Raw genomic sequence first — 72089 nt, 5'->3', positions numbered from 1 at the left:
TACATTAGCCAAAGAGGGACATACCTGTAAATTCAAGCTTCGCCTTTCGCGTTTTAACACTCGATGGCACCGTGTCGAATGTGGACGAGGTCGAACTGGATGCCATATTAATCTTGGACTAAATCGGCCACTGTAGGAGTTAAAACGAAATCGGAATTGAGAGGAAGAGAAACTAATATTCACTGGATGGTCATATACCTTTTAACCGCTAAATGGGGGAAAATATCACACAGTGTAGCTTTAAGGGAAGAAAATATATCAAATAGATAGATCTTATTCACAGAAGACCTGCCATCTTTGATTTTTAACGGGAATGAAAGCGAGGTTGTGGGGGATAGACATACATCTCTTTGGTGGGTTTTACTGTTTTTTAATGTGTTTTTTAATGCACATTACTGTATATCAACTCTTTGCTCTTCTTCTTTTTGTTTTGTATGGATAGAAACAGTGGCGTACCATGGGGTTTCAGTCAGGGCCTTCACTAACGATCAACACATCCCACCCTGCCGCGCGCCGCCATAACAACACCACACACACCGATGCATACAAAGTACAATCATGCACTGTATGCACTACTGTTACGAACTCCGCTTTCAAAGTGCTCGTTGGGAAGGTCGCAAGCAACATAAAAGGACACACGAGACAAAAAGGCAATTTAACTATTTATTGATACCACTGCACTCACGTGTCACCGTTTAGGCAACTGGTGAAATGAATCAAAATCAACTCACTGGCACAAATACTCTTAAACAAACAAACAAAAACACAAACCACCAAGAACATCAAAAGAAACAGATAAACACAGCTTGTCAGCTAATGTTACAGGCTTGACATTAGGACATTAGACACGTTCAGAAACACATTAATTTAATTATGAAAAAATATATATTTTTGATTTTGACAGGGCCAGCAGAGAAGGCCCTGATGGCCCTGACAGCCCACCACTGGATAGAAATTTGGTCAGTTTACTCTATTCAGCTGTTTTCTGGCTGCTGCATCATAATTTGAATTTCCACACCAGTCTGTTATTGTGGCATTTCATATAAACACAACCTTCGACAGCACTTTAAAACAGAACAGTGGCTTGTCGCTGTACAAGCAAAATTGCAATGTGGACCAAATGTCACAAATGTAGCCAAATGTCGGCTGTAAGAATATATCATCAGGCCTTGTTTCTGGATTATAAACACATAAACGGTGATGATGCTCATAAGTGAGTCTCAAATGTTTTTTCAACTTTACCATGTAATCTGATTATTTGGTTCTATTGTGCTCTTGACCAGGGCGATTAAATCACAAAATGTATCTTTTTTTAGGGGGTAGGGGGCTTCTGCTAATTAACAGCTAAAAAGTAAGCTCAGGCCTCCAAAAATCAGTTTTGGATTTCAACTATGATGAATGGGCCAGAAAAAAAAGGTTCTGGAATAACAAAAATGTGAGAGGCTAATAATTCAATAAAACACACTACATTGAGAGGAAGAGAACAGAGCCAAGAAACTCTCCAGAAACTCAGAACCAACAAGAGAGGCCTGCTCCAACTAGATTTGCATTTCCCGAAGGAAATAAAAGTGCTTGCGAAGCATTAAAAGGATAGTGTTAAAGTTTTATACAAGTTCAAGTTTTAGTATTTGGTTCTGTGTAAATGAGCTGCTTTAGTTGTACTAAACAACTGCAACATACAGTATGTAGGCTTGGTTTCACAGACAGTGCTTAGATTAAGCCAGGATTAAGGCCCGTTCACACCAAGGACGATAACTGTAACAATAACAATAACGATAAAGATATAGTTCTAAAAATAATTTTCATTATTAAAGAATAGCAGGGTTCACACCACAGAGATAACAATATAGAGCAACAATATTGTTGGGATCACTTTCAGAACTATTTTTTTTTCAGTTGTTGAACGATAAAACACTGTCAGCCAATCAGAATCCATTCTAATTTAAGGGCTCGCACATTTAAAATGACAGACAATATTGTGGAGAAGTTAATCGCAGAGGTCCAGAAAAATCCACCACTGTTTGACAAGTTAAACCCCCTTTTCAAGAAAATAGATATATAGAAACCGTCTCGGTTACTAACGTAACCTCGGTTCCCTGCGTAAGTTTAGCTTACTCTATGGGAAATTCCTTATTTGTCGAAAATATGAAGCAAAAATGATCCTTATTTTTTTTTTATAATATAAAACGCAGTGCAGCGGCACAGCGGACCCAGGTGGAGCGTATTCGCGTGCTGATTGGCTGTTCTGCGGCTACTGCACGAAACCTATGGAGAGTACTTTCGTATTGCGTAAGTTTAGAATATAGAATATTCCTGTGTGATAATCAAATAACTAGACCAGACAAAGTCGGGCCTTATTGAATGTGTATACATAGTATATATTGATGAACGTGCTTGTGTTACACATAGCTTATTAGGGGTTGGAATAAAGCCCCAGACCAGAACAAATTCGGGTCATTATGTTTGTAAATGAAAACATTTGTTATATGGGTATAGACAAAAACTAGACCAGACAGAGTCGGGCCCAAGTTAATGTAACCGTGTTACATTACACTTGTTCATATGGAAAAAACCCTAGCTTGCAAAGCAAGTCTCTAAGTTATAGAATCTGTTAAATGTGGACAGAGAGGCTCAGCCTGCCGCTTCACAGATAAGTGGTATTCCACTGGCCCAGGCACATGAAGAGGCCATGCCTTTAGTGGAATGAGCTCTGATGCCTATTGGGCAGCAGAGACCTTTTGAATCATAAGCCAGCGAGATAGCGTCCACTATCCATCGCAACAATCTCTGCTTTGTGACAGCGCATCCTCTGGTGCGGCCACCGAAGCAAACGAAGAGCTGGTCCGACTGTCTTGAGGCTGCGGAACGCTCCAAATAGAGCCATAGGGCCCTAACTGAGACGAGGGAAGAGCTTATAGTGAAATAACCTGTGCTCTGAACGGAGTGGAGAGCACTTTAGGAATGTAACCATGTCTAGGTTTGAGGACGACTCTGGAGTTGTTAGGCCCTTTAGGTGACCCTTTATGTATGGGAGGAAAGCTTTTAGCGATAGATCGACTGCTTTCATCTCTAGACAGTTTATGTGCAGTCGTTTTTCTGAGTCTGACCAGAGACCGAAGATGGGTCTGCCATTGTGGAGGGCACCCCAACCTAGGTTGGACGTGTCTGTCGAGATCACTTTCCATTTCGAGACCATACCCATACTCACACCCAACTAGTACCAGTCGGTCGCCTTCCAAGCAGCCAGGGCTTTGATACAGCTGTGGTTCACTTTGATGCGTAACTGGCCTGTTTGCCACGCACAGGCTGGAGTGCGCGGTTTTAGCCAGCATTGGAGGGGGCACATGTGTTATAGACCCAGTTTGAGTGCAGCAGATGCTGAGGCCATCAGACCTAACATCCTCTGAAAGCGTTTGAGAGGAATGTAAGTGCCAGCTTTGAATGACACCGTTAGGTGTTGGATGGAGAGCACGCGCTGTGATGTAAGCCGCGCTCTCATCTGTATTGAGTCTATAACTGTTCCCAGAAAGACGATGCGTTGTGTGGGGACAGTGCACTCTTGTGTTGATCCTGAGACCCAGACATTCTAGATGACTGAGGAGCCAGGACCTGTGATCAACTGTTTCTCTGATTGGGCCAGAACGAGTCAATCGTTGAGGTAGTTGAGCACTCACACTCCCCGTAGTCTCAGGGGGCGAGGGCTGCGTCCATGCACTTTGTAAATGTGCGGGGCGCCAGAGAGCCTGTACTGATAAGCCTGCCCCTCGTAGGCGAATCTCAAGAATGGCCTGTGATGGGGTGCTATCTGAATGTGAAAGTATGCATCTTTCAGATCTCCTGGGCGAATTTGCGCGAGGATATGTTTCTCAGTAATCATTCTGAACAAGCGTCTCATAAGCGCTTTGTTCAGATGTCTGAGGTCTAAGATCGCCATCCTTTTTCGGTATGAGGAAGTAGCGGCTGTAAAAGCCTGACTCGCTTATCGCAGGGGCAACAGTTTCCACCACTCCCTTTTCTAACAGTTTTAATACCACCGATTCATTCGGAGCGACTCACGGCGCTTCTCACTAATGTCTCGACCACGGCATGAAAGCGCAGAGATCTGTGAGCAAACTGTAGCGAATAACCTCGTTTTATAATGTTCAACACCCATTCTGATATGCCGGGGATGGCCTGTAAGGCAAGGGGTTGAATTAGATTTGGGGACGGTTCGATGTGTATTAGGGACCCGGTTGCCCAGCTGATCTGTGTCTGTGACGCTGAGGAAACAGTGCTCATGTGCAGCGGCGCGCGCTTTATATTTAGATATGGGGACGGGCCGCTGTGTAATAGGGGCCCGGTTGATTTGTGTTTGTGACACCGAGGGAACAGAGCTTATATGCAGCGTCGCACACGGTGTAGTGGGCGAGCGCTTTACATTTAGAGTGCTTGCAGCGCGCGCCGGCGAGTGAGTCAACAGGACCTGTGAGACTTTGTGGTTGCTGTGGGGACAGTGCTTGGGTGCAGGGGTGCATACTGTGAAGTGGGCACACTGCCTACAGACAAAAAGCTATTTTTGTGATTTATTGAGGTCGCTGTAAAAACTGCGTTTGTGTACAGGTGCTCATGTTTTGTAACAGGCTCATTGACTGCAAAAAAAACATCTCCAGTCGCCTGAGTGCAGGGAATTGGAAGATGTGATGTGAGTGAGTGTGGTGATGGTCCAGCTGCGGTGGGACTCAGGCACTGTCTCTTTCTTCCTGTGGTTAAGAAGGCTTCGGAGGTCCCCGTCGCTCAGGCTGTCTGCTGCGGCTTGCAGAGCGTGAACGGTGACGCGCTTTCGACACAGAGCAAGGCTGGAAAGTCGAGGCAGAGCTGGCACGTTTAGGGAGAAAATGGCGCATGGCCTGCGATGCTTTCTGTGCCTCAGTGAAGCGTTTGGCGAAACCTTTGACCACTGGGCCAAACAGGCCGGTGGCGGAGACAGGATAATCCAGGAAGGGGACTTTATTCACTTCTTTCATGTCCGTGAGGTTTAACCAGAGGTGGCGCTCGAGCACAGTCAGGTTTGCCATGCACCTACCGATTGCCTGAGCTGTGGATTTGGTCGCGCGCAGGGCCGCTTCAGGATCAGGAGCAGACTCGTCCAGAGAGTGGAGAAGTTTGGCCTGAAAAACCTGAAGGACGGCCATCGAATGAAGTGTTGAGGCAGCCTGACCGGCAGAGGCGTAAGCTCGATCCGCAAGGGCTGACGTAGTGCGGCAGGGCTTCGAAGGGTGCACCGCTTTGACCTGCCATCCTCTGGCGGAGGGCGGGCATAAATGAGCGGCGACAGCTTCTTCGAGAGGAGGAAGACTCTCGTATCCTTTTTCCTTCGCGCCGTCGACAGTCGAGAGTGCTGAAGAAAAGGAGGACATAGCGCAAGCTCAAAATGCCGCCTTCCATGATTTAGCCAGCTCATTGTGTACCTCAGGGAAGAAGGGGATGGGCCTTTGCAGAAGGGACTAGCTTCGGCCTTACAGAAACCACTCGTCCAGCCTGCTGCGTGCAGGCTCCTGGGGCTGAGACCACTCAAGTCTGAGGTCCCCCACAGCGTTGATGCTGGCTCTGACGCTGGTGGTGGCCTGGGAAGACGGCGGGGGATCAGAAACAATGTCCGACCACTCACTCCCCAATGCAGCAAGAGAAAGGCTGTCATCCCTCTTCCTCCTTCGCTTCTGGTCCACCAAAGGAAACGGACACGGCCACTAACTTAGAGGGGCGCTGGTCCTCCTGAACGAACAGGACAGGTGGGGGCGAAGCATGCAGGGAATTTTCCAGCGTGGTATTGCACGGTTGCTCCGACATCCTCTGGTCGCGGCGTTTCTTTTTGCGTGGGCGGGTTCCACGTCAAAGCTGGCGAGCCGAGCCCGCAGAGTGCAACCTCGCCGTGGTCTCATCCGAGACACGCGACGCAGATAATATGGCGATCCCAGCTGAGAAGAGGGGCTCTACACGAGGCGCAGGAATGAGCAGGCATTTGAAACAACGCCTGGCTGCTCTTTTCGTGAGAGAAGTGTATTGCAGCGGCAAACACATGACACAGAAAATACAGTAGTAATAAGGAAAGGATATACACTCCGGATGCTGCAGCTGGAACAGCGAGGTCTGAAGGCGGAGTCCAGAGAAGGAAACCGGCGTCCTCAGGGCTGCAGAGCAGAGCTGGTTCTGCTGGAGGCTTGTCGACGGCGGTGCTCAACAGTTCCGGAAGTCAACGAAGGCTGAGTTCACTGAAGAAGATTAAATCAGAATCCTATGGCTTTACATGGGCTTTTATAGCCTAAATATGCAAATTTAGGCGGCGTCTGATGTGCTTTTGGGCACAAAGCGACCCCATTGGTGCACTGCTCAGCTGCCTCTCCATAGGTTTGTGCAGTTGCCGCAGCACAGCCAATCAGCGCGCTAGTACGCTCCGCCTGGGTCCGCTGTGCAGCTGCACTGCGTTTTACATTATTAAAAATTATAAGGATAATTTTTGCTTCATGTTGTCGAGAAATAAGGAACTTATTTCATATTAATTCTAAGGAATTTTAAGGAATAAGGACATTTTTATTACGTAAGCTAAACTTACGCAATACAAGAGTACTCTCGAAAGGGAACAATCGTTCATACCGTCTGAATAAAAATGGTGATAAGTATTAACAGAAAAGAGATCATTATGCCAGGCTAGCAAACAGTGTAAAATAAAATTACCTCAGGTATCCAGTGCTCGTTTCGACAACATTGTTTTGAAGTTACAGAGAAAAAGTCTATGGGCCTTATTTTAACAATCTAAGTTGGTTATTTTTGTCGGTCAATGGCGCAGTCGTATTAAGTTGCCTTAAAAAAGCAACACGCCAACTATATGCGCCTGAACACACCTCGTTTTCAGACCAGCACACCCATGGGCGAAACAGATGGGCGCAAATGCATTTGCTATTTAAACAACATGCCGGACGTGAAAATGATATCTGCGTCGGGCTGAAACTGTAAAGATCCAATCTCTAGGATGCTGTTCCACTCCTAGCCTGCAGGGGGCGCCCTCCTTAAGCGTCCATGTCATGCTCCCTCCAGGTCTCCAGATGGCACTTTAACCCCATCCTCAGTGCTCTCCACTCCTGCAGATGGTGCCAGTGTGTTTAATGGTTACTCAGAACTCTCCTCATTAGCCCTGATTCCCTTCACCTGTGTCTTGCCCTTTATAAGTGTGCTTGTTCCTTGCCATTATGTTCAGTCTTGAACCTATGTTCTCCTGTCTCCAGATCTCAAGATAAGTTTTGTGCCTTTATTGTACATTTTTTGACCCTTGTGTCTATTTTTGTTTCTCTGTTTTATGGAAGCTCTGCTCTCCTAGTTTATTTGTACTTTGTGCTTTGGTTTCTCAAGTAAAGACTATTTTTATTTTTTGGAAGACTCAAGTCTCTTGACTCTTTACTCTTCTGCTCTTGGGTTCCATTGTCTGGGAGTTAGCTCAATGGAGAACACACCACACTTAGAGCACCAGAGACCCGGGTTCAAGTCCACCCAAGGGCGACATCCTTACAGAAACTAGCAAAACTAGCCTGGAGCCGCATTGCGCCGGGTGTATGATTGGGCCCTAGGTGTTGTTTTTACTTCACTATATTTACTACAACAGCTAAATTCCCTGTTAGTAGATCGATTACACTAGCTATATTTGCTCGCTGTTGATCTCTGCGCAGGGTGCAGGAAGTTGAATCAAGCATCACTGGTAGAAATGGGAGTAGAAGACTCAGGTGGTAAATAACGCAGCATCCGTTTTTTCTGTCATCTTTTGCTAGTGTTACATATTATACGATCACGCTCTCATTCATGCAAATGCTTTTAAACCATTCAAAAGCGACAAGGCAAAGAGAATGCGCAGTCTGTGAAACCCACAAGATGCACAGAAAGACCCGCGACAGTATCGTGCACACAGGCAACGCAGCCAGAATCAATTTATCTTTCATGCTTTAAGTTAACTAACAATAACACACACAATTATGTCAAACAAGTTTTGTTGAGTATCCTCATAAGAGCAGTCTTAAATTAATTAAATAACGTCTTAAATGAATGTAAAGAGTTGTGAGGAAATGAGACGCACGTGAGATCCGCCTCATGTGTGACAGCGGAAAATCTTAAAGTGACAGTGACCTGATGAAAATGTAACGGACAAAAGTAATTACTCACTGCTCTTTAATACGGATTAATCTATAATTTATAATTTGTGCAGTGCAAACTGTTTGATAACTCTTCAATTTCTGTATATTTCCTATTTGTTATAGAGGTAGGAAGGGCACAGGTAACTATATGACTTATTATGGGTTTACATGTTTTAATTCACTTAAAAAGTTAATGATTCATCATCAAAATCATGATTAATCACAGAAAAATGTCATTAATCTAGTTAATTATGTATTAACAAAATACCCCACCCCCACCCCCCTCATAAATCTCCCGGATTTTGATACTCAAATGTTGACAGGTATGATTGCCACTATTGGTTAAATGAGTAGCCAATTTCATTCGTCATTACTGCAAATAGGTAATTCTGATTCATGCAATGACTATCCATTATGACATGTAGGCATTTTTATCTTTCTGTACACAATAATAATCTTTTAAATTGTAATCCTTTTACTTTTAATATTTGGCTTTTACTTGTATTTTTTATGTATTCCCTGTGTGTGTAACAAGCAAAGTGTATGCGCGTTTTGTACCCACCTATAGGTGCATATAACTAATGCGCCCTTTAAATAACACCAAAAATACTGACTTTAGACCAGGTTTTTGTTGATCAATGGCGCAGTCGTTTTCAGTTGCCTTAAAACTACACTGTGTGATATTTTCCCCCATCTAGCGGTGAAAAGGTATATGACCATCCAGTGAATTTTAGTTTCTGTTCCTCTCAATTCCGATTTCGTTTTAACTCCTACGGTGGCCGATTTAGTCCAAGATTAACATGGCTTCCAGTTCGACCTCGTCCACATTCGACACGGTGCCTGTGGGATATTCTGTGCGCAGTGGGATGGTTGGAACTCAACTGGCCTAATTATTCGGCTAGAAGGAACTGCAGCTAATCCAGAGTGAACTTTGATGATAGTAATGTTTATTCAGTCATCCAATTGCAAGGCATAAACAGGTTTGCGTGGATATGTACATAAATGTGGTTTCTGTGAGAGAACAAATAAGGATGGTAAATATACATGATAATGACATGACAGAAGATACACAGTTAAGAACTGTATAACTATACTTATAAGTTACATTTGTATAATGTAACCGTAAACCAGAGCTTATTGTACCATATATACACGCTAAATGCAGCTGCATTAAAAGGAGTTGAGCTGCTGCTGCTAACAAACGGTGTCGGATTACAAAAGTGTGTGAGCAGCTTTAGCACTGCAGTGCGCTCTGTATAACAATTGTTAATATGCCGATCAGACCTGATACATATTTCCATCAACATACATTACAAGCAAATAATTTCTATAAACGAATAAACATTGTTGATAACAAAATAACTGAATGATTATTCAAATAGGTGAGCATTACGCTATTGTATGTTGACACAAAAATACTTCTGAGGTGACATCAACTGAATTACCGATGACACACTCTGAAACACATCTACAATGACAATAACTATTATTACTTACGGAGTTATTAACGCACAGAAATACCACACAAGGAAAAACAGACTTTTGAGGAATAAATAAGCCAGGAAAACTCTGTATAGCTCTGTTACTGGACGCTGCTGAGATGAAAACTCTCTGCGCATGCACCAGACAAGTCTGAACAAAAGTCTGAACAAGTTGACGCGCACATGCGCGAGGCAGGGAATTTTGTACAGTGCCATCGAGTGTTAAAACGCGAAAGGCGAAGCTTGAATTTACGGGTATGTCCCTCTTTGGCTAAAATCTACTTTCAAGATGGAGGGGCAACATGGCGACCCGCATTCAAACCCCTACCCGTATCTATTTTAAATGGCATATTATAAACGTACGAGAATACTTTATTACTTGAAAGAAGTAAATATACATTAATGAGCACATATATTTTTGAAAGAACTAAGTGTTTTTAGCTAAGAATAAACTAAAAAAGTTACAAAGTGTAGCTTTAAAAAAAGTAACACGCCAACAACCTCGTTTTCAGACCAGCACGCCAATGGGCGAACAGATGGGCGCAAATGCATTTGCTATTTAAACAACGTGGCGCTGGAAGTGAAAATGATAACTGCGTTGGGCTAAAACTAGCAAAACTAGCCTGGTGCCGCATTGCGCCGGGTGTATGATAGGGCCCTAGGTGTTGTTTTTACTTCCCTATATTGACTATGTCAGCTAAATTCCCTGTTAGTAGATCGATTACACTGACTAGATTTTCTCAAAACATAGCATGCTGAGGACACCTGCTGGTTAAACCAATGTAAATGCAACAAGAACAGTGAAAACCTGTTGAATGATATTGTACACACGTTGAAACCACAGCGCACGAGCTTGGAATAAACAGACCATTATCGTTCTTGGTGTTAACAGGCCTTTAGGCCTTAGTTCAATTAGAAAATTTAAGTAGCTTTTTTTAAACGTGACTTATAAAAAAAAACATTATTTGTGTGCATCTTGAGACAAAACAATGGCACTGTTATATTTTAAGATTTGTCAGTGCAAGTTGCTTTCAGTTAAGACAACTCAAACATGCATTTTAGCCAGGGACCAGGCTTAAACCAGGGGTATTGCTTTTGTCAGCTGCACTAAAGAATCAAGATACTTTTCTCTTGAAAATAAATTCAGATACATGATGAATACATTATTACACACCTTTTCCTTTTAAGTTTAACATTATGAAAACTTTCTTCCATTGGTTTGTCTGTGTAAACTGGAAGAGAGATCAGTGCCAGAAGGGACGCAATGCTGGAGGAAAATGTCAGAGCGGATCTTTAAAAACATAAAAACCAATGGCATCCCTGAAGGTCAAACAGAGCAAGTCAGCACACAGGAACCAGACACATCTGAGGATACTGGAATGGGAATTTTAAGAAAGGAGATTTTGTCCCCCGATGTTCTTAGAGACTCTTGATTGGATGAATGAATTGAATTTGAGCTGTTGATGTAGAAGAGCAGCAGAATACAATCTCACAGCCTGGACAGGAACCTAAGGCCCAAATGCCCATCTCAGACCTGTATGCACATGAACAGAGGCTGAGAGAACAAAAAAAAAAAACTGACCAAAACTGAGAGCAAAATTCTCAGACTGAAATCACCAATCATATTTTTGTAATTTTCATATCACAGTGAAACAGTGACGTGTGTAATCTGTTGAGAGTTTCAGCCGGGCAGATGTCGATGATTTGGCAAGTAGATTCTGAGCAGACAGTTAACAATGTTCCCTCTATCCGACTCGGCAGGGTCATCTAATCCCGAACATGCGATACAGGCTACAAACACAATCACACGCTGCTGTACACACAGAGTTTAAGGTATTAGAGATTCCTGACTTCACCAGGATCGTTTCAGGAAAGGACCAAATTTGAAGCATTGGACTATATCCATATGTCCCTTCTGGCACTGATGTGGTTTACTGATCTCTCTTCCAGTTTACACAGACAAACCAATGGAAGAAAGTTTTCATAATGTTAAACTTAAAAGGAAAAGTTATGTAATAATGTACTCATCGTGTATCTGAATTTATTTTCCAGACAAAAGTATCGTGATTCTTTAGTGCAGCTGACAAAAGCAATACCCAAGTTACCATGAAACGGCATTTGCAACCCATTTTACTACCATATGTATTTCTGTGAAACAGCTTATGCATTTTATATAGCTTAAGTTATGACTGATGTTTGAAAATTTAGGCACAAGTGACAAAGCTATAATATGTATTTCTGCAATGATGGATCCAGCCTTTCAAATGTTTTCAGGCGATGCAGACAATTGCAAAGGTTTCAGATTCGACTTTAGATCGACATGTAAAACTTTCAAATATTATCCTCATATTGTAATATTATCCTTATATTGTAATCATTGCGAGCACAAGTAGTAATTGCTGCCTATGACATTCATTGTGTTTACATAACTGAATACATTAACTAACCACATAATATCCCTTATGAAAGAGAAGTAAACTTCAAGTTAATTTTTATTAAGTATACTTAAGTAATGTTCAAGTATATTTTAAATATACTTTATGTTGTAAGTATACTAATAATAATATACTAGTAGTATACTTGTAAGTGTACTAATTCAAAACTGCTTGCGACTAAATTGGCCCACTTTTAGTAAATTAAAGTATATGTTTAAGTGTACTATAAGTGTAGCAGTAGTAAACTTTAAGTGCACAACTAGTTCACAACTACGTTTCTCATTTGTACTGCATCTGTACTACAAGTTAACTTATAAGTATACAAGTAGTTTACTATTTTAATACTTTTAGCACGTTTTTTAGTTTATGACAATACACTTTGAAGTTCAGTAAACTACTAGTTTAGTAGTTTTACACTGCAAGTATACGTTTAGTTTTCTTTAAGTTAACAAAACATCATACTTACAGTTTACTATTTATATATTATTTTTACACTTTATGTATAGTACTATGTTTATTACTATACTATTTACTAGACTATACTATTACTATTTAGGTATTCATTTTATTTGAAATATACCGTTAACTACTTTACCTCTTTCTTTAACATTGAAAAAAACATTCTCTGTCTTTTCTTGTGGATTCAGGTTGTGTTTTATCTCCTAAGTTCGGGAAGGCAGTCGCATGAACCTGCTGACTTTAAGATCATATCAGCACTCAACTTAATGTTCTCTGATATAAAAAACTGGAATCCCAGATCACATCCATCCATCCGTCACTCCAGAGATAAATTTTGCTCACTATTGCTTCTGTCCACAGCCTTGTCCAGCATGAACAGGTCGATTAAAGCATCAAGTACACATGTTTTCTGCATCTATAATTGTTTGCATAAAGAAAGGCAAAAAATAATCATGAATCATCAGCTTGCACACATTTACCCACTTTTATTCATTAAGCAGATGCTTTGTTTGATGCATTATTTGTACCTTTTGCACCATTCTACCCGATTTGGTATTTCTGTCTTTGGAATAAGACATGATTATAACTGGCCCAAAAAGTAGAGTAGAAATATAAAGATTCTCATCACCACTTACTGGCACAACCACACAGCAAAATGGCTCAATGGCACCATCTACTGGCTACTCTAAACACTTACAACTCAAAAGTATTTGTGTTTGTCTAGGAATAAATATTTGCTTATATTTAGGGTAAATGATTCAAACAACCCCTTAAACAAGAGTAGCTACTACTACACCTCAGCACTGCAATGGAATGACAGTTTTACAGATGCATGATGATTGATATTACTTTTTCACCCGAGGATGATACATGCTAAAAAAAACACCCAAAAAAGAACACCTTCCTAAAATGGAAAAATATAGTTTGAGTGTCAAATTTAAAATGCAATTAATCACAGGAAATAGTTGCATTTCAAGCCTGATCTGAAATCAGTTTCATGGTTTAGTTGAAGCAGATTTTGTGAAGCACATGTGATCAGGGGCCTAACAGGTGGATTATATCATTCTGATGATATCATTTCAGCACACAGGCCGCTCTCATTTATCCATCACAGACCATTACACACTCATGATTGATTATTGGGGTTGAACTTATGAGCGGGACAATCCCGTCCTGACCGTTTTACGTTATGACTCTTGGTGCCTTTAAACTGTCAATGACAAATGATCCAAATGATGTGGCACAGTCACAGGATCCAACTACAACAATGTCGTAATTCGTTCAGCTTGAACGGCGTAGAAGAAAAGAAGCAGCATCATTGATCATATTAAGGCAGAACACTTTAGAAACTCAAACATGAGATCTTAAATTAGCCGTTAGGCTTTGACAAGGTGGCAGAAGATCAGAAGATGGCAAATGTCCCCACAAAGACGGCAATACAAAGCCGCGTTTCCACCGCAGGAACTTTACCCCGGAACCAGGAACTTTTGGGGGGAACTCTGTGTGTTTCGACCGCATGAACCAGGGTCTAAATGAAGTTCCGGGTAAATATTTCCCCCTCCAAACGGCCCTGCTTGCGAGGTGGTACTTTTCGAAAGTTCGGGAACTTTCAGGGGTGGGACTTGGGCGCTGAAGATGCTGATTGGTTGAGCTCTCGCAGCATTTTATTTCGACCGCCATTTTTAAAAGTCTTTTGCGAGGTGGGTGTCACAGGTCGGGGCGGGCCAAACCAGACTGCACCCACCCCTGGAAACCCGGGAACCACCCCGAGGAACGTGTCAAGGACCAGACAGACAAGAGAATAAAATAATACAGTTTATTTCTTAATTTAAAAGGTCAATGAATTGGATAAGTCCTAATTAAAATCTTCTTCTTGCCACCAGGACAGTCCAAGAGTCTACAGACCTCCCGGGACGGGAGGGGAGGGTCGCTCGGGACGGACCGGAGGCTCGCCGGAGGGGAATCAGGGGGGAATCCCCGCGCCGTCCAGGTGGGTCACCGGGTAAGTATTCCTCTACGGGACTCAAGAGGGGAGGCCGTGGTCATACGAACCCATTCAGACTGGAACCAGGTAAGTATGCCGATGCAAGGGCGAAGCGAGTCACTGGGGTTACTCCGGAGGGAGGTACTCAGAGGTGGGGGCAAGCGAGCCACTCTCTTCTTCTTCTGAGCAGGGTAAAGGCTTCCAAATAGGGCGTGTGGGGACCACCAGGCGGGGGGACACTTTGAGCGGGGCGCTCACGTCAGCTGAACACTGGGACAGACACAGCACAGTTTCGACGGTTCAACAGTATGTGAAGCTTTTCAACTGATATACCTTCTCTCCTTTTGAACAGGGTAAAGGCTTCCAATAGGGGCGTGTGGAGACCACCAGGCGGGAAGGACACTTTGGGCGGAACACTCGACCACCAGGCGGGGAGGACACTTTGGGCGGAGCACTCCACTTCAGCTGAGCACTGGAACAGTACAGCAAGGTCTCAACGGTTCAACAGTGTGTGAAGCTTGGCAACTGATATACCTTCTCTCCTTTGAACAGGATCAAGGCTTCCAATAAGGGCGTGTGGAGACCACCAGGCGGGGAGGACACTTTGGACGGAACACTCCACTTCAGCTGAGCACTGGAACAGTATAGCAAGGTCTCAACGGTTCAACAGTATGGGAAGCTTTTCAACTGATATACCTTCTCTCCTTTTGAACAGGGTAAAGGCTTCCAATAGGGGCGTGTGGAGACCACCAGGCGGGAAGGACACTTTGGGCGGAACACTCGACCACCAGGCGGGGAGGACACTTTGGGCGGAGCACTCCACTTCAGCTGAGCACTGGAACAGTACAGCAAGGTCTCAACGGTTCAACAGTGTGTGAAGCTTTGCAACTGATATACCTTCTCTCCTTTGAACAGGATCAAGGCTTCCAATAAGGGCGTGTGGAGACCACCAGGCGGGGAGGACACTTAGAGCGGGGCGCTCACGTCGGCTGAACACTGGGATAGACACAGCACAGTTTCAACGGTTCAACAGTACATGAAGCTTGCAACTGATATACCTTTTCTTCTTCTGAACAGGGTAAAGGCTTCCAATAGGGCGTGTGGAGACCACCAGGCGGGGAGGACACTTAGAGCGGGACGCTCACTTCGGCTGAGCACTAGAACAGACACAGCACAGTTTCAACAGTACAGGATATAAGAAGCACTCAGCACTAGCGGGGCCGGGTCTTTTCAAGCCGGAAGTTGGGCAGTTGCCTTATCAAGACCCTTCGTTAGAGACAGCGGGTGGAAGACTGTAGGAGAGGAGTGCACGGCAGACTTCTATTACTTCTCCACACACAAATTTCACTTCACAGCACAAACCGTGTAACTCTTCACTTCAGGCACTGCAATTCCACTCGCACACCGTGCATTCGGGCCAGCACTCACCCACCGGTCTTTTCTCCCACCAGATCGGATCTCGTCCTCGATCAAGGCTTGACTTTGCTCCGGGAAAGCAGAAGAATGATGCAGCGATCACCACATTCGGCAAGGAGAGGACAGAAGTTGGAGACAGATCATTAATTCACTCGGTGTAATGTTCACTCGTGCCAAACGTTTTCCAAACTCTCCACACCACTTCAGTGTTAGTGCATATAAACAACGGATCAAATACTCATCACTTGCGTCTTTCTCACTACGGACGATATTCCTCAAGTCTTCGCTGCCAAATACTTCACTCCTTCCTTCCTCTTCCCCAACTCCAATCTTCCCCACTCCACAGCCCAGCCTCAATAAAAAGAGCAACCCGCTGACAAACACAGCATCATACGGGAGGAGAACCACCCAACAGTCTGTTTTCTCTCTGTTTTTAAAGCCTCATCTCAATAGGTGTCCCTCTCACAGCGTTCCCTATAATTGCCCCACACCTGCTGTCACTCAGGCAATCAGCCCCGCTGCCATGGCAACAGATTCACAGGGCATAGACCGGAGGTTCACTGGAAAATCCTGCAACAGTATTCACCAGGATCTTAGTCCCGTTCGGTTTGTTTTGTCACCCCGTGACACACCCCCCTGCCAAACCGTTCTAGTCCCTAGAACGGGATCCGGACACCCAGTCTCCGTACCTGGCTGGGGGTTGCCCCCGGTTCTCCCGTTGGGATCGCCTTGGCGGGGAGTTAGGTTCCTCGGGCCTTGGTGGGGAGTCGGGTTCCTCTGGCCTTGGCGGGGAGTTAGGTTCCTCTGGCCTTGGCCCTATTTCCAACCTCCGGGGGGCCACAGCCCATCCCACCACGGGAGGCATCCACGCTGGTTCAGTCGGAGGTCTCTCTACAGTTGGTTCGGGGTAATTCGGACAAGGGCGCATCAGGTTTCGGTGGAGCACCCGCTCTGGACCTTCTCTCCCTTCGGGACGGAGGGCATACACCGGTTGATCGAGATGCGGCTGTCGTTGGACCACGTACGGCTGGGGCTCCCACCGATCACTGAGTTTGCCCTTCCCTTGTCGCCGGCTATCTCGCACCAGAACTCTTTCACCAGGCAGTAGCGGCGCACTTCTAGCCGTACGGTCATACAACCTTTTGTTCTTGGCTGCGGCTTGCTTAATTCGGTCCGAGACCCGTTCGTAGGCCAGTTGAAGGCGTTGATGGTGTCTGGCCACCCACTCCGTTACACCGCCTCCCTCTTCAGCGGCCGCAGTTCCCAGCAGTAGGTCAACTGGTAGTCTCACATGCCTCCCGAACATCAGGTAGGTCGGTGCATACCCGGTCGTGCTGTGTATGCTGTTGTTATACGCCTGGACCATTGCTGGAAGGTTGTCAGCCCAATGCCCCTGTTGTTCGTTTTCCAAGGTCCCCAAGAGACCGAGCAGCGTCTGGTTAAACCTCTCGCACCCTCCGTTCCCCTGAGGATGATAGGGCGTTGTATGGGTCTTCTTACATCCGTACAGTTGGCACAGCTCGTGTACTACCCTGGATTCAAAATTTGGCCCTTGATCTGAATGGAACACTTCGGGACACCCGAAGGGCTGGATGACATGCCTCCACAGGGCATTAGCGGTGGTAATGGCGGTCTGGTCCAGAGTTGGGATGGCCCAGGCATATTTGGTGAACAGGTCAGTGACGACTAGGAGGTTTTGAATGCGGTCGACCGGCCGACCCAGCGTCAGATAGTCCATAGCGAGGATATGCATCGGTGCTTTAGCTCGAATTGGGACCAATGGAGCTCGTGTCTCTTTCCTGGCCTTGAACAGGGTGCAGCGCGGGCAGCCCTGTAGGTAAGTCCTCACGGTCCCCTCCATCCCAGGCCAGTAAAAGTGGCGTCGCAAAAGTGCCGTCGTCCTCTCCCGCCCTTGATGACCAAGCTTGGTGTGATAAGCCTCCAGCAGAGCGTGACATCTTCCCTCGGGGACCACCACTTGCCAGACCGGGTCACCCGAGCGTGAGTCCTGGAGGGACCGACAAATCACCCCTTCCTTCAGATGGAGCCTCTCCTTCTGGCCCATTAGGCCCCTCACGATTCGGGTTTGAGCCCGGCGTCCCGCACCCTCCGGCCACTTGTCCTGTTCCAGCCAGACCCGGACCAGTGACAGGTCCTCATCTTCACCCTGCAACATCCTCCAGCGCTGTGGGTCCCATCCCCAACTTGCGGGCGGTTCCTCCAACGGTGGTCCCGGTGCCTCCACAATGCCCACCATCATTCCCTCGTCGCGGTCCACCTCCCGCATGGGTCTCGGACCCTCCGGCCCTCCTTCTGGCCACCTAGATAGTACGTCAGCGTTGGTATGTTCCCTTCCTGGCCGGTATTGAAGCTGGTACTCAAAGTTGGCCAATTGTGCCACCCACCTCTGTTCCACCGCCCCCAACTTGGCGGTTTGTAGGTGTACCAGTGGGTTGTTATCGGTCACTACGGTCACCTTTGCTCCCCATAGGTAGTCCTTTAACTTCTCACTGAGCGCCCACTTCATGGCCAGTAACTCAAGCTTAAAGGAGCTGTAGTTGGCATCGTTCCTCTCCTTGGAGCGTTCCTTGGAGCTTCAGCCCGTACTTCTCCAGGGAGCGGAACACCTGCTCAAGATGCTGAAGGTGAGTCTCAAAGTCAGGGGAATAGATAATCACGTCATCCAGATACACAAGAGCGGTATCCACTAGCTGGCTCCCCAGGCAGCGCTGCATTAGCCGTTGGAACGTGGCGGGGGCGTTGCAGAGGCCGAACGGCATCCGGTCCCACTCATATAACCCAAAAGGAGTCGTGAAGGCTGTCTTCTCCCGGTCCCGCTCGTCCACCTGTACTTGCCAGTATCCGCTCGCCAGGTCTAGTGTGGAATACCAGGCCGCCCGGGTGAGACTCGTGAGGGAATCCTCGACTCGAGGCAATGGGAAAGCATCCCGCTTCGTCACTTGGTTCAACCTCCGATAATCCACACAGAATCTCCATGCGCCTGTTTTCTTCCTCACCAGAACAATCGGGGCCGCCCAAGGGCTACTGCTCTCGCGGATGATCCCTTTATCCAGCATCCCCCGCAGAAGAGCCCGAACCTCAGAATATAATGTTGGAGGTACCGGCCGGTAGCGTTCCCTACTAGGCGGGGCTTCTCCAGTGGGAATCTGATGCTGAACGATGTTAGTACACCCATAGTCCTCGTCATGGGTGGAGAACAACTGTGGCCATTTTGATAGGAAAGCCTTGAGCCGTCTTGTTTGGTCCTCCTCCAACCCTTCTCCCCGTAGGGACTCACCTCCGAGATGGGCCGGCAGTCCTCCTTCAGCCTCTCTTCTGTGCGTCCCCGTCTGCGCCAACGCAACCTCCACTACGGTCGGGCCCACTTGACTGAACTTGACTCCTCCTGGATCTTGCACTTGCTGGGGCAACACTGAGGTAACTCGGGCTAGACACTGATGACGCTGCAGTTGGATCGGGAAAGGGTTCGTGTTCCGGACTCTCACCCGGACTCGGCTGCCTCGGGCGGATGCCAGTCCTCTGGCCACTTCCACCTTAGGACCGTCGTTGTGCGGTTCTACCAACACCCACTCCTCCGGGTGGTAAAGTCTAGGGGGCACCCGGACCCAAACCATCGCCTCGCTTCGAGCCGGGATGGACAACGCATAGCGGCAAGCCACTCTTCCAGTGCTCTCCCGGTCCCCCTGCTGTTCGGCCAGGCAAACTCGGCGACAGTCAGCTCTAATGCGATCCCATTCTCTGCCCTCAGGCGTCGCAGTTGCTCGGGCCGGCCCACTCTGGAACAGCCCCTCCCAGCATTCGGAGATGACATTCATGCCCAACAGGGCGCGATGAGACCCCAAGCAGGCGTCGCGAACCACCACCACCCCCTTCTGGGGTACGACCATGCCATGGATCTCTAGGTCTGTCACTACGTATCCCACGTATGGGATGTCGAGACCGTTGGCCCCTCGCAGAGTCAGCCAGGGGGCTTCGGTCGTCGGCCGGCCCCGGGTACCGAATAGTTCCTGGACTAGGCTCTCCGCGAACAGAGTGACTTGCGACCCCGTGTCCAGCAGACACTGCACCTTCTGGCCATTGACTTGAACCACGATGACCGGACAACGGCCCACCAGGCGTTCCTTCGACAGTTTGGAAGACGAGGGGTCTGAAAAGGGGGTCCCGACCACTTGACCCACAGTGGCCGGAGACTCTAAAAACCCCCCTGCGAAGCGCGTCTGGAGGAGCACTGACGGACGTAATGTCCGGCTTCCCCACAGCCGTTGCAGATAGGACGCCCCTGTTCGTCCCACTGGAATCGGGGACCCGTGGATCGGGTGAAGTGACGCTCTGGAGGGCGATTCCCGTCGGAGTAGGCTCGCTCCCGCGGTGAGGGTAATGGATGGAGGCGTTCTCGGCGGAGTTCTTCGACGACAGACTTAGACAGTTCAGACATTTGCTCACGGATATCCCTCTTTAGTTCCTCCCGGAGGGCATGCTTCCAATCGGAAGTAACAGGGGCCGAAGGCCCACTGACAGCGTTCGCAGCCAGACAGCTGGGGGGATCCATACCTTCGTTGTGGTCACGCTCGAGGGCTAGAGCCTCCTGCCGCAGCTCTTCGAACGTGAGGTCCGGCGTCCGTCTCAGTTGCACCCGCAGACTCTGACGCATGGGGCCCTCCCGTAATCCCAACAGAAACTGATCTCGCAATAGGGTCTCCTCGTCCCCCAGGCCGTGATCCTGTCTTCCCCTTAGCCTGGTAAACTGTTCCCTCAGTTGCAACGCGAATGGCCGAACAGTTTGTCGAGGCCCTTGCCTACAATTAAAGAATTGCGTTCTCAGGACAGCTACCGGGGTGGTGTCTCCGTATTGCCCCGTGAGAAAATCAAAGATGGCTTGGACTGTGATGCGGGTTGCTTCCGGCGCTGCCTGTACTTCTCTTCTTGCTTCTCCCTCCAACGAATTTAGCACAAACTGTACCTTCTGAGGGGCACTTAGCCCTTGGAGCCCTGCCAGGTATTCAACCTGGGTCTTCCATGCTGACAGGCTCAATTCTGACCCTGGACCTCCGTACTTCTGGGCCCACGGGGCCCCCATAAAGAAAGGCATAACGGGCTGCCGGGCCACTGGCTCTTCTTCTTCTGCCATCTAGGTCCTTGATCGCTCCACTCGAGGTGGTAACCCTGCCGCACTACGCCAAGTTCTGTCACAGGTCGGGGCGGGCCAAACCAGACTGCACCCACCCCTGGAAACCCGGGAACCACCCCGAGGAACGTGTCAAGGACCAGACAGACAAGAGAATAAAATAATACAGTTTATTTCTTAATTTAAAAGGTCAATGAATTGGATAAGTCCTAATTAAAATCTTCTTCTTGCCACCAGGACAGTCCAAGAGTCTACAGACCTCCCGGGACGGGAGGGTCGCTCGGGACGGACCGGAGGCTCGCCGGAGGGGAATCAGGGGGGAATCCCCGCGCCGTCCAGGTGGGTCACCGGGTAAGTATTCCTCTACGGGACTCAAGAGGGGAGGCCGTGGTCATACGAACCCCATTCAGACTGGAACCAGGTAAGTATGCCGATGCAAGGGCGAAGCGAGTCACTGGGGTTACTCCGGAGGGAGGTACTCAGAGGTGGGGGCAAGCGAGCCACTCTCTTCTTCTTCTGAGCAGGGTAAAGGCTTCCAAATAGGGCGTGTGGGGACCACCAGGCGGGGGGACACTTTGAGCGGGGCGCTCACGTCAGCTGAACACTGGGACAGACACAGCACAGTTTCGACGGTTCAACAGTATGTGAAGCTTTTCAACTGATATACCTTCTCTCCTTTTGAACAGGGTAAAGGCTTCCAATAGGGGCGTGTGGAGACCACCAGGCGGGAAGGACACTTTGGGCGGAACACTCGACCACCAGGCGGGGAGGACACTTTGGGCGGAGCACTCCACTTCAGCTGAGCACTGGAACAGTACAGCAAGGTCTCAACGGTTCAACAGTGTGTGAAGCTTGGCAACTGATATACCTTCTCTCCTTTGAACAGGATCAAGGCTTCCAATAAGGGCGTGTGGAGACCACCAGGCGGGGAGGACACTTTGGACGGAACACTCCACTTCAGCTGAGCACTGGAACAGTATAGCAAGGTCTCAACGGTTCAACAGTATGGGAAGCTTTTCAACTGATATACCTTCTCTCCTTTTGAACAGGGTAAAGGCTTCCAATAGGGGCGTGTGGAGACCACCAGGCGGGAAGGACACTTTGGGCGGAACACTCGACCACCAGGCGGGGAGGACACTTTGGGCGGAGCACTCCACTTCAGCTGAGCACTGGAACAGTACAGCAAGGTCTCAACGGTTCAACAGTGTGTGAAGCTTTGCAACTGATATACCTTCTCTCCTTTGAACAGGATCAAGGCTTCCAATAAGGGCGTGTGGAGACCACCAGGCGGGGAGGACACTTAGAGCGGGGCGCTCACGTCGGCTGAACACTGGGATAGACACAGCACAGTTTCAACGGTTCAACAGTACATGAAGCTTGCAACTGATATACCTTTTCTTCTTCTGAACAGGGTAAAGGCTTCCAATAGGGCGTGTGGAGACCACCAGGCGGGGAGGACACTTAGAGCGGGACGCTCACTTCGGCTGAGCACTAGAACAGACACAGCACAGTTTCAACAGTACAGGATATAAGAAGCACTCAGCACTAGCGGGGCCAGGTCTTTTCAAGCCGGAAGTTGGGCAGTTGCCTTATCAAGACCCTTCGTTAGAGACAGCGGGTGGAAGACTGTAGGAGAGGAGTGCACGGCAGACTTCTATTACTTCTCCACACACAAATTTCACTTCACAGCACAAACCGTGTAACTCTTCACTTCAGGCACTGCAATTCCACTCGCACACCGTGCATTCGGGCCAGCACTCACCCACCGGTCTTTTCTCCCACCAGATCGGATCTCGTCCTCGATCAAGGCTTGACTTTGCTCCGGGAAAGCAGAAGAATGATGCAGCGATCACCACATTCGGCAAGGAGAGGACAGAAGTTGGAGACAGATCATTAATTCACTCGGTGTAATGTTCACTCGTGCCAAACGTTTTCCAAACTCTCCACACCACTTCAGTGTTAGTGCATATAAACAACGGATCAAATACTCATCACTTGCGTCTTTCTCACTACGGACGATATTCCTCAAGTCTTCGCTGCCAAATACTTCACTCCTTCCTTCCTCTTCCCCAACTCCAATCTTCCCCACTCCACAGCCCAGCCTCAATAAAAAGAGCAACCCGCTGACAAACACAGCATCATACGGGAGGAGAACCACCCAACAGTCTGTTTTCTCTCTGTTTTTAAAGCCTCATCTCAATAGGTGTCCCTCTCACAGCGTTCCCTATAATTGCCCCACACCTGCTGTCACTCAGGCAATCAGCCCCGCTGCCATGGCAACAGATTCACAGGGCATAGACCGGAGGTTCACTGGAAAATCCTGCAACAGTATTCACCAGGATCTTAGTCCCGTTCGGTTTGTTTTGTCACCCCGTGACAGTGGGTTTTGCATTCAGTAAACATTTTGTTTGCAATGGAGTTCAACAAAAAATACGACCGATGGGCCGACGACGAGGTTCAGGCTTTATTGAGTATATACGCGGAGGAGGACATCCAGCGGGAACTGGAAACGGCGACCCGCAATGAAAAGGTATACCTGAAGATTTTGAGTTGGTTATGCGAGCTGGGCATTCTTCACACTGGAAAACAATGCAGAGAGAAGTTAAAGAAATTAAAACAAGATTACAAGAAATTAAAGGATCATAACAACCGGAGCGGTTCCGACCGGCGTACAAACAAGTGGTATGACCGCCTGGACGCGTTGCTGGGACACAGCGGTGCAGCGGTAACTAAAGACTCGGCTAGTGCGTTGTTGGAAACCATCCAGGAATCCGAGTGGGTTGAAGGTAAATATCTCATCTTGGTATCATCTATTAAACTCGTTGCAGTGTTTGAACACGTTGCAGTAACTTTTTTTCAACGTGCTTTTCCAGACGTAACGAGTGGCCCCAATGAATTGCAGGCAACGGAGACCAGCGTGTTTTCCCCCGCGGTCACCGGTAGCCCACGTCCCGTGTCTCCTGCCGAAACACACACACGCCGAGGTATGAAGCTGACAAAAATGTGTATATATTTAAAAACTGATTCGTAATCCTTAATGGTTTTGAGTAGTTTCGTTGTTTTGAATTGTAAACTTAAATTGCCCATTGCCAAAAGTTTGAAGTACCGGTTAGAAGTTAACCTTCAACACAAGCTTGTAAAGATGTAAACAACATGTAGAGACAAATACTGCTTGTTACCACATTCTAATTATATTAATATAGTGTAGGAAGCAAATAAAAGGGCTGCTGCTCACAAGTCTTTCTGAATATGCACATAAACATATCTAGAAAACCCAAATATTATATTTTTAAATGTATGAATGTAGTATAATAACTTCTAACCACAACTTAAGTGAAGCCATAAGTGAGGTCCTGCTTCATTTCAAATTTGAGGAAGAAATCTCTAAAATTGTGCATTTAATGAAGCATATTGTAATACTATTCATGTAATTATTATTTGTTTTTTTAATGCTAAGAGATGTTATTGTGATAAGCATCTTATCACATAAAATTCCTTATCACCTATAAAATACTTGCAGTCTAGTACCTAATCTTTCAACCGCTTAATTCAGTCTATTGTTTTTATTCAATTAACTTTTCACACATCTGTCATGAATGACTGAAACCTCATTATCCTTTTATAGAAAATCTTTTGTTTTGGAATTGAGCTATTACAACACATTCAGATTCTGGATTGCCCATCATCCCATTTTGCATTAAAATGGTCAAACAGGTGAAAGTGCACGTTTAAATAAGCAGTGTTGGTAATGTGTTTAACAACCTGATAAGTCCCTTATGACGTTTTATATTTATGGCAAAGCCATGTAAAAAGAACAATGCTGGAAAAATACAACTTGGCTTTAGCTTCCTTATATACAAATGTGTAATATTTATGTATTTGAACATTTCTATCATATAAACAGTCAGTCTACAATTCTGAGTCTGATACCTTGGTTATGTGTGTTCACTGTGTTGTCACAAGGACACATTAGCAGCAATCATTTTTAAAAGCATGTAATTCATGCTCTCTCTGCCCAAATGGGGGGTGACTGTTAATAGAATAATGTAAAACCAAAGCGTGATGCAGCAGTAAACTTTTTTTTATTAAAATCAAAAAGGTACACTTTAAACAATGTACAACAGGTGTATACAGCATAGAAAATGTCCATTGCAGCCTCTAAAGGTTATTTTTCCCATAAAAAAATAATAATGAAAAAAACACATCTCTATACTTGTGCCACTGAAGTTTACTACATTGTAGTCAAAAACTTCATTAGACCTGTACGTGCGTCGAGACCCTCAGCTTCTACAGTGGATGACAGAGCTCCATCAGGCTGGTTTAAAGTACTTGTAACCCATTCTTCTCTGAACTCGTCACCATTCATTTCGCAGAGGTTATGCAGAACACAACATGCTATCACCAGGGACTTGACCTTGGGTGTACTGCAGTCATTTCGTTTTAGCAATGTCCTCCATCTGCCCTTCAGTCTGCCAAAAGCATTCTCAACCACCACCCTGGCTCTGCTTGTTTTCTGATTGTACACAAGTTGTTGGGGTGTCAGTCGTCCGTTGTCAGTGAAAGGTTTCATCAGCCAGCTCTTCAAAGGATAGGCTGCGTCACCAAGGACATAGTACCCCACGTCATGTCCACAAATGTTCTGTGTTACATCTGGTAGTAACAAACCCCTGTCCACAAGGTCCCACAAGCCTGACAAACGCAGCACTCTGGCATCATGCAGGCTCCCTGGCGCTCCAACAAAAATATTCCAAAAGAGACCCCTTCCATCCACAACAGCCTGCAGGATGATCGAATGCCTCTGTACTCTGTGTGGTACTCCTCTGGTCCAAGAATGGGGATGTGTGACCCATCAATTGCACCTACACACTGTGGCAACCCCCATCTGCGCTCAAAATATGTCGCCATTTCTTTCAGCTTTTCAGTGTTTGGTAACTGAATAACTTCTTGCATGAGTACCTTCTCAACAGATGAGCAGAAATCGTGTACACAGTGACACACAGTAGCAATTCCAACTCCAAATAAATGAGAGATGCTTCTGTACTCTGAGTTGGTTGCAAGTTTCCACAGTGCAATGGCAATTCTTTTTTGAATGGGTACACAATGTCGGTAGTTTGTATCATGTCTCTCCAGTTGAGGTTGCAAGCGACGACAGAGATACAGAAAAGTATCCTTAGACATCCGGAAATTCTTTATCCACTGTGCTTCGGTGAAAGTTGGAACCACGCTGTCCCTCCATTCCGTTGTTCTATTGTGTACCCAAACCGATGGCGAAACACCACGCATTCGATAGTAGTCGCATATCTAAAACACACAAAGGTGGCAAAAAATAAGTTGATGCTATCTAAAATAACATTATTCACAACTCTGGTTTACTTTGATGTATTAGTTTCTTACCAGTCGTGCTCTTTCTGTCCGATGGCGCGCGTTCGTCTCAGACATCTCACGGTCAATGTCCGTAATAGCTGATAATAACATACGTTGTCTAATTTTTATTGCTGATCTCATGCTCCGGACAGTTGAAGCATTCAAAACTCAAACGCAAGTTTGAAACTGCATCCCATCTAATTTTGTGCGAAAGCCTAGAAGAGTGGTCGGCAACTGGCCTGCGGGCCAAAACATAATCAATTCCTCTTCAGTGATTTTGCCTTCAAAAAAAGTACAAGAACGTTTTTTGCAGCCATGTGTTTATTTAAAAAAAAAAAATTATGAAAAGACAATGCAGGAAATCTGAACGCATGTGGCGAAAGACAAAACTTGTAGTCCATTACAACATCTATAAAAACAGTCTTCGTGCTTTCAATGTGGAACTAGGCAAAGCTAGACAGACCTTCTTTTCAAACATTATAAACAGAAACATAAACAACACGCGCACTCTTTTTGCTACTGTAGAGAGACTAACAAACCCTCCGAGTCACATTCCCAGTGAAATGCTCTCAGACAGCAAATGCAGTGAGTTTGCTTCCTTCTTCTCCGAGAAAATCAATAATATCAGAAATGCGATCAGCACATCGTTGAGTTGCTCTGGGTGTCACATGTCTGTCTTGTCCTGTGTAGCACATGGTGTTTTGGTTTATTTCTGTGTCCTGTGTGCGCCTGTCATCTGTCTTGACCCCACCCCTTGTTATCCGATTATTGGTTAATTTGACACACCTGTTGTTTTCACATTACCTGCCTGATTTGTCACCCTTTATATCCTTGGTGTTTCCACAGTCTAGTGCTTGATCGTCGTCTTTAGTGTTTGGGTATGTTTTCCTGTTCTCTGGCTCCCTGTTCCTGACCCTGTTCATCTGTCTTTGTTATGTTTGGTTTTCCCCATTGTGGGCTTTGTTTTGTGTTTATTTTTATTTTGTATTAATTAAAACTACCATTTTTTCCCTGAATTTGAGTCCTCGTCCCTTTTCCTCATGCCGAATGTGACAGAACGATCAAGCCAACAGAGAACTCATCAGGAGAGGGTTTTGTTTTGTCCGTTTCCTCCCATGGAACCTCTTACCCGACTGCAAGTGATGTGGTATGTTAACTCCCATTACATACGCCAGCAGGGAGTTAATGTGAGAGAGTTTGCTCGGGCCTTCCTCATCAGGGTGGATCATTTGTGTCACCTAAGTGATGCAGAGAGCAAGGAAGTTTTTAATCTTTGTCTTGACATACCTCTTGATCCGGAGGAGATGGGGAGGATGGGGGTTCTTGACTTTTGGGAGTTCATAGACCATCTTGACCCCAGCCCTCCAATGACTATGGTTCGTGTTCCGGTGGTTCCAGTTCCTGTGGAGTTGAGCCCAGCGATTCCGAAACGGAGGAGAAGGAGAAGGGCATGGAGGGAACCTGTTCCAGTGATCCCTGTTCCGGTGGTTCCAGTGCCGGTGATCTCAGTTCCGGTGGTCCCTGTTCCGGTGGTCCCTGTTCCGGTGGATTTGGTGCCGGTGGACTCGGTGCCGGTGGTCTCTAAGCGGAGGAGGAGAAGGAAGGCTCCCTCTGTGGCGGCTCCGGGGGTCTCAGTTCCAGGGGATCCAGTTCCGGTTCCGGTGGACCCAGTTCCGGTGGTCCCTGCTCTGTCCGCGCCGCCCAGACGCCCTGCTCTGACTGCGCCGCCCAGACGCCCTGCTCTGACTGCGCCGCCCAGACGCCCTGCTCTGACTGCGCCGCCCAGACGCCCTGCTCTGACTGCGCCGCCCTGCTCTGACTGCGCCGCCCAGACGCCCTGCTCTGACTGCGCCGCCCAGACGCCCTGCTCTGACTGCGCCGCCCAGACGTCCTGCTCTGACTGCGCCGCCCAGACGCCCTGCTCTAACTGCGTCGCCCGGACCTCCTGCTCTTCCCGCGCCGGCCTGGCGTCCTGCTCTTCTCGCGCCGGCCTGGCGTCCTGCTCTTCTCGCGCCGGCCTGGCGTCCTGCTCTGCCCGCGCCGCCCTGGCGCCTTGAACTCCGCGGGCCGCCCTGGCCGCCTGAACTCCGCGGGCCTTCCCGGCCGCCTGAACTCCGTGGGCCTTCCCGGCCGCCTGAACTCTGCGGGCCGCCCTGGCCGCCTGAACTCCGCGGGCCGCCCTGGCCGCCTGAACTCCGCGGGCCGCCCTGGCCGCCTGAACTCCGCGGGCCGCCCCGGTCGCCTGAACTCTGCGGGCCACCCTGGCCGCCTGAACTCCGCGGGCCGCCCTGGCCACCTTAACTTTTGGTTTCCCCCTTACCGCCCTGGTCTGTCCCTCCCGTCCCGCCCTGGTCTGTCCCTCCCGTCCCGCCCTGGTCTGTCCCTCCCGTCCCGCCCCTCCCGTCCCGCCCTGGTCCGTCCCTCCCGTCCCGCCCTGGTCCGTCCCTCCCGTCCCACCCTGGTCTGTCCCTCTTTGGTTTCTGATGGAGCGTCTGGAAGCCGCTCCTTGGAGAGGGGGTAGTGTCACATGTCTGTCTTGTCCTGTGTAGCACATGGTGTTTTGGGTATATTTCTGTGTCCTGTGTGCGCCTGTCATCTGTCTTGACCCCACCCCTTGTTATCCGATTATTGGTTAATTTGACATACCTGTTGTTTTCACATTACCTGCCTGATTTGTCACCCTTTATATCCTTGGTGTTTCCACAGTCTAGTGCTTGATCGTCGTCTTTAGTGTTTGGGTATGTTTTCCTGTTCTCTGGCTCCCTTTTCCTGACCCTGTTCATCTGTCTTTGTTATGTTTGGTTTTCCCCATTGTGGGCTTTGTTTTGTGTTTATTTTTATTTTGTATTAATTAAAACTACCATTTTTTTCCCTGAATTTGAGTCCTCGTCCCTTTTCCTCATGCCGAACGTGACACTGGGGTGAGTCAGATCAGACCACAACCTCAGAAAGTTACTATGACTGATTTCGAAGCAATTGATGGTAAAATTTTAGAAGAAACGGTACAGCACCTTAAAACATCAACCTGCGCCCTTGACACACTCCCCACTTCTTTTTTCAAAAGTGTGTTAAACTGTTTAGAAGCAGATCTCCTAGAAGTGGTAAACGCCTCAGTTCTTTCTGGGACTTTTCCAAACTCCCTTAAAACCGCAGTAGTAAAGCCTCTCCTGAAAAAGAGAAATCTGGATAACTCCATACTGAGCAACTACAGACCAATCTCAAATCTCCCCTTCATAGGCAAGATCATTGAAAAAGTTGTTTTCAGTCAGCTGAACAAATTCTTGAACTCAAACGGATACTTTGACAATTTTCAATCTGGTTTCCGACCGCATCACAGCACAGAGACAGCGTATTCGCCTCAATACAGATACAGGCAAAACTGGTACTGGTCAGTTCTGGTACTACTCGACCTCAGTGCTGCATTCGACACTGTTGACCACAACATACTTCTTGACAGGCTAGAAAATTGGGTTGGGCTTTCTGGAATGGTCCTCAAATGGTTCAGGTCGTACTTAGAAGGGAGAGGTTTTTATGTGAGTATAGGTGACCATAAGTCTGAGTGGACATCCATGACATGCGGAGTCCCACAAGGGTCAATTCTTGCACAACTCCTATTCAACCTATACATGCTGCCACTGAGCCAAATAGTGAAAAATAACAAAATGGCTTACCACAGTTATGCTGACGACACCCAGATCTACTTAGCCCTATCACCTAATGACTACAGCCCCATTGACTCTCTGTGTAAATAGAAGTTAACAGTTGGATGTCCCAAAACTTTCTTCAGTTAAACAAAGACAAAACTGAAATCACTACATTTGGAAACAAAGATGAAATTCTCAAGGTGAACGCATATCTTGAGGCTAAAGGTTTAAAATCAAAAAATCAAGTCAGGAATCTTGGTGTGATTTTGGAGTCAGACCTGAGTTTCAGTACTCATGTCAAAACAATAACTAAATCAGCTTACTATCATCTGAAAAATATTGCAAGAATTAGATGCTTTGTTTCCAGGCAAGACTTAGAGAAACTCGTTCATGATTTTATCACCAGCAGGGTGGACTATTGTAATGGTCTTCTCACTGGCCTTCCCAAAAAGACCATTAGAAAGCTGCAGCTCATACAGAATGCTGCTGCCAGGATTCTGAGCAGAACCAGAAAATATGACCATATCACACCAGTCCTCAGATCTTTACACTGGCTTCCAGTTACATATAGGATCGATTTTAAAGTACTATTACTTGTATATAAATCACTCAATGACCTGGGACCTCAATACATTGCAGATATGCTGATAAAGTACAAACCCAACAGATCACTCAGATCATCAGGATCAAGTCAATTAGAAATACCAAGGGTTCACTCAAAGCAAGGAGAGTCTGCTTTTAGCTATTATGCCAGCCATAGCTGGAACCAACTTCCTGAACAGATCAGATGTGCTCCAACAGTAGTCACTTTCAAATCCAGACTAAAAACACATCTGTTTAGCTGTGCATTTACTGAATGAGCTATGCCACTGTGCGTCCGACTGATTGCACCTTATCTTATGCATTTACTGTATGAGCTCTGTGCTTTTTCCGAACTGCTTGCACTTTAATTATGTGTTTCAATTTAACCCTGTTTTATTTTTACTATTTACTATTTTTACCTGTTTTAATTATACTATTTATTTTTTTTATTATTTTTTATTTTGTTATGGCTGTCTGGATGGAAGAGGTTGAGAGACGGGGGAGCGATAAATCAAAATCCGGCGCGAGGACGATCCGTTTAGATCTGCTCTGACGGATAGGTCTGTATAGCCTTGGTGGTAAGAGGAAGGACCGTGTAGATCCGCTCTGACGGTCAAAGAAAGTAGAGATAGCCCTGGTGTTCCTGTCCAGGAAGATTTGTCTGTAAGGGTAATGTTTAAATGCACAGTGCGAGGAAGACCCGTTTAGATCTGCTCTGACGGGTAAAACATCTAGAGAACGCCCTCAAGTTAGGCCAAGAAGATTTGTCTGTAAGGGTACTGTCTAAACGTACAGTTACCTGACAAATATTTTTAAAGTAAACCTGACTCTCCATTTTCTTCCACCCCGGATAGGGGATTTCATCTTTATTTTTATTTTCTTTTAATTCCTATTATAACTGTTATACCATATATATTTTTATTTTATTCACTTATGACTATTTTAACTTCATTTCTGTGTAAAGCACTTTGAATTGCCACTGTGTATGAAATGTGCTATACAAATATACTTGCCTTGCCTATTTTGGGATGAATTGAGAGCTTTTAATTGGAAAAGTTCTGAAAGACATTCAAAAGAGTCTGTGGAATGGATCGCTAGACACGCCTCTAAAATAGCCATCATGAAATGTGTGGTATGATAAAACGAACAGTGAACCATTGAAACGTTTCCTTACAATGCGGGGCCTCAGCACCAACACGTGAACAATAACAACTCAAATTCAGCTTCCTTTTTATCAAAAATATTGACAAGACAACCAGCAAAAAAAAAGGCGCCATGCTTCGTCTCGTGGTGCCGTCTGATATTATATTCTTTACAAACAGCGACAACTTCGTTACAGATGAGACACACCGGCTTTGCATTCACAAAACCAGGTAGGATGAATGCAGTTGTCTTTCCATTCTTCTTTGTATGCCCTATTTTCGCTGTGGACTTTCCTCTTTAGACTCTTTGATAGTGGCATTTCCTCTCACTGGCTAGCTTAAATGTCAACATCACTGCACACGACAGGATCGCCTTCTTCCAGCAGGCAAACAATGAAAAAAATGCAGTTTACTGGAATAATTGTAAAAGTAGGCTACTTCAAAAAATTATTACAATTAGTTAGGCTCCATTGTGTAACAAGCAAATTAAAATACACATTTATTATTCACAATATGGAAAGAGGAAATAAATCATAGTTTGTTAAGAGCATGACTCAAACATGCCATTAATGGGCTTATTCAAGTCCTCTTATTTTGTGAGCTATTTTTATCCATTCGCAATCTCCCACATATGTGTGTTTTAGCAAGGCGGTCTGTGTTGCAAGTTGGTGAATGAAGATACTTAGGTTACGTGTCACTTCTGCTTTATTAACTTATCCAATTTTTAACAAAGTAACAGCTCACCACCAGTTACAAAAGACACTGTAACAGTATGTCAACAGGCAATTCTAGTTGCATTTTTCATCAATTCATTTCTTAAATTATCCCTTGACTATGCTCTGGGCCACCATCTAGTGGCAAATTTTTACTTGCCGACCCCTGGCCTAGAGGTCTTGAGGAGCTGGACAAGTGGAAACCTGTAATTTCCTAGCGTTATTTCCTTCTATTCATATTGGAGGTTGTGTTGAAGGGAATACTGCCAGATGACATGTACCTTTCTTTTAATGTGGCCATCACAATCTAAGTATTTCCAAGTTTTGTGCAGGAACAGTTTATTATATCTGATGCTTTCACAAATGCAATTTTCTCACCGTATTTATTTTGTTACTGAAAGGAAAAAGCACAGCACATATTTACATATTTATTTAACTGCCACACGGGATCCACCAAGTGCGCTGCCCCTAAGCAAAGACAGATTATATAAAAACATAACTTTGCCATATTCCAGGGCCTTAAGGGGTGGTGAAAGGCCTCTCTATAATCTAAACTCTTATGTGAACCTCAAGGTTGGCTTTGTTTCTGCAAGTCTTTCCAGTGATGCCACATGAAATGATTTTCTCCTGTACGGGTTATTACATAAATCTTTTCCACACTGTTGGCAGGTGTAAGGCTTCTCTCCCGTGTGAGTTTGTATGTGCCTGTTAAAGTTTCCTTTTTGATTGAAACTCTTTCCACACTGAGGGCACATGTAGGAGTGAACTCTCATGTGGACTTTAAGGTTTTTATGTTGTTCAAAACTCTTTCCACGCCATCTGCAGGTGTAAGGCTCCTCTTCAGCGCAAGTTCTTAAGTGTCTGTTAAAGTTTCCTTTATGAGAGAAACTCTTTCCACACTGTTGGCAGGTGTAAGCCTTCTCTCCAGTGTGAATTTTCATGTGGTCTTGAAAGTGTCCTTTTTGATTGAAACTCTTTCCACACTGTTGGCAGGTGTAAGGCTTCTCTCCAGTGTGAATTCTCAAGTGAGCATTGAGGTTTCCTTTTCGGCTGAAACTCTTTCCACACTGTTGGCAGGTGTAAAGCTTCTCTCCAGTGTGAATTCTCAAGTGAGCATTTAGGTTTCCTTTTCGGCTGAAACTCTTTCCACACTGTTGGCAGGTGTAAGGCTTCTTACCAGAGTGAATTCTCATATGGTCCTTAAGCAGGGCTCGACATTAAAGCTTGTCCGCTTGTCCGGGACAAGTGGATTTTTTGAAGGGGCAAGTGAAAAATAATTTTACTTGCCCGACGAACAAGTAGCCTGATAAAACGTCATTAACAAAAAATAACTAGGGAATCACCCAAATGCAAGAATGATTCTGCATTCATTGCTGTAATTGGCGATCGTCAGTGAATGATAATAATATATAATGAACTGACGGTAACGTTGCACTGTTGACGCTCGCGCAGCCTCTCGAGGAGAAATCGAAACATATGTGCACCGCTCACACAGAGAAACTCTGTTAACACACTGCCGTAAAAATGTGGAGTTTATTTATATTTATAATATGATACAGTTGCAACGTCACATTCCCAAGAGTACTGTTTTCCTGAATAACATCACGACTGAAAATGACACTGATTTCATATGACAGCTCCATAAACAATTATTAACATTAAGTCACTTACATTTTAGAGGCAATATTGAGTGTTTTTGTTCTATTTCAACAGCGAAAATAGTTCCAAGAGATCACAGCAGAACGCGTGTCACTGCAACAGCGTGTTAGTGAATGATTCAGCATTTTGAATGAATCGATAGAATCAAAGATTCAATGAATTATTTGTAAATGCCTACCTCATTCTTGAATGAATCAGCGTTTGAACAAATCGACTCAATGACTCACTCATTCAGACGGTCACCTGCTGCCACCTACTGGTGGTTTAATTTAATCTTTCCAGCATTTCTTATTTGTATATTTAAAACAATCTCATAACATTATTTAATGCAGTTGTAATTTTTCAGAGTAAATTATTTAATTTGACTGGTAACAGCCAGTGTCGTCTTCTAATTTAATTGATTGATCCAATTTAAGAATATAAAAGGAAATCTGAATCATAGCCTATATTTAATAAGATTAGGGGAAAAATGCCCTTTATAAAAGGTAAAAATATCACAAATATGCATATGTCAAAGCTGATTAAACACTGGTGAGAATATTGCTTCAGAATAAATTTTATTTACAACACACACACACATTTTTTTTTTTTTTTTTCCGGACAAGCACATTTTTTACTCGGACAAGTGGATGACAGATTTACTTGTCCGAAGGACAAGCACGTGAACGTGCTTAATGTCGAGCCCTGCCTTAAGGATTCTTTATTGATTGAAACTCTTTCCACACTGAGGGCAGGTGAAGGGTTTCTCTCCAGTGTGAATTCTCATGTGAGCATTGAGGTTTCCTTTTTGGCTGAAACTCTTTCCACACTGTTGGCAGGTGAAATCAGTTTCTGTCTTTTGAGCTTTTTCTCGTGAGGAAGTCTTTTCAGTCTGTGAGCAACTAAAATATGTTTCTTCAGTTATGAAATTTTTTTTTTCGATTCTCCTCCTCTTTCAGTGACATCAGGTCTAAGGAAAAAAAGACCACATTTTTTAACCTGCATGATGTTTTAACTTTTATGTTTTGATGATGTTTAATTTCACATGATTAAAAGATAAATTAAATGAATGTTTTATGCCTTCATTTGATTGCCAGAAAAATTGAAATACACAACATTTCTCATAAAAATACACAAGACAATTTCTGAAGGAAAAACATAGATTGAAATGGATCCTTCAGATGAGACGTTAAAACGAGGTCCTGACCCTCTGTGGTCATTAAAATCCCAGGATGTCCTTCGGTAAAAGAGTAGGGGTGTAACCCCTGCATCCTGGCCAAATTTACCCATTGGCCTCTGTCCATCATGGCCTCCCAATCAACCGAAATTAAAACAGAAAAAAATGAATTTGGGAAAAAAAAACAAAAAAAAACATTTCATAGGGCCCTAATATGAGCAGCGTCTGTGCTGTCGTCTCCGCTGGTTTCAAAACATGTCTCCGTTATATTGTCATTTTCTGTTCTTTGCAACATCACAACCTTGTTTCTGCAGTAACTTTCAGCATGTGTCCTAAAACAACTTCTGACGTTTATGTTTTACATGCCGTTAGAGTCACATAAACCAATCAGAGCAGTCAGGCTGAAACAGATTTCCAGAAACGTGATTTCAAATAGGATTAATAGGATTTCAAAATACATATGAATGTAGCCCTAAACGGATTTGTAAAAAAAAAAAGTTAAAAAAAAAGGCTTTTCATGTTTTTATGCCGTTCGCACTTGCTAAATCTAATCAGAGTTCATCAGATCAGCACAAAAATCAAATTTGGACGGACAGTCTGAACGTAGCCTAATGTAGCGTTCACACCGGACGCGAATGACGCGAATAATTTGCGCGAAGTTGGACGCTTGAACATTTTGAGTTTACTCGCTTCATTCGCGCGTAAAATTCGCTTCACAACAGATGCGAATTCGCGTCATGGGTGAGGCTTCTGCCAGCAGCTCGTCTCGTTGAGAAATGGCTGACATGGGCTGTGTTTACACCATAGACTGTAAAAAAATATGGACGTAAAAACTCTGCTTCAGTCTAAACCTCCTTCCTACACCAAACTCAAACTGTGTGCTTGTGTATTTATGTTACAACTGTTTGAGTGTTTAGTGTAGTTAATAAAACCTTTGTTTCTATCACACTTTAGGTTGTTCATTGGTTTGCACCTAAATGGAGTCCCTAATCATGCTGAGCACAGCTACATGCTCATACAAAGTATTAGATAAGTATTTGGATTTTATTCTTCTTTTAGTCTATGGCAAAGAGAGTATTCTCCTACTATAGATAATATAGACCAGTGGTCTCAAACTCAAACTAACCTGGGGTGCGTTTCCCGTACACCAACGTAACCACAGGTCGAGAGCTGTCGTTCCAACCACGCAACCTTGTGATGCTGCTTGCAAATGTTCATTGGAACTGTGGTCTCGGGAAACACTGACTCGTTGAACTATGTTGATAACGACGGAACTTGCGACCATAGTTGGCAAACAACGCTTTCGGGAAATGCACCCGTGGAGGGCCACTGCCTTGCAAGTAATTATAAAAGGCTATTACTGAATTTTTTTTCGTAATTTAATGTGTGTCGTAATAACAAATGGAAGTCGGATCTTCACATGTTCATTTGCAGGCAGCATTAGTATTTGCCTAGTCATGTGATCTCAACATGTCTGTCCCAAGCGGCAACCTCCCGCAGTTTCTCTTGAAGCCAATACGGAAGTGCCTCAAACTGCAATTCATCGACTGGCCGCTAGGGACAGGATCCAGAAGGGAGCAGAATCTCATTGAGCCCCATGTTAAAATGGTCAACTTTAGAGCAGAATAAAACATGTTTACAGCCTGGTACAAATTGTGCTTTTGGTCTATACGGCTCATTTTGCCCTTCATGACAACTGTGAGGGGGGTGAATTTTTTTATAGCTCATTCGTTTACATTATATAAAGCCTTAAAGTTCTGCATAATTAAGGGCGTGGCCACTTCGAGTGACTGGTGGATAGCCATTTATCTGCTGTCTGTTAGTCATCGCGTCACTTAAGCTCCGCCCACGTCCCGCCTTTTTGCCCATTTTCTGTTATCCGGGAGTGACGCGCAATGACGCGCTGCCAAGATGGCAACGGCCACCATTGCGCTTCAGAACGGCTCATCAGAATCCTATGGGTGACGTCACGGACACTACGTCCATATTTTTTTACAGTCTATGGTCTGTCCACATGAGGCAACCTGCTCCATGTCAAATAATAGACACTCATATGACATTTTTTTTTTTTTAAATATCATTCATTTCTGTAGAGCTGGACATTTTAATAAGGATCAATTTTGAAAATGAAACCAACCTGTTTGTTCTTCAGTTTCTTCATGTTTCACTCTGAATGTTTCCTCAATCTTCAGGTCTTCACTCTCCACTTTAATAAACGCTATTTTTATGCCTTCACACTCCTTTTTAAAGGTCCTGTTCTTCGTGATCCCATTTTTCAAACTTTAGTTAGTGTGTAATGTTGCTGTTAGAGCATATATAATACCTGTAAAATTATAAAGCTCAAAGTTCAATGCCAAGCGAGATATTTTATTTAACAGAAGTTCCCTTTCAAAGCCTACAGCGAACGGCCGGTTGGGACTTCATCTCTGTACATCCTGCTTTAATTACGTCAGTAGAGCAGTTTGTCGACTAACCTCCGCCCACAAGAGTACGCGAAAAAGGGGGCGTGGTCTTGTTGCTCCCGCGTGGATAAGAGGAAGTGTTGCGTTCGGTTGCGTTTGTATAGTTTGTTTGTCGCCATGTCGTCGAGACGCTGTTATTTTCATCCCGGAGTCAAGTCACCTTTGTTTGGCTTTCCCAGGGACGCTGTACTTAGAGATCATTGAGCGCATGCATCCCCGTTATGGTAAGAGGCGTGACATTTCCGGTAACGTGCGCTAAGCTGCTGTCGAATCACAACACGGGAACTGCTGGCCCAATCAGAACTCGTTACGTGTTTCTGAAGGAGGGACTTCATAGAACAGGGAAATCTTTCAAGCCGTTTTGAGGACAGTGAAAACAGCAGTATACAGATAAGTAAATTGTGTGAAAAATACTGTGTTTTTTTACACGCGAAACATGAACACATGTTATATTGCACACTGTAAACACAATCAAAGCTTCAAAAAACACGAAAAACGGGACCTTTAATGAACTCCATCTTTATAATAGTGTGTCACGTGGATCTCAGTCGCTTCATCAGGAGTTTTTTCTGTGTTTGTCCTGTTTAAGATAAGAATAATTAACAGAAAGAAAAATAAATCCAATCTAAATCTCAGAGTGTCTCAATCAGCTCTATTTAAGTAGTTCTAACACAACTAATAAAGTAATGCAAATTATACAGATCCTTAATATATTAGTTTAGCTATTTAATGATTTGTAGAAATCGAGATTGAAATGCTGTCACTACAACAAATTCCTAGTATGTGTAAACATACCTGGCAATAGAGTGCCGAAGTAATGACGTCACTTTGTAGGCCAAAACGCGGAAGTGAGTTAGCATTTTAGCCCTATGGGTTCCCTCGCCCTGTCTATGGGTTTTTTGAATGGGTTTTTGCTAAATCGCCTGAAATAAGGTCTGTGGTTAACAAAGCCTCTATATATTTTCACGTTTTAATCTATGACATAAAACACACTAGTTATAACCTGCTTGTGATTTTTTAAGACTTTATTGTGTCTTAAAAACGATGGTTGCTAACAAGTTGCTAAAAGGGACTACATCCTTTGGCGGGGACTTTAGACGTCATCGTGACAAACAGGCAATCTCTCACTAGCCTGCGTTTTAGCCTAAGAATGAAGAACTTATGTGGCGTGAATAAATCGCGCTATTCGCGCAAAGTTGGATGCTTGAACATTTGGAGTTTACTCTCTTCACATGTTTGTCTCGTTGAGAAATGGCTGACATGGGCTGTGTTTACACGTCTTTTTGTGTTAAAATCTACTTTTAATGTGTGACAACTTAGTTTTAAGACTTTTTCAGTCGATAATGTAGTTGTTTAAAGCTCAAATATGTGGTTTATTTATAAGAAGAGTGCCTATTTAAACATTTTATCTGGTGTTATCGGAGTTGTGAGCTCCAGTGAGTCAGCGGCGGTCAGCGCTTGTTTAGCCGGCGAGAGTTGACTTTCCTCGGCTAGTCCTTTTGCCGTCTGCCGCTGGCTCTGATGTCTCTGTGGCGTCTCCAACTATAATTAGTCTTGTGGAGATTTAACGGCCCATATTTGCTCTCATGGATCTATAATTTGTTCCCTGGCAAATCGTTTAGGCTGAGTGCAAAGATAAGTTTCATTACTTGTTTATTTTTAGGCTATAACTGTACGTTACCGTTGTGAGTTAGCCGACTAGCACTGACTTTGAATGTTTGACTGAATTGTTTGCTTTATTTCATGTGTAGCTTATTGTCACCGGGTGAAAACCTGGTAAATCCAAAAAGATTCCTCATTGGTTCTAAATCTGGCTCTGTTGAGTGTTGGCCATAACGAGCGCCAGCTGAAGCAAATCAGCTGTGCTTCATTGAAGCATGTGCTCAGGAAAAGGAGCATAAAAAGGCAGTGTTTGCGCAGTGTGGGAGGACGGGTAGGCAGCAGTGTGTGTTCTGACAGCGGTGGTGAAAGAGGAAGGCTGAAGGTTTAATGGTGGATCGGAGTTCTACTGTGAGATTCCCTGAGGCATGCTCATTTAGTGAGTTTTCTGAAGAAACCACGAACAGCAACGTAATGAAGTAAGTGAGAGAGGAAACCACTGCAGGATATTGAGTGACTCACCGAGGAAAAGTTAAGTGCACCCTTCATTTGATTACCCGTTGAGAGAACCACAGTTGAAGATTGACCATCACCAGAGTGCAACTAACCTTTGTTTGTGGGCAGTGTGTGTGATCTTGTTGAAAGAACGAAGCGTAGTAACTGGAACAGCTGGGAGGATCGTTGCTGTGTTCATGCTGATCTTCTGAAACCGTTATTCCTCGAGTCATCCACCCTACAGAGAGAAGAGAAACGAGTCGATTAATCACTGTGGAGATGAAGTGAGTTTGCAGTGTCTGAGAGTGAAGTGCACACGTGTGAAGATTTATAAGAGTGATTTATGCACAAGTGTGGTGAGATCAAACGACTGCGTTTCCCTCTGAAACTTTGATGGATGAATATTGACTTATGACTGTGAAGATCCCTTCAAATTGATCTGTCTAAAGCTGTGTCCAGGTTCCCACTTGAGTGTACGGTGTGGAGGGAAAGAGCTCAACGCACCCCGAGTACCACACTCCACGAGCACTGTCTCTCACGTCCACGAAAGTCCAGTCTCACGAACTCTCCCAACGATGCCGCTCTGCTACGCCTGATCCACCGTCATTGTCTGTCCCTCAGAAGAGGTGAGGAAGCTGCTGTCATTCGATCGGCTGTTCTATGAACGCATCCACAAGCCGAGTCTGAGCACCGTCACTGTCTGTCCCTCAGAAGAGGTGAGGAAGCTGCTGTCATTCGATCGGCTGTTCTATGAACACGTCCACAAGCCGAGTCTGAGCACCGTCACTGTCTGTCCCTCAGAAGAGGTGAGGAAGCTGCTGTCCTTCGATCGGCTGTTCTATGAACACGTCCACAAGCCGAGTCTGGGCACCGTCACTGTCTGTCCCTCAGAAGAGGTGAGGGAGCTACCGTTCATTCGATCGGCTGTCCTAAGAACACCTTCACGGGCCAAATACTTACCTGCTCTGTCCGTGGGGAAAGTTGAAGGCGAGAAGAAGCCTCTGTCCGTCCTACAAGCACCTTCTGATGAGTCGAAGAAATTACTGTCCCACCCACGAGTCAGTAGAGAAGAGGAATACCCCCCCCCAGTTCCTCTTCCCAAATCGGGTTCCAGCCACGAACATTCTCAGCACTGTTTTTTTTATTGTTTTAAATTAATAAAAAAAACTTACCTTTGAAAGTCATTCTGTTGTCCGCCCTCTTGGTATCCTCAGGTGTCTGCTCCTCCGGAGTGTGGTAATCGTCCCTCGGCCCTAACATCGGTTACATTATTATACGTTTTGTATTATTGATCATACATAAACTTGCATTTAACAAAAAGAGACTGGGTTGTGTTTCATGTCATTTAATGTTATCACATTGATAATCATATTGTCTGAAAAAACATTAACAAAAGATAATCTCAGAGAGGCACGCATAAACAATTAGTTTCTAACATTTTTGGAAAAAACGAATGGGCAATATTTCTCATGAAAAAGTGGATAAGTGTTCATACACAGCGCAGATCATAATGAGCGAGCGTGCTTTTAAATAAAGTTTGAGGAAGCTTGATGATGACGTTGATCCGCGACCATGGTGTGCTGTAGTCCGTTTATAGCCTACCGTTAGCATTTTATATCTGACGGCTTTATTTGGGCTTCAAAATGTATACATTTTGGATTAACTTGTAAAGATTATCTTGGTAGACAAAACGTGTAAGGGTCATTACTCTTTGTTGAACACAGATCTTATTTTTTGCGATTTTCCAAAAGTCTATGGGCTTTTTGGCTTTTTGATCGAGGGAACCCATGCGCCGCTAACTTCCGGGTTGGCCTACAAAGTGACGTCATTACTTCGGCACTCTATAAAGCTCATTCTGATTCTGAAATGCAGCGCTTTGAATCACTGAATCATTTGTTGTGAATCAATCTGTTCAATCGTCTCAGACACTCGAAAAGCTCCGGTTCTCTTGTCACTCGCCCAGAGACTGAATTCGTGTTTAAACCAATAATACATAATTAATTATGAGTCACTTTAAACGGTTTCTGTCGTTTTAAACACTTTAAACGTTTAAAACACAAACCTTTCTTCAGCCTAATCGCAACAGATGCGGGACCTAGACAGTAAAAAAAATGCTTAACTTAGTAACTTAGTACATTTACTTGAGTACTGTACTTAAGTACACTTTTTGAGTATTTGTACTTTACTGAAGTATTATTTTTTAGGGAAACTTTTACTTTAACTTCACTACATTTGAAAGACAAATATCGGACTTTTTACTCCACTACATTTCTATCAAGGTCCTCGAAATCAAAAGTCTTTTCTGTAGCAGCTTTGCAAGTCAGTGGATGATTTGTTTTCTTCTTTAAAAGTTTTTTTTTTTTGCAGACAGCCTATAAGTAATCACTTTTGTAGGGTCATATGAAGTTTCCCAACATTTTTTGAACACTGATCAGTTTATAGCAATATGGAAGAAGACGGTTCCTCGGCACAGCGTGTGCACCCATGGCCAAATTAGAAAGTAAGTTTTAGTTATCTGAAAAGATTAAAGATTAGTTTCGATGAATGTCTCATAAAATGTTCAAAAATGTAAATGTCTGGGAGAAAGAGAAGCATAGACATATGGATGATTCTGAAAAAGCATGATGAAAGAGCTCAGTTCAGCCTGGTTTTTGTGCCTCTCAGATGCCAGAGCACGAGTACTGAATAGAGCTTTCTTTTGCGTCTCACCACCATGATGGCTATAGCGTGCATTCATACAACAATGCAACAATAATAAAATAATGCATTTACATAAAAAAGGAAATTTACTTTTGATACTTAAGTACTTTTATAAACAAGTACTTCTGTACTTTTACTTAAAGGGTTAGTTCACCCAAAAATGAAAATTCTGTCATTAATTACTCACCCTCATGTCGTTGGACACCCGTAAGTCCTCCGTTCATATTCGGAACACAAATGAAGATATTTTAGTTGAAAGCTGATGGCTGAGAAAGGCTTCAGACAGGCCTCCATTGGCATTCAGTACATTGACACTTCCAAGATCCATGAAAGGCACTTAAAACGTCGTTACAAAGTCTATCTCACCACAGTGGCTCTACAATAATCTTACGATGCGACGACAATAGTTTTTGTGCGAAAAAAAAATCAAAATAACACCTTTATCCAACTTGTTCTCGACTTCCGTGTATGCCTCCACGACGCATGCGCGAGAATATGACGCAGATCCGGCGTTCGGACATATGACCCAGAAGCGATTTGTTTACGAGCAGAGGAAGACGCGCGTGTCTAAGCTGTTGAATTCTACATTGATCGTGCTTTAGGTCTCGGCGTAGTGCTCAAAATGGGGCTTAAGTGTGTATTTCATGGATTCCCGAACACCGGCGCTACGTTATATTCTCGCGCATGCGTCGTGGAGGCATACACGGAAGTCGAGAACAAGTTGGATAAAGGTGTTATTTTGATTTTTTTTTGCGCACAAAAACTATTGTCGTCTCATCGTAAGATTATTGTAGAGCCACTGTGGTGAGATAGACTTTGTAACGACGTTTTAAGTGCCTTTCATGGATCTTGGAAGTGTCAATGTACTGAATGCCAATGGAGGCCTGTCTGAAGCCTTTCTCAGCCATCAGCTTTCAACTAAAATATCTTAATTTGTGTTCCGAATATGAACGGAGGACTTACGGGTGTCCAACGACATGAGGGTGAGTAATTAATGACAGAATTTTCATTTTTGGGTGAACTAAACCTTTAAGTAAAAATAGTTTTTTACAACTTTCACTTGTAATGGAGTAATATTTGACCAGTAGTACTTTTACTTTCACTCGAGTAATGGAGTTGTGTACTTTGTCCACCTCTGCTTCCAGGAAACCCATTAATACAATACAATATGAAGAAATAAATCTTTATTTGTGTATAATTTATAAACAGGACATTTATTGAACTGGCAGATTTTAATATATATAATAGAAACCGGAGCAGGTGTGAGTTGTGTCTTTGTTCACTCATTAGTGAGCGATTTGATTCACTATAGGCAGCAACTCACAAAAGTTGACCCTTGACTTTTAAGACTTCTTTTTTTTAAGAAAAAATTGGTGAAATATTACATTTTGTTTTTGGACTGAACATTTTAGCAATAATAGTTGGTATTTAATAAATTATACGTGAACTTTTGAATATGACTTCTTTTACTTATACTGAATTTTTTTTTTTTTTTTTTTTTTACACATTTTACACTTATTTTTTAGACTCAAATTAACTTTATTTGTCTACATTTTTAATATTGGCAAAACACACTGACTGTATGTGTTTCAATTCGGACACATGTATAAACTCTGCTTTATGAACTCATACACAACAACTCATGTTTGTTTTTATCACATTTTTCACTGTTATAATATTAATATAGGGACTATCTGGTAAAAAAAAATAGTAGACAGATACTAAGATAGTACATCTCTATGCACAGTAGAACGGGACTTTTATTTTAGTGTGGTGATGTGACGTCATTAGGCTGCGCCCCGCTCCTGCATTTGTTGTGATTCGGTTGAAGAAAGGTTAGTTTCAAGAATGTAATCTGTTTATGTCGATAGAAACCGTTCAATTATTCACAGTGTTTACAAGCAACATGAAATTAGTTTATTCACTATTGAATGTTACATTGTAATGCTTTAACTAACTTTAATGCAGTACATTTTGTGTGACTAAATCGCATCCACACCAGTAACAGAAAAGCTGCGTCTCATTTTTCTCCCTCCATCGTGAATCAGTTCATCATAAACACGAGTTCAGTCACTGGCGAGTAGTGATGAAGAAACGGTGAGCTTTTCGACACTCAGAGTCAATTGAATCAAATACTTTGCGAAACGATTCATTGATTCGAATCGCTACACGAGCTGGTCAAACAGTGAATGAACGAGAACAACAAACACTAACATGTGTTATGACAACTTTGTGCTTTTTTACATTTTTCTTGAAAATTTAATTATTTAAATATAATCTGTAATTCATTAAATATCAAATGTAGATCATAAATACCTAAGTATGATGTTTCTATATAGTTTGTGTTATCGTATTAATTTGTAGAGCTAGTTTTGAGTGTTTTTAGTCTGAACCAAAAAAAGAACCAAACATTTAAATACAATAAAGCAATACACAAAAATGTATAAAGTAAGCAAATATTTAAAACAGATTAAAGTGCTAAAGAATTATAAAGAACAAAATGTAACACTTTACAATAAGGTCTCATTAGTTAATGCATTAACAAAGAGCGAATAGCTACATTTATTAGCATACAGTTATTATTCTTTGATAATGTTAGTTAAAAAAAAAAGCAACTGTTAGTGTTAGCTCAGGTCCATTAAATAATACAGTTACAACATTTGATTTTAATAATGTGTTATTATTTTGCTGAAATTTACATTGAACTAAGATTAATAAATGCTTTAGAAGTATTTTTCATTGTCAGTTTAATGAATGAACTAATGTTAAATAATGGAGACTTATTGTAAAGTGTGTGACTGAACAACAATCAGAACATATTCAAACAATATCTAGGGCATGTAATTTAGTCCATATTAAAATATAAAATGTTTAAGTTTGAAAATGAATAGCCTTAAGTCTTTGTTATCTGATGAGCACCATATCGTTTTGTTTACGAGGGTTACCTGGGAAACAGCTGCATTTCTGCGGTTCCGTCAGCACCCTCTGCTGTCAGAGAGTGAATGTGCACTTCAGTCTCCTTCACTCCTTCCGCCATGTGCTCGGCTCATGCACGGTTTGTTTACATTAGTGCATGTTCCTCTTTGAGGTATTGTTCATTTTAAACGGTTGATGGGTAAAGTATTCTTAATATGCATTCTAAAAATCTGAATAATTCGTCAGAAATAATTATTCATTATATTTTGAAGTGCCCACGATAACAATATTGTGCATGTTCATTATTGCGGTATATCGTATTACCGTATACCGGCACATGTCTACACGTAACTAATGATAAAAATAAGTTCCCATTAAATACGAAACGAAATTAAGGATCAATAAATAAATACTGAAACAAAACAATAAGAAATGATTTTATTTGACATGCACAACCGCGCGCTAACATATAACGTTAATCCATTCACATTTTTTCTCTCTTAAAATGTAAGCGCATGTAGGCCTGTATGTCAGCATTATCATAAACGTATAAAGAATTGAAGTCTGTCATGTAAAACAAGAGCGTATTTATGCAGTTCAGTCTGCTATTCTTTCTGTTAATGTTACGCCTGATTGGAGGCTTCCGTAAATATTTAGTTTATACATTTACATTTAATCATTTAGCAGACGCTTTTATCCAAAGCGACTTACAAATGCCTCTCCTTGAACTGTCACCTTATCGTGGTGGAGAGGTTTGAGTACCCGAATGATCCTGGGAGCTATGTTGTCCGGGGCTATATGCCCCTGGTAGGGTCTCCCAAGGCAAACAGGTCCTTGGTGACGGGCCAGACTAAGAACAGTTCACAAACCCTTATGACCACAATTACACCAAGGACAGTGACGTCGCCCGGCATGGCGCAGCCGGGGCCCCACCCTGGAGCCAGGCCCGGGGTTGGGGCTCGTATGCGAGCGCCTGGTGGCCGGGCCTCCCCCCATGGGGTCCGGCCGGGCTCAGCCCGAATGAGTCACGTGGGGCCGCCCTCCTGTGGGCTCACCACCTGCAGGAGGGAGCGTAAGGGGCCGGTGCTTTGTGAATCGGGCAGCAGTCGAGGGCGAGGCCCCCGACGACCCGATCTCTGGACACGGAATCTGGCTTTAGGGACGTGGAATGTCACCTCGTTGGCGGGGAAGGAGCCTGAGCTTGTGCGGGAGGTCGAGAGGTACCGACTAGAGATAGTCGGGCTCACCTCCACGCACAGCTTGGGCTCTGGAACCACACTTCTCGAGAGAGGCTGGACTCTCTACCACTCTGGAGTTGCCCATGGTGAGAGGCGGAGGGCTGGAGTGGGTTTGCTTATAGCCCCCCAGCTCAGCCGCCATGTGTTGGAGTTCACCCCGGTGAACGAGAGGGTCGCTTCCCTGCGCCTTCGAGTCGGGGATAGGTCTCTCACTGTCGTTTGTGCCTACGGCCCAAATGGCAGTGCGGAGTACCCGGCCCTCTTGGAGTCTCTGGGAGGGGTGCTGGAAAGTGCTCCGACTGGAGACTCCGTCGTTCTACTGGGGGACTTCAACGCCCACGTGGGCAGTGACAGTGACACCTGGAGGGGCGTGATTGGGAGGAACGGCCCCCCTGATCTGAACCCGAGCGGTGTTCTGTTATTGGATTTCTGTGCTAGCCACGGTTTGTCCATAACGAACACCATGTTCAAGCATAAGGGTGTCCATCAGTGCACGTGGCACCAGGACACCCTAGGCCGGAGGTCGATGATCGACTTTGTGGTCGTGTCATCAGACCTTCGGCCATATGTCTTGGACACTCGGGTGAAGAGAGGGGCGGAGCTGTCAACTGATCACCACCTGGTGGTGAGTTGGATCCGATGGCGGCGGAGGAAGCTGGACAGACCCGGCAGACCCAAACGTACTGTGAGGGTCTGTTGGGAACGTTTGGCCGAGCCCCCTGTCAGAGAGATCTTCAACTCCCACCTCCGGCAGAACTTCGACCGGATCCCGAGGGAGTCTGGAGATATTGAGTCCGAGTGGACCATGTTCTCCACCTCCATTGTCGCTGCGGCCGCTCGGAGCTGTGGCCGTAAGGTCTCCGGTGCCTGTCGAGGCGGCAATCCCCGAACCCGGTGGTGGACACCGGAAGTAAGGGATGCCGTCAAGCTGAAGAAGGAGTCCTATCGGGCCTGGATGGCTTGTGGGACTCCGGAGGCAGCTGACCGGTACCGGCAGGCCAAGCGGACTGCAGCCCGGGTAGTCGTGGAGGCAAAAAATCGGGCCTGGGAGGAGTTTGGTGAGGCCATGGAGAAAGACTATCGGTCGGCCTCGAAGAGATTCTGGCAAACCGTTCGACGCCTCAGGAGGGGGAAGCAGTGCCCTACCAACACTGTTTACAGTGGAGATGGGCACCTGTTGACCTCAACTGGGGATATCGTCGGGCGGTGGAAGGAATACTTCGAGGATCTCCTCAATCCCACCGACATGTCTTCCGTTGAGGAAGCAGTGGCTGGGGACTCAGAGGTGGACTCGTCCATCACCCGGGCTGAAGTCATCGAGGTGGTTAAAAAGCTCCTCGGTGGCAAGGCACCGGGGTTGGATGAGATCCGCCCTGAGTACCTCAAGTCTCTGGATGTTGTGGGGCTGTCTTGGCTGACACGCCTCTGCAGCATCGCATGGCGGTCGGGGACAGTACCTCTGGACTGGCAGACCGGGGTGGTGGTCCCTCTTTTCAAGAAGGGGGACCGGAGAGTGTGTTCCAACTATAGGGGGATCACACTTCTCAGCCTCCCCGGGAAAGTCTATGCCAGGGTACTGGAGAGGAGAATTCGGCCGATAGTGGAACCTCTGATTCAGGAGGAACAGTGTGGTTTTCGTCCCGGTCGTGGAACACTGGACCAGCTCTATACCCTTTCCAGGGTGCTGGGGGGTTCATGGGAGTTTGCCCAACCAGTCCACATGTGTTTTGTGGATTTGGAGAAGGCATTCGACTGTGTTCCTCGTGGCATCCTGTGGAGGGTGCTCTGGGAGTATGGGGTCGGCGGCCCCCTGCTTAGGGCTGTTCAGTCCCTGTACAACCAGAGCAGGAGCTTGGTCCGCATTGCCGGCAGTAAGTCAGACTTGTTCCCGGTGCATGTTGGACTCCGGCAGGGCTGCCCTTTGTCACCGGTTCTGTTCATAATTTTTATGGACAGAATTTCTAGGCGTAGCCAAGGGCCGGAGAGTGTCCGGTTTGGGAACCACACGATTTCGTCACTGCTTTTTGCAGATGATGTTGTCGTGTTGGCTTCCTCTAACCAGGACCTTCAGCATGCACTGGGACGGTTTGCGGCCGAGTGTGAAGCGGCTGGGATGAGAATCAGCACCTCCAAGTCCGAGGCCATGGTTCTCAGTCGGAAAAGGGTGGCTTGCCCGCTTCAGGTGGGTGGAGAGTTCCTGCCTCAAGTGGAGGAGTTCAGGTATCTTGGGGTCTTGTTCACGAGTGAGGGAAGGATGGAACGGGAGATTGACAGACGGATCGGTGCAGCTTCTGCAGTAATGCGGTCGATGTACCGGTCTGTCGTGGTGAAGAAGGAGCTGAGCTGCAAGGCAAAGCTCTCGATTTACCGGTCAATCTACGTTCCTACCCTCACCTATGGTCATGAGCTGTGGGTCATGACCGAAAGGACAAGATCCCGGATACAGGCGGCCGAAATGAGCTTTCTCCGCAGGGTGGCTGGGCGCTCCCTTAGAGATAGGGTGAGGAGCTCAGTCACTCGGGAGGAACTCGGAGTAAAGCCGCTGCTCCTCCACATCGAGAGGGACCAGCTGAGGTGGCTCGGGCATCTATTTCGGATGCCTCCTGGACGCCTTCCCAGGGAGGTGTTCCAGGCACGTCCCACCGGGAGGAGGCCCCGGGGAAGACCTAGGACACGCTGGAGGGACTATGTCTCCCGGCTGGCCTGGGAACGCCTCGGGGTTCCCCCGGAAGAGCTAGAGGAAGTGGCTAGGGAGAGGGAAGTCTGGGCGTCTCTGCTTAGACTGTTGCCCCCGCGACCCGGCCCCGGATAAGCGGAAGATGATGGATGGATGGATGGACTTACAAATGGGGAGAGCAATAGAAGCAACTAAACATACAAGGGGCAACAGCATGCAAGTGCTGTAACAAGTCTCAGTTAATCTCGCGGAGTAGTACAGGACACATACATTTATTTTTATATTTTTATTAAATAAATAAACAAACAAACAAAAAAGAATAAAATAGTTAAGTGCTAGTAGATTTAGGCTTCAACTAAGTTTAATGGTGCAACGCAAAAATATTTAGTAGTGCATAAGTTGTAACTTAGCGCCCATTTACGTCAAAACTAGGCTAGTTGTAACTTGCGCACAGCTGGCGCGACAGGTGTCCTTTATCGATACATGTGAAAAGCACCCCGGTGGCATTATAAGGATCTGTTATGTTTAATCTATTAAGTTTTGCTATGTACAAGTCTATGTCTTTTGAATTAAAGTGCACAGTGAACTCTGTTGCCTTGAAACTCATGCTGGCGCCGGCTGTGACCCTTCCGAGTTCTATTAACTCTCCCTGACTCTCTTACCAGTGACTGAATTTGAGCTGATTGAGACACGCAGAGATTTAGTTTGAATTTATTTTTCTTTCTGTTAATTACTCTCATCATAAACAGGACAAACACACAGAAAAACTGGTGAAGCAACTGAGATCCACGTGAAGGGACACTATTATAAAGATGGCGTTTATTAAAGAGGAGAGTGAAGACATAAAGATTGCGATTATTGAAGTGGAGATTGAAGACGTGAAGTTTGAGGAAACGTTCAGAGTGAAACATGAAGAAACTGAAGAACAAACAGGTTGGTTTCATTCTCAAAGCTGAACGGAGTCATTTGATCCTTATTAAAATGTCCAGCTCTACAGAAATAGAGATGTATAATCATACAGGGAATAATAGAGAATAATTTTTGTTTTGAACTATTTGTTTTACTATTTTAACATCCCTGAACATAAATAGCAGTAAATTAACCTTAAATCAAGCAATAAATAAGTAATAATTCAGGGCTCCAGACTAACATTTGAGAACAGTTGCACTAGTGCCACTAACCTCTACAACAGCGCTGAGGGGAGAGGGGGGATTTTTAATCATAAAGGCCATTCAATCATAAAAATACTATTGTTTTGCATCGCTTAGTGCAGTTACTTATAATATTACAGCCTGGTTTCACAGACAGGGCTTAGACTAAGCCAGGATTAGGCCTTAGTTCAATTTAGTTCAAGGACATTTAAGTAACTTTTATAAACGTGTCTTAGAAAAACAAAACAAAACAAAAAAACATGTAAATGCATGCATAGTGTTCATACTTCAGTACAAAGTGTCAAAGTTTGACAGGTTTATTTTTTGAATATTTTATTAGCAAACGTTTTGATGTGGGGGGAAAATATACAGTTGTGGTCAGAATTATTGCCCCTCATTGGTAAATATGAACAAAGAAGCCTGTAAAAATAAATCTACATTGTTAATCCTTTTGATCTTTTATTCCAAAAATGCACAAACATCTAACCTTTCATTTAAGTAAAATAATTGAAACTGGGGAAAATCTCTTTATGAATACATGTATTTCTCCAAAACCCATTGGACATCATTATGGCACCCTTTTGTTCAATACTTTTTTCAACCTTCTTTAACTCTTTGGCCGGCTACACACTGCAAGCGGGGCGTGAGCGTCTCAGCTGCGTGGCGTGTCCGTTTTTATTTCGGCTCCCATGTTAACAGGTTAGAGCGTGCACACTGCCTGTGTGAGACGCGCGGAAAACGCGTGCATGCTAGAAATAGAACCGACGCCTATCTTTCACGCGACACGCGTGTTGGAAGCGTTTCCAGGCAAAATAGAATAGGAAAATATTTTATGTCATTTTGACACGAATTGCATATTTATACATGACATTTTGACGTTTGAAAGTCTCTAGGTTGACATAAATGCAGATATAATTGTAATTCTTAAAAAATTATAATATCGATTTTCAAATATTGCACCTGTCAATACAGAACAAAATATTTTGTAGCCTATTTGGCCGTCAATACTGCCGAGTGCCGACGTTGTCTTTGTTGTATCAGTAGGCTATATATTTATATAAATATATATTTATATACTTTATGTTTAACATGAAGTATAGGCCTTCCACTACGTCACCTAGCAGCAGCAGTGCTGCGTCAGACACGCTTCTGGTGTGCAAAGACACAGAAAACGCCACGCAGCCGCCATGCAGCTGACACGCAACAGAAACGCCACGCTCACGCTTGCAGTGTGTAGCTGGCCTTACAGGTCTGAGCTGTTATGTGGCCCTTTAAAAGTTTTGACATGCTCTGACATTTGTGCTTTTTTCAGTTGCTTATAAACATATTAATGGCAAAAGTGTCATTACACTGTATTCAGCACTACTGGGCTACCATAATATGAGAGCAACACGTACATGCTTGTATTTTTGAGAGAATAACGTTTATGCATGTTTAAAAAAAAAAAAATTACACAATAGATATGTGTCCACAAGAATTTTGACTAATGGGTGTTGTTGCCTAGAGTTTTTTGCTTCAAATTGATGTTAGAACCATTGTGCCTACTCATTCACATAAAACAATATATTGATTTACATTTTGTAAGACACTTTTTGTTTACAAAGGCCGTATGCGAAGGGGTTAGTTAGTTAATGCACTGTGAACTAACATGACTAAACCATGAACAGCTGGATTTTTACTAACTAATGTTAACAAAGATTAACTAATGGTGTTGTTCATGGTTAGTTAATGTTAACTAAGGCATTAACTAATGTTAACTAATACAACCTTATTGTGTTACCGAGAGGTGTGTGAAAGCTCTCCAAGTAGTCTGAAATTCAGGGTTTTTGCTTCTTATCTATCAGATCGAAAGTAACTAGTAACTAACTACTTGAGTAGTTTTTTTATCGAATACTTTTTTACTCTTACTCAAGTAAATATTACGATTGTTACTTTTACTTGAGTACAGATTTTGGCTACTCTACCCACCTCTGTAAATAATTTTAAACGGGTCTTAATTTTCCTACGTCCATGTAACGCTACCTCTTGCTCATTGAAATGCTCCCGCAGCGCATCAGTGTGTTTGTGTGTGTGTGTGTGTGTGTGTTGTAGTTCGTTCTTTCGCTAGTCCAACTATAGTTTGCTGTATTACAACTACAAATGAGGCCAACATGCATCTTACAGGGAGTGCAGAATTATTAGGCACATTGATTTTCTGATCATATTTTTTTTCCAGGCACATTTGACCAATTCCAAACCACAGTAATCCTAATAACTACTATTGATTTAGTATTTAATAATGTATAAGTGATATATAATTGTTCATGAAGGCTGGAAATGAAAATCACCTTATATTCAGGTGTGCAGAATTATTAGGCATGTTTTCTTTTACAGATAAATTGAGCCAAAAAAGAGATTTAACTCAGACTGAAAAGTCAAAAAGTATTAAATGCCCATGAGAAGGATGCAATACTAATGCAATACTAGACATTGCAGTTAAGGCATGACCATTGGACAGTGAAATGCTCGTTGGGTCAGCAGGATCTGACAAAAACAGGTGGTGAAGAAAAGACACCTATTAACCGCAAAAGAATTAAGAATTAAGGTGAAGAATTAAGGGTGAAACCATCAGGAACCCTTTAGTCTCCAGCGCCACCATTTTCCAGAGCTGCAACCTACCTGGAGTCTCCAGAAGTGCAAGGTGTCAGGATCTCAGAGACTTCAGTTAGGTAAAGAATCCTAAAAAATGACCCCCACTAGATAAGAATCATAAGCTGAAGTGTTGTAAAATACATGAAGCCTGCTTTTTTATAGGCTTTATAGGTTTTATAGGTTGAGAATGACTCTTGAAGGACCAGCACCACATCCTCTAGTACCACTGTTTGAAGAATTCATCTTCCAGAATCTGGCCGTACGTTTTGGGAGTTCATTTTAGTCCATCCTGAAGTCCGTTTTGCAGAGATGGACTAAAAATGAACTCCCAAAACGTACTGCCAGATTCTGGAAGATGAATTCTTCAAACAGTGGTACTAGAGGATGAGGAGCTGGTCCTTCAAGAGTCACTCTCAACCTATCTGTCCATAAAGCCTATAAAAAAACCTTCTTCATGTATTTTACAACACTTCAGCTTGTGATTCTTATCTAGTGGGGGTCATTTTTTAGGATTCTTTACCTAACTGAAGTCTCTGAGATCCTGACACCTTGCACTTCTGGAGACTCCAGGTAGGTTGCAGCTCTGGAAAATGGTGGCGCTGGAGACTAAAGGGTTCCTGATGGTTTCACCCTTAATTCTTCACCTTAATTCTTAATTCTTTTGCAGTTAATAGGTGTCTTTTCTCCGCCACATGTTTTTGTCTGACCCTGCTGACCCAACGAGCATTTCACTGTCCAATGGTCATGCCTTAACTGCAATGTCTAGTATTGCATTAGTATTGCATCCTTCTCATGGGCATTTAATACTTTTTGACTTTTCAGTCTGAGTTAAATCTCTTTTTTGGCTCAATTTATCTGTAAAAGAAAACATGCCTAATAATTCTGCACACCTGAATATAAGGTGATTTTCATTTCCAGCCTTCATGAACAATTATATATCACTTATACATTATTAAATACTAAATCAATAGTAGTTATTAGGATTACTGTGGTTTGGAATTGGTCAAATTTGCCTGGAAAAAAAATATGATCAGAAAATCAACGTGCCTAATAATTCTGCACTCCCTGTATATTGCAGCCAATCAGCTTTCGTGTTATTGGCGTGAGGCTCTTTTGGATTGTACCACAGACACATCAAACGGATTTTATTATTCAGCTTCAGTTCTTCCAGTTCACGCGATTGTGAAAGCGAAGGCGAATCTTTCTTACTTGCCATCTCGCATAATGACCAAATAAAAGTATGAAATGCCCGATAGCACTAAAAAAAGCGATGTAAACGCCAAACTGATTCGCTACTGACACACGGACAGATGTCAGACTGCACGAGTGTACCGAATGCGTTCTATTTCTAGGCGCATTACTCTAGGTCTTAAAATGAAAGCAACCCAATATAGCCTAGCTTATACCCGCTCCTGTCTGTGTCGTTAATATTAATCAAACAACAAAAATGGGGGAAAACAAACAGTAGCCTACCTAAACTTCAAACACTGTTTGTATCTGTATTATTAAGTTGTATTTATATGTCCTATTGTCAAATAAGATTCATGCATTTAGTTTGTTTTATTGCCATGTGTGACTATTGTGCATCTAACATAATGATATGGTAAACGTGGCATCCTAATTATGAAAGAAAGAAAAAAACAGAAAATGACCACCACAAAATCAGTAATTTTGATCTCACAAAAAATTATATATCCTCTCTCTCTCTGTATGTGTATATATATATGTGTATATATATATATATATATATATATTAGGGATGCAACAATACAGTTAGTCCACGGTTCAATACATACCTCGGTTTTTACCCACGGTTTTCGGTTCGGTTCGGTTCTGATGGATTGTCACATACATTTTTTGTTATTCTATTCTTAGGCAACAGGAACCGCAAGAGGTTAAAGAGAAAAAAGACTATTTTTTTATTGCAATACTCTTTCTTTATTTTACTTAAAATAATTGAAAAACCTTACTTAAACTTAAAACTTTACTTTGAAAAAACCCTTGTAGCCTACACATTCCTAGTGTATTGGATAATATAAAATAAATATATATATAAAGATTTACACTGGCAGGTCAGAGCTGTACAGCAGCATTTAAGGATGAAATTGAATGAATAAATGTAAAAATAAAACACTACATAGACTTCACTATAAAATATACATTGATTCTTAGCTACTGTATTAGTTTTTCAGTCAAGAGCAGTGAGTGATTTTCTCTGTCTTTTGTTGTTGTATTAACATTAAAAGGAGATTTCACTCAAAACTGAAAATTGTCATCAAGAAATGAATACAGGTTTGAAACAATAGTGAGTAAATAATTACATAATTTTATAGGTGAACTGTCCCTTTAAGGACCGCGTGTTCACTGGCTGCGCTGCTGTCAGTTTAAGACCTCTACACATCTAATATACAGACACGATTGCGATTTTACTTTCACTTTAGACATAACCGACTGTGTTTATGTTAACCTTGTGTGTATTTGACAGTATTAACGCAGTTAGACGACTACTTAGTTCAGTATTCACGTGTTTGACAGGCTTTTAGTGCGCACGCTCTGAAAAGCGCATGTTAAAGGGTAACTAAACCCCTGCTCAGAGCTTAACTCCACCCACTGGCAATTTTCAAAAAATGCTGGAAAAGTGGGCAGATCCCGGCGGACACAGAGGGGACGAACCGAGGGCGGGGCTGAGCGGAGGGCGTGAACCTGAGACCCGCAGTGACGGATTGATGGATAGCTGTCAGACTCGCGAGTCGCAAAGATGGAGAATGACTGGAGTGACGCCAGCTTTGCAACAGAGCGGTCATTTCTCCTACCTTCACCTGAAGTGGAGGAGGGTGGATTGTCTGTAACAGACACAAACCCGGAGCCTTATCAATGCGAGCCGCTGGCTCAAACTGCGTTAACTCCCGATGCCGACGATGCTAGTGAAGCAGCCGCGCAAGAGAACCGACCTAATCTATCAGCAACCACTTGCGTGTCAGGGTTTGAAAGCGCGTCTCATGTATGAAAATTATCTGTACACATGACGGGCGGCAATAATATCGCAAGAAAAGCCTGACGTGTACTGACAACTGCATTATTTAACCGTATTTTCTTCAATACAATGTTAAAGCAAGTGTCAAGTGAGTTTCATTCATAATGTTTACTTCATGTAATATGACAGTTCATACTGGGGTGAAGCCGTTCTCATCACGTGATTGGGGGAAACATTTCTGAGGGCGTGGTGAGCTCGTGTCAGGGGCGCGGATAGTGAGCCGTTGGAGGTACCATCCTACGTCACGATGTACCACAACGTCCAATAGGAAAATTCAACTGCAGTAGCCACCGTTCAACCTTAAGAGGGCAGCACTTTGGCGGTTTTACACCATATTTTATAGAATTAAAATACTTTATACTCAAATGTCAAAACATTTACTTGAATCAATGAACAGCATTAATAAAGCCCCAGTATTACAGATCATTAACTAAAAAAAGTTGGTTTAGGGTTTAGTTACCCTTTAAAACCGCGCACGCGAATGAAACCGGCAAGGCTTTAAAACGCATGCAAATAATGAACTTTCGTGATTGTAAATAACTATAGTGTTCCGTGAGTATAACTCTACCACTAACGTGTGATGTGATGTGATGTGTATGTCGGTTGTTCATTATTGGGATGGAGGCAAATTATAGAATTTGTAGAAAAAGAATTAATTAAATGCGAAACCGAAAAAAACGCAATTCACAAGCGCGTATTGAACCGTGAATGCCGTACCGAACGGTTCAATATTATATTGAGAATTGTGGCATCCCTAATATATATATATATATATATATATATTTATATTATACATACATACATACATACATACATACATACATACATACATACATACATACATACATACATACATACATACATACATACATACATGCATGCATGCATGCATACATGCATACATACACACGCATACATACACACACACACATATACACATACACAGGTCAAAAGTTTGAGAGCGGTAAGATTTTTAAAATGTTTTTAAAATGTTTTTATGTCTCTTCTGCTCACCAAGGCTGCATTTATTTGACCCACAATACAGCAAAAACACTATTATTGTGATTTTTTTTTTTTTTTTTTTTTTTACAATTTAAAATAACTTTTTTTATATTTGAATATATTTTGAAATGCAATTTATTTCTGTGATTCAAAGCTGAATTTTCAGCATCATTACTCCATACTTTAGAGTCACATAATCCTTCAAAAATCTTTTTTTAACTTTCTATTTCAGATGAATGCTGTTCTTTAGAAGAATCCTAAAAAAATGTTTTACACAACTGTTTTCAACACTGATAATCATAAATGTTTGTTGATCATCAAATCCTCATGAGAATGATTTGTGAAGGGTCATGTGACACTGAAGACTTGAGTAATGATGATAAATTCAGCTTTGATCACAGGAATAAATGACACTTTACTACAGTATATATTCACATAGAAAACAGTTCACAACAGAAATGTCACAATATAACAGCTTTTTTTTTTTTTTTTTTTATAACATAAATGCAGCATTGGTAAGCAGAAGAGACTTCTTTAAAAACATAAAAAAAATCTTACCGTTCTCAAACTTTTGACCGGTAGGGTGTTGTATATTAATCCTGGTGGGATTGAGCTATGAGGAAGTGCAAGTTTACTAATACTTTGTTCAATTTGAATAAATTAATTTGCTTTGCAAGTCATTTTGTGATTCTGCATTTCCTATTGTAGGGTTTTTTTGTGTGTTATATAGGTCTTAAATTTAATTCATAATGGTCTTAAAAAGGTCTTAAAAAGTCTTAAATTTGACTTGGTGAAACCTGCAGATACCCTGATGTAGTAGATAGCCCCGTTTCCACCGAAATTACCCAGAACAATTTGTACCAGGAACTTTTTTTTTTACCCCTGACCTGCCACTGTCTGCATTTCCACTGCGGTCTAAAGTACCGTGAAGATTATGCAAATTAGTCTAGAGACTTGGGACTGCGCGCGGCTGCTCCTCCCAGTCAGCGACGGATAATAATATTTTTTGTGCGATACTGTCTGCAACAATAACAAGTATGGAGGAGATGCAAGCAGCGGTACTTTTGCTAGTTATGTATTGGTTTACTAAATATGTAATTAACAAAACTGCAAAAAAGAGACGAGCACTGATACTAAAGCGTATTCTGAAAGCTCGTAAAGCTAGATTTAAAATAAGACAACGTATGTTATTATCAGCTATTACCGACATTGACCGTGCGATTGCTGAGACAATGCGCGCCCGGACAAAAAGAGCAAGACTGATATTTACTGAACGCAGAACAAACCTTGCAAGACTTTTTAAATGCCGGTTGGAATAAAATGCTGCATGAGCTCAACCGATCAGCATGTTCAGCGCACAAGTCCCACCCCCGAAAGTTCCGGAACTTTAAAAAAGCACTACCTCGCGAGCAAGGCCGTTTGGAGGGGTACTGCATAGTAATAAAATAATTTAGTTCAGTTAGAGAACAGACACTACAATTAAAAACTGAACGCGTCTTTCCAATAAAGTGTGAGTGAGCCGAACGAGAACACGACACAGACGCAACAGGAGTCAGATTTCATTCATCACGAGAGCAAAGAGTAGGGGTGCACCGATCCGATATTAGGATCGGATATCGGCCGCGATACTGACAAAATAGCTGGATCGGGGATCGGAAAAATGAACAGATCCACAAGCCGATCCAGGTGTTTTTTTCCGTCGCAGCAGAACCGACGTCATTCGTCAGCTTCACTTGTGTCGCATGCTAGAAGAGACTCGGCTGTGTGGAGGAGATATTTCACGCTTGCCACGCGAACTAGTTCGCAATGTCTGCAAAGTAACTTAAATGTTTCGAGGGGAGGTGGTATTACTGCAAAGTCAGGGTTTTTCCTGCATTGAACATTTTTTGACGGCCGCCAAAGCCTAATTTGATGAGTTATTGTGATTTACGAGCGATGTAGAACAGATGCTGCGCTTGTGACTGAGTGACAGAGAGACCGATCAGAGAATTCCTCCCCCGCGCACACTCTCTGGGTCTTCAAAATAATCAGCGTTAGCTCTCTCATATTTCACATATTAATCCAAATCAAAAGGTCGGAAGACCGAAACCATGATGCACGTGACACATTCGGACAAATTTGTCCTTGAAATATCGCTGGTTGTGAATTGCGCTCAAAAAACATTGCCTCTTCTCTTACCAGCTGACATAAAGCATACTTTCAATAAACGGGAGACAAATTTTATTCAGTTATGAAGTGTTTTCTTTGTGTTGACATCTTTCGCGATGTTCTTACAGACGGGATTCACACACAACGTGTCTGCTAATGTCCGATTCGTGACCTGATGACTCATTTGAACAGAATCATTTTAACGACTGGTTAGAACAACTGATCTGTCCAACACTGAACTCATGAATCAGTTTATTAATTTACTCAGAACCGGCTGAAATGAGAACACAAGTGCTTACCCAATTAAGCAAGAGTGGGTAGTAAGAATTATTTTTAATTATCGACAGTATTTCAGCTTATTTCTGTTGACAATGTGTAGTAAAATAAATAGGCCTAGCCTACAATCATTTAGACAGGAGTGAGGTGAAACCAGAACAAAGTTGTTATTAGCTAGCTGATCATTTTTATTAAATTGCATATGGCAGAAAATTAAGACTATTTGTTAATTTGTAATGCTACTTTTTAATATTGATATGATTATATACCAAAACAATGATCTGTAGTGTAAAAAATGTTTGGTAACTGTCAGATTACTATTGTATGTTTGACTGTTTTTTGTTTCCACTGCTACATTTTATTTATTTAAAGAAGTTTGATTACATTCTATTTTAGATTTGAAAGCACAATTGTTTTTTAAATAAATAAGAATTCAACACTTTACATTCATCTGTTATTTTGTCTTAGTTATGTTTAGTTAGTAAAGTCTGGTGCCTTTAGTCTCTTCAAGGAAGGTATAAGGTGGAAGATATACAGTTTATTATTAATTCAACAATAGTATCGGATCGGTATCGGGTATCGACAGATACACAAAGCCCAGGCATCGGTATCGGTATCGGGACTGAAAAAGTCGGATCGGTGCACCCCTAGCAAAGAGCTGAGCAGAGCTGAGGTAAGCACGGCAGTCATTCACGCGGCACATTTTCAGATCATTGGAAGGTTAACTTTCATAGGAATTCATTGAAAAGTTGAAACACTCACTTTGCTCCATATCGCTCCGTTATGAATGCCTGAGCCGAGCGGTTCTTCAACATGAGTGTTAATTGTCATGCTGTTCTTCAACATGAATGTTTCTTCTGAACATGAACTGTTCCTCTGAATTTGAACATTCCTTTCTGAACATGAGCAGTTCTTCAGAACATAGGCTTCTCTTGCCTACTCTATTATTTTTAATTATAGCCTATAGAAATTAAATGAATTAAATAAAGAATGATTTTGATTTTATTTAATATAATAGACTATTTCAAAGCAAGGCCGTAACCAGGTCAAACAGAACAGTGAATTAAATTCTAGGTCTAATTCTATAGTTTAATAATATATATTATTAATATATTATATATTATTAGTCCCGGGATTCTTCGCATGAGTGAATAAATACATAGATCCACTGTCAGCATTTGGATTCCCTAGTGGTGTGGTGGTAGAGTTTTTGTAAACCGTTTCAAAGGTTCAAAGATGTTCATCAATGATTGTATATTGCATGGACACTTTTGTGTGCATTTTGTTTTGTGATTTCTCCTTAAAGAATATGGTCTCTCTCCGCAACGGCATTAAGCAATAGATTGACACGCTTGTCTGTGTGTTAAGACTGCACGAGCCAAAAGAGAATGTAAAACACGCCAACTTTGATTTGATTGGCCATCTCAATCATTTTGACATTGGCAAGCGCTGTTAGACCACTTTCATTTCGATTGTCTGATCAGCCTCACATTCTGTTCCTGTCAATCACGCGATGTCAACCAATTATACTGCATGAGGGAGGGCCGAGCCAACTCACACACACACACACACACACACACACACACACAAAGTGAGGCAGCTTGCATTTCTTAAAATAAAAGTGTGGCACATGTAACTCAGCAAAAAGGTGCTTTTCAGAACAATGCGCAGGCCTCACTAACACTAAACTTTAATGCCAAGACTTGGTTGAACACGACTCGTTCAAGTGTTTTAGCAATGAATGGAAGAAGGGATACCGGTCTGTAATTGTCTAGATGTGCTGGGTTTAGAGTGGGTTTCTTAAGCAGTGGGGTTACCCGAGCCAGCTTGAATGCTGTTGTAAAGGAGAGGCGCTGATGATTTGATTGAGTGTGGGTACAACTGAAGAAGAAATGGTTTGAAGGAGATGGGTGGATATAGGATCAAGCGGACAGTTGGTTGGAAAGGATTAGTGTGTAGACTTCTGCCTTCAATAGTGGAGAGGAGGGCTGTGTGTGTGTGTGTGTGTGTGTGTGTGTGTGTGTGTGTGTGTGTGTGTGTGTGTGTGTGTGTGTGTGTGTGTGTGTGTGTGTGTGTGTGTGTGTGTGTGTGTGTGTGTGTGTGTGTGTGTGTGTGTGTGTTAGCTGTTAAGATGTGTGTTGATTTGTGGTGTGGAAAATTGGCCGCTGATGGTTGTTGTTTTATTAATGAAGAATGTGGCAAAGTCGTCAGTTGTTAGGGTTGATGAGGGGGGAGGAGGGTTAAGAAGAGTGTTTTTAAAAGCATGTGAGAGTCAGACAAATTGTTAATTTTGTTGTGGGATTGTCATTTTAGCAGTATAGACATTAGCAGAGAAGGAAGAGAGTAGGGATTGATACAAACCAAGGTCAGTGGGATCTCTCGATTTGTGCCACTTCCTGTCTGCAGCCCTGAGTTTAGAAAGATGCTCGCGGAGAAGATCAGACAGCCAGGCGTCTGAATAAGTTTGAATAAGTATGAATAAGTTACAATTCAGGGCTCAACATTAAGCCTGCTCACGTGCTTGTCCTTCGGACAAGTAAATCTGTCATTCACTTGTCCGAGTAAAAAATTTGCTTGTCTGGACATTTGTTTTTTTTTTTGTGTTGTAAATAAAATGTATAATGTATTAAATGTAAATAATGTTATGAGATTGTTTTAAATATTTTTTGAATATACAAATAAGAAATGTTGGAAAGAATGTTTAAACATGAAACTAAACTGCCAGTTGGTGGCGGCAGGTCTTAATGAGTGAATCGTTGAGTCGATTCGTTCAAACGGCTGATTCATTCAGGAATGAGGCAGTTGTTTATGAGTGAGTCATTGAATCTTTGATTCAACCGATTAATTCAAACACTGAATCATTCAGTAACACACTGTTGCTGTTAGATGCGTTATGGTTCTGCTGTGATCTTTGTTTGGAACTATTTTCGCTGCTGAAATGGAACAAAAACACTCCATATTGCGTCTAAAATGTAAGTGACTTAATAATTTACTTAATACTTTAATTGTTTATGGAACTGTCATATGAAATCAGTGTCACGTTTTCAACCGTGATGGTATTCAGGAAAACAGCACTCTTGGTAATGTGACGTTGCAACTGTATCATATGTTATAAATATAAATACCAGCTTACTTAATTTTGTACGGTTGAATTCCAGCAGGAAAAACTAATTATGTAATTTCCTGAAAATTGTCTCAATGAAATTGTGGTCTTTTTTTGGAAGTCGAGAAATACATACTAACAGTGTGGAAGATGACTTCAGGGACACAGTAAATTAAGACAATTGTAAAAAAAAAAATAACTATAGTTTCACATGATTTATATGTATAACTAGAGGTAGTTTAGCCTATTCTATAACATAATATAAAAATATTTTGAGATTTTTATCATTTCATAGTTTATAGTTCTTGTGGAAGTTGATTACTTTGCACTGAGGACATGATAAAATTGAATGCATATATCAATAAAAAGGTGTGTAAAGTACAAAATAGTATTTTTAATACCTATTATATCTGTTTAAGTGATAAAGAAGACCTACATTTATAATTTAAGCCATTTCTTATGTGACTCATTTTATAGAAAATATGAGTAAGTAAATCATAAAGACAGAAAAGTCACTGTATAACAGGAACGACCCAGCTACAACATGCGGCTGTTGTCATCGGTAGAAGTGGTGCCACTCTCGTCCTCATCACCACTTGTGACCGCGACACAAGTGCTTTGTATTTTAACCATAGATTTTAAACGAGCAGCTATGGTTGCGCGTTTCACACACCCTCTCCGGACCACTTTGAGTTGTTGACGCTGACAGCGGCAAAAGCGACGCATGCGCTTTTCACTTGTAAAACTCAAGGGTGTATGGGTAATGTAGTCTCTGCTCGCAAATGAGCGTACCGGTATGCTAAAAGCACGTTCTGGGCGCACGGAGAGGTGGCGGTACGCTCAAGAGCTATATTTGGAAGTGGCGGTACTGAGTACCGGCGCTTACCGGCCCACTTACAGCACTGCCTGAAACGAATAATAAAACATTTTACTATTTCTGCCACAATACCATGGTTACAGTTACCGTTACTATATTAAATCCATTGTGAATGTTGGTGATTTGTGAACTGAAACACCTTCTATAACTTGTTCATTCATGGCACAATGTTTTTCCTGGTTTCTAAGTCTGATATCTATGGTCATTATGCACCGTATTTGAATGCTTCTCATCAGATCTTGCAGCAATGTTATTAATAATTCAAACGTTTTCTTCACTGAAACTCCCATTCAGCGCTGTGTAGAAATGGTGTCGTGTAATCGAGATCGGGCTTGATTAACGATCCGTGCTGCACAGCTCAAACGAGTAGCATGGTTTCATTTTGCTTCCGTTTGCCATTTCTCATATGCATTTATCAGTTGGCAAATGCAACCTCTACACCATTGCGGAAAGTCAGCAAGGGAAGTGCGTAAACAGCTATTACTTTTGTGTGCACTTCTGTAATCATTATGACAGCGAACATCTTCTATTACTACTTGAATAGTACTCTTTTCAATTAATTTAATTCATTCAAGGATATTTAGCTTTATAACAGGTCTGGTTCTCTCCTTATTGATGAACAGGAATTGTAGTTTGTGATTTAAAACTGCAAATTCCTCCATCAATTTCATCGGTCTCCTAACAAGCTGATGGTCTTAACCAGATTTGATAAATAAGGGAGACTTACAAAATGTGCAGTGGGGGGTCCACTGGTGTATTGAGTATAACATCTGTAGACGGGACAGGTAACTCTGGTCCTGGAGGGCCTTTATTCTGCAGAATTTAGCTCCATCCACCTGCAAAATTCCACCCTAAGGCTTCAAGACTTCTTGAAAATTACAGGCAGGCTTCCCTTGATTAGGGATGAAACTTAACATTGCAAGACAGTGGCCCTCTAGGACCAAAGCTGCCCATCCCTAATCCATAGGAAAGGATATGGTATATAACATACATGTTGTTGGTTTTGATACTTTAAATGTCTAAATTGTTTTTGTCTGTTTTTGCCATAGATCTGATGGCACTGAAAGAGGCAAGTCATCATGACCTCATTGAAAGGGAAGAGAAAGACCTTTATGATAAACATCACGATTCCATGACTGGAGAAAGATCGACACAGGCTAAAAAGACTCAAAAAAGTGCTCAAAAGACCGAAACAAAAAGCAGTTTTACCTGCCGACAGTGTGGAAAGAGTTTCAGAAATAAAGGAAACCTTAACGTTCACATGAGAAGTCACACGGGAGAGAAGGCTTACACCTGCCCCCAATGTGGAAAGAGTTTCAGATGTAAAGGAAACCTTAAAATCCACATAAGAATTCACACTGGAGAGAAGCCTTACACCTGCCAACAGTGTGGAAAGAGTTTCAATCAACAAGGAAGCCTTATAGTCCACACGAGAATTCACACTGGAGAGAGCCTTTTCCCCTGCCAACAATGTGGAAAGAGTTTCAGTGGAAAAGGAAACCTTAAAGTCCACATGAAAGTTCACACTGGAGAGAAGCCTTACACCTGCCCTCAGTGTGGAAAGTGTTTCACTCGAAAAGAAAGCATTAAAAGGCACATGAGAATTCACACTGGAGAGAGCCTTTTCACCTGCCAACATTGTGGAAGATGTTTCAACCTAAAAGGAAACCTTATAGCCCACATGAGAATTCACACTGGAGAGAGCCTTTTCACCTGCCAACAGTGTGAAAAGAGTTTTACTCAAAAAGGAAACCTTAAAGTCCACATGAGAGTTCACACTGGAGAGAGCTCTTTCACCTGCCAACAGTGTGGAAAGTGTTTCAGTGGAAAAGGTCATCTTAAAGTCCACATGAGAGTTCATACCAGAAAGAAGACTTACACCTGCACTTTGTGTGGGAATGGCTTCACACGGAAAGTAAGCCTTAGGGAACACATGAATATTCACACGGGAGAAAAGCCATTTACATGTGATCAGTGTGGAAAGGGTTTCAGACGTAAATTGACCCTTAATTACCACATGAGAATTCACACTGGAGAGAAGCCATTCATGTGTGGTCCGTGTGGAAAAAGTTTCAGATATAAAGATAACCTTAAGTGCCACATGAGGATTCACTGGAGAGAGAACAGTTTTAGATGTCATCAGTGAGGAATGAGTTTCACAGACAGGAAACACTATGAGAATCATGTGATAACTCACACCAGAGAGAAGTTCCCATGTCTTCAGTTTGAGAAGAGTTTCCCATATCAAAGAGATCTGAAACGGCATTTGAAAACTCATTCTGGAAAGAAACGCAGTGTTTATCAGTGTGGCAAGTTTTAAAGAAGCAGCGATTTCAAAAATCAACTGATTTGTCTTTTGCCATCACTTACGGATACACCTGAAAAGTCATGCAGATCTGAGGCTCTCTAATTTAAAATGGCACCAGAAAGTATATATCTGTGTGAAATTAGGGCTATATTCACATTGCAGCCGATTCAGATGTTCCACTCAGATGTTTTTGTTGTCTTTTTTTTTTTTTTTGGTTGAGGCTGTTCACATGACCTTTAAATGTGGCCCATATCAGATACTCCTCTTCTACAATACTCCACCCTGGACTTCATCACAAGTGATTCACCCATTCTCACTTATTTGATTTGCTTTCTTCACCTCTATTTTTCTGGCATTTTATTTTCTCATTGTGTATATCCACTCCTGACCATCTCCTTTGCTTTTGTCACATTCGTCCTGTATTTATTTTTTTGTTTCTCTTGGATATATTTTCTGTTCTGTTTCAGATCACATTTATTGTGTCTATTAGTGTCTATAGTTACGAATCATGTTTCTATGGTTTCCGCTTAGTTTCACTTTGTTTATCCCTTTGTATTTATGATATATGATGGCGTCAGCGTATTTGGGCTTTAGAGTTTCTTTGTTTGTTTATGTGCATTTTGAACCTGTTCAGCTCTAAGCCTGCTCTTGGAGATTTTTTGTCAAATGGTAACTCTGTTCTGTTACGATCGTCAAACTCTCATCAGCATTCAGATGTCTTTATCTGCGCCCCGGGACTCTGGTTGTCGTGGCTTCATTCATCCTGCGTTTTTACTTGGGTTCCTATGGAGCTGCTTCTGTGACATTCCCAGTGAAGGAAGAAAGGTTGCTAGAAATGTGGAAAATGAGGAGGAGTTCTGATTCAATCTAAGGCCCTGTTTACACCTAGTATTAGATGTATTTTGGTTGATTGGATCACAATTAGACAAGGAAGAAAGATGTCTGTTTACATCTGGTGTTTTAATCCATCTCTTTCGACCACTTCTATCCTGATTTCTTTGAGGGGATGGTCTATGGGCTAAATATTTTTCAGATTTTCCGATCTAAAGTACGACATAAGCTCATGCAATTTTCATATGAACACGAAAGGAGATGACAGAAAAACATATGGATAGTATCAGCTTTCGTTTCTGTTCTGATAGTCACTTATTCCACCAGTCAGGAATGGTGAGTGTGTTTATGTTTGGTATGCTTTTTTTTGTTTATTCTTAAACTAAACTTAAGTCTTCAGCCGGGAAAGTTTAACCCTCTGAACCTTGAGCTGTTTTCTGGGCCCTTGAGGTGTTTTGACATGCCCTGATATTTGTGCTTATTTCTGTTACTTGTAACATTTTCATGGCTGAAGTCTGAGTACACTGTATTCAGCACAAACTCTGCAACAATAATATGTGAGCAGCATGTATGTAAAAGTTTATTGTTTTGAGAAAATTATGTTTATGTGTGGTTTGTGAAAAAAATAAAAATAAAATGTTGTCACTGAAATAAAGCCATGAAACCCATACTGAAATATTTGTTCACAAGACTTTCGATAACTTGATCATGTAGGCTAGAATTTTTGCTTCAAGACGATGTAAAAATCACTCTGGCCACTCGTTCACATAAAACAATATACTGATTTAAAAAAATGTAGACATGTTTTGTGTCAGGAAGGCTTATGCGGGGAGGGCATGAATCATCGTGAATATTGATGTGTTTCACACCTGAGAAAGACAAAGACCCCTCCCCTATTCCTAATGGCCCTATCAGCTGAATGACTGGGGGAACTAGAACAAAGAATGTGAAGAGATTAAAAGATTGGCTTTTTGAATTGTTTGCATTTATTTACAACACAAAATAACGAAGGACAAAAAGTGGGACAAAAATAAGGGATAATCATGGTTATTTACAAGGGACACTCAAAATGTTTGTACTGTAGCTACCACAATGCGTGTCATTTCAGTGTCTGCAGTTAAGTGTGTGTGTGTGTGTGTGTGTGTGTGTGTGTATAAAAGGCTCTTGGATATAAACATTTTTTTTGCTCAAGCTATTAATGCACAATTTAATGGTCCCATGGCATGAAATTTTCCTTTTATGAGGTTTTTTAACATTAATATGAGTTCCCCTAGCCTTTATATGGTCCCCAAGTTGCTAGAAATGTTGATAGGTCTAAACTGAGTTCTGGGTGTCCTGCTCTGTCTTTGAGAAAATAAAAGCTCAGACGAGCCGATCTGGAATCTTCCCCGTATGCCGTCATACGGGGAATGGTTACCTCCCCTTCCTCTGCTTTGCCTGCCCAGAGAATTTGGAGAAAGTGGATTCAGTTTATTTTAGTCGCAATGTCAGCACAGGCTTTACAAACAGACTTTTACGATATGGATTCGACAGCACTGCCACAAACAGTGAGTAACAGTGTTCATTAATGCTTGATCTGTGATCAGTGATTTCTGATGTGTAGCTAATTATTCAAGTTCACACAGACTTTCTTTCTAAATTGTTTAACACTGTTATGCATCAGTGAATCAAGACAGTGACTAAACAATCAACTTCGCATACTTTCTGTCAGTAGCATGAAACAAATCTGTTATTTAAAGTGTGTGAAACTACAGAGAGCGATCAAAGAACACTCTCTTTATAATGCTTGAAGCTGTCAATCACACATCGCGAGTGTATCTGCACACTTGTCTAAACTGCCGTTATAATGAATGACGCTGTTATGCTGCACAATGAAGCTCTTACTGTATTCATATCAATGTCGTGTTTGCTGTTAGTGGTGAAAGCATTTTGTGAGAAAACGCGCTGCAATGACGAGATCACTGCATTCACGCAATCAACATGCTGCCTGTGTACTCGATGCTGATCACTGCAGCCTTTCATGTGATGAGAAAAGATCTAAAAATAATACTATAATCAACACTCACAATTCGTTCATCTCGACAGCTGTAATGGTTTAAAAAAAACTTAGTAAAAGTATTCGCGAGTGGTTCCACATGTTACAAAGTTTTAGAATAAGGAGGAAGAAGACAGGGTCAGCGTGACTGGGACTAGTGTTTATTCAGAACACTCAGATACAAACAAAATAAACTTGCGCTCTCAAAAACTCAGTACAATATAATTTTTTCAGCAATCTTTCTCCAGCTTTCTGTCTCTCTGGTCCACATGCAGTCTGTCTCTCTCTCTCTCTGGCAGTGCTTGCATGCAGACCTTGCTAAACCACGCCCCCTCCGCTACACAAAATCTAATACTCATTTAAAACTAGTTCAACTAGCCTACAATGTGAAGTGTATGCATCAGTAACGCTAATATAAGTGAGAAGAAATGTTTACCTTAAATATTCTCACGTTAAAATCACGTTCTGTTTCTGTGGTAAATCCAAAGTAAACTCAGCGTGTCTTCCAAACTCGATGAAAATTATGAGGCTGATTCTTTGTTTTGAGGTGATGGGGGGGCGTTTATAGGTTCACGTTCCTGCCTCGTGGATGATTTGCATGTGAATCGCTTTGAGCGCACGTGAGTGTGGTCACATTAAAGATAATGTGGCTCCGCTGGAGGAACTGTACGTCTCGCAGTTTTCATACGGATTACATCAACAGAAAATATTTGTAGGGATGCACCGAATATTCGGCCACCGAAAATTCGGCCACTCGAAAGACTTTTATCACCGAAACAACACGGCCGAAATGTTGTGATGACGCAAACAGAAACCGCGACCTGCACGTGCTTGTCTAAAGCAACATGTCTGTGGTGTGGACGTATTTCAGTATATCTGAGAAACACCCACGTCTGCTCCATGCACAAGCTGGATACTGGATACTATTGGATCAGTGCAGCAGCTCATGTTCTCGATGAGAAGAGGACCAGACTTCACTGTGAAACCGAACAGTTTCCGAATGCAATCTTTAACAGTGGGCATGTTTTAAGCGCGGAACACACTTCAATCCGAGTTCCCACACCAACATCAATCAACATGTACCACGAAATTCAAACGATAAATGCCGTTTTGACTCTTTAATGTGGCATCACTGATCACATCACAGTTCAAGTGGCGGTGCGCGCGCGTGAACACGATCATCTGTGAGCGCGATCGATCATCTCTTCCTTAAGAATAAACATGAATGAACATCTAAGGTGTGTTGAGGATACATTGCAACTTACTGTCACGTATCATATGTGGTGTAATCGCTCAATCAGTGTTTCAACGGCGAAAAGATGTCAATATAACTGCTGTAAACTAACTTTAGCATCACATTTACCTCAGGCAGACATTCAGTGTCCACAGAATTTTATTCACTAGAGTAAATCAACTCTTTCAATAAATATATGACCTATAGGGTAGAGTGGGGGAAAACGCCCCCCACCTGTTTTTCCCAAAATAACCACTAGAGGGAGTCAATATACATTTTCACTGTTGCTATGCACTTCGTTGACAACGGGGATAAACAAATCTCCTTGGAGAAGCTGACACCAGCGACGTATTTGAAGAGAAGAGGATTACATGGTAAGTGCTATAATTTTCAGATATTAGTAAACAAGTGTTTAAGAGAATATTGGTCTGCAGGATATCACAGTGATGTATGATAGATGAATAGTGAAGTCTGTAGTTTGAGAGGAAATGTTATTTATAAGGAATATAATTATATTTTAAAAATTAAACATTTTTTTAAAAAGTCATAGCTTGTGGGGTAAAACGCCCCCTATGCTGAAGGGTAAAACGCCCCCCAAAGGGCATAGTTTCTCTCTATCATAATTACTATAATAACATATTTCTGTCTATCAAATCCTTTGTTTTACACTTAATGCAGTATAACTAGGAGGTAAAATCAAAATATTTGAACAAAATAAAAAAAAATTACCTCAAGTGAGCATTAGGCTAGCTTGATAGCACAGTTAGCTCACTGATGGAAGGTGGTTAGGTGACCCAATGATAAAACATAGTGGCTTTTAATGCATTTATTGAATATATTTCACTACATAAATATACAAATTTATAAGTTTAATATTTATTTATTGTTTTCTGTTTGTCTTGGTGATAGTGGTGAACAAATACATAAATTACCAACCCCATAAAGGCCTAGTGTAGAAATCTCAACCTCATATATATTTTTTTTCTCTCCATGTAGATGCGGACATATAAGAGAAAAAGTGACCGTGGTGCTTATACAGAGCAAGCTCTACAAAATGCCATCAGAGCGATTGAAGAGGGAACTGCTTTGAAGGCTGCAGCCCATCAATTTGGAGTCCCCCCAAAGACGTTGAGGCTGCATAGGGATAAAAAGGTTTTGGAGCCTGGATCAAAGTGTTTAGGCCGCAAAGCAGTGTTTAGATTAGATTAGATTAGATTCAACTTTATTGTCATTACACAAGTACAAGTACAAGGCAACGAAATGCAGTTTAGGTCTAACCAGAAGTGCAATAGCAGCAAGTGCAGGATATACAATGGATGCGTAAGTGCAGGACATGGATATGTACTGAATATGTATAAATATGTATAAATAGAGAGACGTTATTACTATAAACAGAACTGAATTTACAGGTGAATATGTACAGTGAATAAATATACAGATGGCTATTACTATAAACAGAATTTACAGGTGAATATGTACTATGAATACAATATACAGATGGCTATTACTATAAACAGAATTTACAGGTGAATATGTACTATGAATACAATATACAGATGGCTATTACTATAAACAGAATTTTACAGATAGAGGTATACAATAATATGTTAGGCTAATATGAGGAATAGCAGTGGATTAGGGTAGTGCAATAAATTATGGACAGAGCTATCCGGAAAAAAAAAAGTGTAAAGTGCAGTGGAAAGTGGTTGCATATTACAGTTAGAAGTACAGTGCAAAATGCAAATGTAAACATTGGTACTATAAATACAGTCGGCAGTGCAAATGAGCATAATCCAGTTAAGATATGGCAGTGCAAGATGCATATGTAAACAGTTGTTACTGTGATAAACAGTCGGTAGTGCAAATAACAAAGTGAAGGAAGATGTGAGGTAGGAGAGTTATCAGTTTATGAGGGAAGTGGATCAACGGGGGTTTGAGTTCAATAAAGAGACAGCTCTGGGGAAAAAACTGTTCTTTAGTCTGCTGGTCCTGGTCCGGTGGATCCTGAAACGCCTGCCGGAGGGCAGGAGAGAAA

The 72089-nt window shown here is 43.0% G+C and overlaps 1 protein-coding gene across 2 annotated transcripts; it reads left to right on the top strand.

The window, feature by feature from the left end:
- The first annotated feature begins 44360 nt into the window (after window positions 1–44360).
- On the top strand, window positions 44361–67458 carry LOC307131362 (uncharacterized protein). Of its 2 annotated transcripts, XM_079824968.1 has the most exons (3): window positions 44390–44428; window positions 50174–50357; window positions 64696–67458. In XM_079824968.1, the coding sequence occupies exons 2-3, from the start codon at window positions 50237–50239 to the stop codon at window positions 65790–65792; spliced, it is 1218 nt and encodes a 405-aa protein (XP_079681094.1). In that variant the 5' UTR covers window positions 44390–44428; window positions 50174–50236; the 3' UTR covers window positions 65793–67458. The 2 variants fall into 2 exon arrangements, with proteins under 2 accessions (XP_079681095.1, XP_079681094.1); XM_079824969.1 differs by lacking the exon at window positions 50174–50357 and having other exon boundaries at window positions 44361–44428.
- The last annotated feature ends 4631 nt before the right edge of the window (window positions 67459–72089 follow it).

This window comes from Gobio gobio (genome assembly GCF_949357685.1).
Source record: "Gobio gobio genome assembly, chromosome: 9".
Lineage (NCBI taxonomy): Eukaryota > Metazoa > Chordata > Actinopteri > Cypriniformes > Gobionidae > Gobio > Gobio gobio.
This window is presented reverse-complemented; position numbering and strand designations above follow the sequence as displayed.

Bases quoted from the DNA above. Each gene is read 5' to 3' on its own strand.
- LOC307131362 (XM_079824968.1), top strand. From the start codon at position 50,237: ATGGCGTTTATTAAAGAGGAGAGTGAAGACATAAAGATTGCGATTATT. The intron at 50,358-64,695 runs GTTGGTTTCATT...TTTTTGCCATAG, and splicing joins AGAAACTGAAGAACAAACAG to ATCTGATGGCACTGAAAGAG.